Raw genomic sequence first — 72,089 nt, 5'->3', positions numbered from 1 at the left:
ATTTTATTTCGCATTTGCTCAAATCAGGATTTCAAAATGAGTTGTCTTTCATGGAAAAGGGCTTCAAAAGAGTGAATTAATCATAATCATTTATCATTGAATCTAGCAACATCTATTTTGCTGATTTCAGTTCAATTTGTGATAAACATCCTTATTTCCTCAATTGAACAGTGATAGAGGAAAAACTTGAGCAAAAACATACATGATTGTTATCCTAAGGAATGCAAGGGTCTCACTGCTTAAACACCATCCCCCAGTTTTTGAGACACAGCGGGCCCCAAACAGATCCCAGCAGTCATAAATAACTCCAAAACGCAAATGGCCAATGTTCAAATCGCTCTTGAGAACAATGGGGCACAATTTCAACGCTGATAATTTTACAAATTCACTGTAGTTCGGCTTATGTCTATTCATTTGTCCGCTGTCTTTATTTATTTGCTCACTCAGTCTAATTAATTATTTAATTCAGTTTTTTTGTTTCAAGTAGACGGCATTCGTCAAAAAGCTATGGAAGAAAGAAACAGTGTTATGACAGGACGTCGAGCGCAGGTGAAAGTCTCCTCGCTGCATGGTTGCATAGGTCATGGATGAGACAGGATAGCAGACTCCATGGCACCTGGTCGAGTTCTCTTGTAATGGTAAGGCAGCCTCGCTTCTGTGGAGAAGAGAGGCCTCGCGGCAGATTCAAATTCGGCAGGAAGAATGTCTTTTATACACAACATGTTTGTGAATGTTAACGCAGCCCTTTATTAATTTTATTTTCGTTTATTAACTTATTCGTGAATGAATTTCTCCACTGTGAGACTAATAAAGGCATATCCAATCCAATCCAATTTGCCGATCTCAGAATGTGGCTGTGAATTCACCCCCTTCCCCTCTCTTACAGGCAGAGAAAGAAGGATGGGGGGGGGGTCTGTCCGCAATCTTTGCTGGTAGACCACCCATCCCCCTCCTACGGGCAGAGAAAGAAGGATGGGGGGGCTGTCTGCATTCTTTGCTGGCGAACCACCCATTCCCACTTTTTTTTTCTCAGTGAAGTTTACACAACGCGCGTACATACACAACAATACATAAAAACACACAATGCATGCACAAAAAGATGAAAGACAAAACACGAAAAGGGAAGACAACAACACACACAAAGACTGCTCCCCCAAACGGCCCCCTCCTTCAGCCGACCACCCTCTGCCCCTTGGACAATGAAACTCCCTGGGAAACCCCGTAGCAACGGCTAGCATTGTTGACCACGTGCTAGTGTTGGTGAATGAATTGAAATTACGGTAATCCACAATATTGTCAGTCAACAAGCAGGCCTCGCCGAGGGAACGACCCCTCGTCTCCTGTGGGTACACGCAGAAGCGCACCAAAAGCTAGGAGCTTTTGTCTCTTGTCGACGACCATTCTCGCTGCAGCTATTTAAAACAAAAAACCTCCGGAGTGAAATTAAAAAAAAATCTCTCAATTTCCCAATTTCATTTCCGGCCCTCGCGCACAGTGAATTCCAAAAATCCACCCCTTGTGAATATTATGATTAGAATTATTTTGGTGTTACAGTACGATAGCCAGGGCGCGGTCAACCAGACATGTCTCGATAAATATTACGGTCGATCAGTCGCGTGTCTTTGTAATACAACCGGGCCCAGGATTGGAGACCCGCTTGGTCGAACCACCCGATCTAAAACCAGAATCAAGCTGGAATCAGAACCAGGTGATATCCAGATCCCGCGTCACAAGCCCTTCACAATGCGTGGATTACGCGCATAGAAATCCTTCTGGCCACAAAGGATTCCACATTCATTCACCCAACATAGCAGCATGTTAGCGGCACTCACCCGTGAATCATTCCTGAGAGACGCACACCAGAAGGGAGAGGCTGCCCGCTCGAACACTCTCGAAGGACAAAGACACACACAGGGCCCACATCCCCTCTCCTCCAGCAGCCATCAGCTAGGAGCCAGGCATTTCGGCGCCAACATGTTGGATTATTTTTATCGTTCGCCCTTGGTTCATTGCTTCGACGGGTGTTGATGGAAATCGATGGTTAAATCATCAGGGAGCCAGGTCTTGAACAGAAAGTGTATTTAATTTGGGAGAGTGCAGGGCATCGCGGTGTCGGCCGCGCGGAGGGAGCATGGAGAGAGAGAGAGAGACGAACGGGCTGCAGGAGTATTTATGCGGCGCATAGTAATGACACGACAGGATGTGACGTAATGAAAATGCGACATCATGTAAAGGAAGGCAGGATATGACGTATGAGGAAGTTCAAAATGTAAACAAAGACTACGGAGCGATTTTTAGAGATGTTTGTATGGCGAATTACCCCAACAGTATAGAACTAAGAGTAGGAACTTTGAATGTAGGAACAACGACAGGTAAAGGTCGAGAGCTGGTTGAAATGATGCAGAGAGAGGTAGACATTCTGTGTGTCCAGGAGACCAGGTGGAAATTGAGCGAGGCTAGAAGCTTAGGGTCGGGGTTTAAGTTGTTCTATCATGGTGAAGACAGAAAGAGAAATGGAGTTGGGGTCATCTTAAAAGAGGAGTTTGTTAAGAATGTCTTAGAAGTAAAAAGAGTATCAGATAGAATGATGAGTTTCAAGCTAGAAATTGAAGGTGTTATGTTCAATGTTGTTTGTGGGTTTGCCCCACAAGTAGGATGTGAGCTGGCGGAGAAGGAGAAGTTTTGGTTGGACTTTGATGAAGTCACACAGAACATCCCGAGAAATGAGAGGGTTGTAATTGGTGGAGACTTCAATAGACATGTTGGCGCAGGAGACAAAGATGATGAGGAGGTGATGGGCAGGTTTGGACTCCAGATAAGGAACGCTGAAGGACAGATGGTGGTTGACTTTGCTAAGTGAATGGAAATGGCTATTGTGAATACTTTCTTTCAGAAGAGACAGGAACATATGGTGACCTATAAGAGTAGAGGCAGAAGTACACAGGTAGACTACATTTTGTGTCAACGGCGCCATCTAAAGGAAATCAGTGACTGCAAAATAGTGGTTGGTGAGAGTGTAGCCAGAAAGCATAGGTTGGTGGGGTGTAGGATGACGCTGGCAGTGAGGAAGATGAAGAAACCAAAGGCTGAAGTGAGGACAAAATGGTGGAAGTTGAAAAAGGAAGAGTGTTGCATGACATCTAGGAAGGAGGTAAGACAAGCACTGGATGGGCAAGAGGTCCTTCCAGATGACTGGCAACCTACAGCGAACATAATCAGAGACACAGGGCGGAAAGTACTTGGTGTATCGAGTGGAAGAAAGGTAGATAAGGAGACTTACTGGTGGAATGGGGAGGTGCAGCAGTGTATACAGAGAAGGAGGTTAGCAAAGAAGAAGTGGGACACTGAGAGGACGGACGACAGTAGACAGCAGTACAAGGAGATACAGTGCACGGTTAAAGTAAATGTGGCAAAGGCCAAACAAGAGGCCTATGATGACTTGTATGCTCGGCTGGACAGCAAGGAAGGTGAGACTGATCTTTACAGGCTGGCGAGACAGAGAGACAAAAATGGTAAGGACCTGCAGCAGGTTCGGGTGATTAAGGATAGAGATGGCAATGTATTAACAGGTGCCAGTAGTATGATGGCAAGATGGAAAGAGTACTTTGAAGAATTGATGAATGAGGAAAATGAGAAGGAACAAAGAGTAGAAGACGTGACTTTTGTGGACCAAGACGTAGCAAGCATTAGCAAGGATGAAGTGAGGGGACTGAAGAGGATGAATGGGGAAAGGCACTCGGGCCTGATGATTTACCATGGATGTGTATGGTATGGAAGTGTCTTGGAGAGATGGCAGTGGTGTTACTGACTGAGTTATTCAACAAGATCTTAGATGGTGAACAGATGCCTGAAGAATGGAGACGAAGTGTACTTGTGCCCATGTTTAAGAACAAATGAGTTGTGCAGAGTTGTACTAACTTCAGAGGAATAAAGTTGATGAGCCATACAATGAAACTCTGGGAAATAGTAGTTGAAGCTTGACTAAGAGCAGAAGTGAACATTTGTGAGCAGCAGTATGCTTCATGCCAAAAAAGAGTACGACAGATGCAGTGTTTGCTTTAAGAATGCTGATAGAGAAGTCCAGAGAAGGTCAGAAGGAATTGTGTCTTTGTAGATCTGGAGAAATCGTATGACAGGGTGCCCAGAGAAGAGCTGTGGCATTGCATGACGAAGTCTGGAGTGACTGAAAAGTATGTCAGAGCGGTGCACGACATGTATCATGACTGTAAGACAGTTGTGAGGTGTGCTGTCGGTGTGACTGAGGAATTCAAGGTGGAGGTGAGACTCCACCAGGGGTCAGCTCTGAGCCCCTGATTATTTGCTATGGTGATGGACAGGCTGACAGACGATGTTAGACAAGAATCTCCATGGACCATGATGTTTGCAGATGACATTGTGATCTGTAGCAAGAACAGGTAACAGGTGGCGGAGAAACTAAAGATGTGGAGATATGCCCTGGAAAGGAGAGAAATGAAGATCAGTCGCAGCAAGACAGAATATATGTGTGTGAATGAGAGGGATCCAAGTGCAAGAGTTATGCTACAGGGAGAAGAGATAAAGAAGGTGGAGGGGTCAACTGTCCAGAGCGATAGAGAGTGTGGAAAGGAGGTGAAGAAGCGTGTCCAGGCAGGCTGGAGCGGCTGGAGAAAAATGTCAGGTGTGATGTGTGATAGAAGGTTTTCAGCTAGGATGAAAGGAAAAGTGTATAAAACAGTGGTGAGACCAGCCACAATGTTTGGACTGGAGACAGTGCCACTGAAGAAAAGACAGGAAGCTGAGCTGGTGGTAGCAGAGCTGAATGTGTTGAGGTTTTCTTTGGGAGTGACCATGTTGGATTGGATTGGATTAGATTGGATTGGATTGGATTGTGTCACGGTTTGCAAGGTGGTGATGGCGGGTTCGGATCACAAAAAGCAGGCAGAAGGGGGCAGGAGGTTGTTTGACAAATTGTATTAAAATAAAGGTCAGCAGTAACAAAATGTAAAACATCAAAATGATCTAAATGGAAAAAATACAAAGTAGCAAAAGAAAACCAAGTGTAAAAGCCCGCCAAGGTTAAACAAACACGTACACGATGCATGCAGCAACCAAGCAGCAAACAAACAATGAATCGGCACCGGATGATCGTGCCAGGTGTCCTTTTAAGTGTCATTGATTTTAACGACCAGCACCTGCGAGGCTGCCGGCAGGGCTGACGTCGCTACCCGCTGGTCGCCAATCTGATCGGGACGACCAGCACCTGTGCAGGTGCAGGCGTGGCCGACAGCGCCCCCCGTTGGTCGCCAACCAGATCATGACAGATTGGATTGGATATGCCTTTATTAGTCTCACAGTGGAGAAATTCTATTCTATCTCGCTAGCTCCCTAGCTGGCTATCTATTTGCTACCTATTAGCTATCTGGCTGGCTCGCTGGATATCTATTAGTTGCACGGCTACCTAGCTCGCTGTCTATCTATTAGCTATCTATTAGATAGGTAGCTTTCTATCTATTTGAGTTACTTCTGAGTTGAGTGAACACTGGCACGTGTGGCTGCTGCTGCTCACCCACAGGAAAACTTATCCTATGACTGTAAAATGACCTTGAGTGTTTTGAAAGGCGCCTAGAAAAGAAATGTATTATTATTATTATTATTATTATTATTATTATTATTATTATTATTATTATTATTATTATTATTATTATACTAATAATAATAATAATAATAATAATAATAATAATTATAATAATAATAATTATTATTATTATTATTATTATTATTATTATTATTATTATTATTGGAAGTTCAAAGTGAGCATTTCTCTTCTGCTTTTTGAATGATGTCAAGGAGCCTTCCCGATGTCGTCAAGTTTGATCCCGACGGCACGACGAAAGACCCGCCCGGCCGCGGCTGGCGAATTTGGCTGACAGGTGGCAAACAATCAGACGCGGCCAACAGGAGACGGCACGTGTGTGTATGTGTGTGTGGGTGGGTGTGAAAGGCTTTAAAAATGATCCTCTCGGCTATTGAAGCTCATTTGGGGCTGCCACGTTTCGTTAGCCCCATGAAGGCTCAGGCGGACGCTTCTGTTTAATCTGTCATCAACACCCTGGAGACCCTCCCTGCCAACTTTATAACCACCCCAAGGACCCCAAACCTATTCATCAAGCTCACCTCAGAGGCCGCACATGCATGACAAGCCCTGCATTGTTGCTCCCACATCAGGAAGAAATATGAATTGGTTGGGGGGTTACATGGGACAATAAAAAAAATCTGAATGAGTTCAACAGTTGCCTGTTGCTTCAGCACGGATCATCAAGAATTATTTAGAGGACTAATTTTGTTGAACTACACGATGACTTGAGAAGCCGCTGTGAGACTTTAAAATAAAAAGTAAATCTTGCATCGCTGAGTTGTTGTTGTCAACATGTAACCATAAAGCAGGTGTATATGGCTCTTTTGATGATTGCATCTGGCTCACCGATTAAATTAAATACTGTACATATTCTCGCTTTTTCGCTGTTCATTTTCTTTTTGGCGAGCAGTTGGCGGAATGCGCAATTGTGATTGGATGATACTGACCTATGGTCGTTGATGTCGAAAAAGGTGAACGCCCTCTTTCAAATGGGCTTGAGGAGTTTAAAAAAATGACTTTTAATGGACGGAAGGATTCACCTTTGTGTCGAGAAAAAGTTCTGCCGCAATTCTAATTTGCAATGAAACAATACAATGAATGAAACAGTTGAATATCAGTGGCACTTTGACAAGCCCCATGCTAACGTCAGCATCAATATATTTATGTGAGAGACAGCAGAAAGCAAGCGTGCAAGCTAATGAGCAGTGTGCAGGCTAGCTAGCAGTAGCTTCGCCTATGGACCCGGCAAGTTGACTATTTCTGATCGTTTGGCTGGATTTCTGTTACCAATCATGAGAACGCAAAACTATTCATATTAATATTCAGATTAATTGTTGGATTCTAATTCTTGTTTCTCATCTGGTTCGGTGTTCAACGAAGTTCTGTGATGAGATATCAGTGAGGACGATAGATGGTGAACAAAAAGCTACTTTATTCTAGTGAAACAAAAGGAGCACATCTCTCGTCGGAGCGACGAGCCAAGAGCACACACGAAGAGCAAGCAGAACAAAAAACACAAAGCCCGCCCGCTCAGACTAGTTTTAAAAGTACACAACAGCGGTCTGTCATCAAATCAGCCAGAGCCAAGTATTGGAAGTCACACAGCAGCGATCTGTTGTCCAATCAGCTACGGACAAGTATGTTGGGAGAGCATTTAAACTGAAAATTGATACTTGTTACATTCTGCTTTCACAACTATTCAACTAATAAGCTTCATAAATCCATGTAGACTAAACTAAACATGCAATAACATAATATGTACTAAGCTAAACATGGATTAACATAATATGTTTACTAATCTAAGCATGAAATAACATACCGTTTTTTCACAACTATAAGGCGCATATAATCGTCTCGGATTTTTTTCAAAATGTGCGGTGCGCCCTGTAGTGCGGACGTATTAGAGACCACCATAAGGAGGACGTGTCGAGAACATGAGGGGATGTGTGGGCGTGGTTTGTGTATAAACGAACCGGTATGTGCTTTATGCAAAACATTGCTGTTTTAACAACTCTGAAAATGGCAAAGAGACATGGTTATGAAGCTCAGTTTAAACTGAAGGCTTTCAGCTACGCCGAGGAACAGGGGAATCGAGCCGCCGTGACATAATACGCGGACATAAGGCAAGGTGGCCGGAGTTGGAGGAAAGATTCGAGTAATGGATCGGCGAGCTAAGAGCGAGCGGAAGGAGCATTTTGACTGTCACCATACCACTCAGAGCAGTAACGCTAGCGGAGGAAATGAAAATTGAACATTTCCAAGGAGGTCCGTCTTGGTGCTGCCGTTTTATGAAACTGTGCCATTTTCCCATACGGACCAGGACTACGGCAGTGCAGCAATGGACGGCGAATTATTCTGGAAAGCTGGCGAAAAGGCTTCGTTTCCTATTTTGCTTGGCTGCCATGCTAACGGAGAGAAACTTCCGCCGATTGTGATTTTTTAAAAGAAAGACTTTGCCTATAAAAGACATTTCCAGCAGGCGTCATTATTAACAAAAAGGGCTGGATGTTATGCCACAGTTTGCCAATGGATAGTGGTTGCTTGGGCTAACGTGTCTGCTGACACGGTGGTTCGAGCTTTCGGAAAAGTCGGTACCGGTAATGTGCTCTTTTTTTACCATGCCCCTATTGAGTGATGATTACAAAATGTTATTACTTTGTAATTAATTAATAAAGCCCTACCAAACTCAGTTTTGCTCCCAATCTGTTTTTTTAAATACGCACACTTGTATGCCTGTGTGTTGTTGTGAGGCGGACGTACGTATATAAAACTTGCGCCCTATCAGCCGGTGCGCTCAATGTGGATGTTAAATACAGAAATGGCAGACATAAATGAGACTGCGCCTTTTCACACTGTGCGCCTTTTGGTCGTGAAAATACGGTAATATGTTTACTAATGTGCATAAGCACTCTATCATTCTCTCCTGTTGCACATTTAAACATCAGTACATACATTTCCAAAACGGTTTTCATGCATGCACGTCATACTAAATGGGAGCCAGGGGACCAATTTTTTTAAACTTTACTTTATACCATGGAGAAGGCGAAAAACCTCTGTCATAACTTTACTGCTATGATTTGCAACCTCTCCATTTACGAGAGTTTTGAAGGTAAATTCAATTCAATCAAAAATATTGACGAGGAAAATTCCTTCTCGGCTCTCCGTTTCTTTTTTGGTTGGAGCAACCACAGTCTGGCCATGGTGTACAATTCCAAGCTACAACACAGGGTCCCCTTCACGCATTTGTTGATACAAAACCTTTGCGTAGTTCACCTGAGAATTACTTATCATATTCATTAGTTTTGCTCTTAAGCATGGAATAATACAACCAATGACTAAGAAAATTAGTATTAAGTATAAAATAAGTATTTATATCCCTATCACGATCGCGATAGGGATAAACAGTCTGAGCAAAGTCGTATACCAAGGGCCCCCAAAGAGCACGTCAAAACTCCACGGGTGATCAAGACGTCGATCTTTGGCCATAGCATCTCTGAGATCCCTGATAACGGACAAAGCATCAGTCATGTTTATGGAATTCGCTTCTTCGGGTATGTACGTACAAGTGTCACAGACACAGTGTCATAGCACAGACGCCCCCTTGTGGGGCTGTCAAAAGGTCCAAAACCATTCTATTTTGCAGCACCATTTGTCTAATTGCTGCAATTTCGGTGTTTTGCATTTCATCCACTTTCAAGCTGGCATTTACAAACACTTGAAATCTGTAATCAATTGTTTCAATTCATAGAATGTTTTTAGCCACTCCAATTTGTGGAAAAAGAGCTAACATTACCTTATTACCCGTGCTATGGTGTTTGAATTGTTCTGGAACATCAGTTCCCCGGATCGAATCATGGGGCTTAAACGACACTCTTCTTTTCACATGATGGTGCGCTGGACGACTGGTAACGATGAAAGTATTGTCAGTTACAGTAACAGGTGTGCACATAGCGTAGGCTCTTGGAGGAATAAAATAATATATTTCCAACCGCATAACCACCAAAGATGTGAAGATACGGGTAAAACGGTGACATTAGTGTTTAACGGTAGCACATATAAACATCTATCCTCATATATAAAACCTATGTTTTGACCCGTACCGTACATTGCAACGCATACAGGTAATCGCAACCCGCTCTCGGTCATAACCTGATTTTCAGTTTCCAAAATGGTATTTAAACTTGGAACAATCTCTCCTCTCGAAGCATTGCGAAGAACCGGAAAATGTTGATCAGGTTTACGCGAACATATACACAGCTCGAGCCATCTTATATCCAAATACCTTTGAATGCACGCATTGTTGTGTCACTCAATGAGGCATATAAGAGCATACAAAAAAAATACTTTTCCTATTTTGTTTTGCTATTAGTGTAGCATAACGATACCACGTGTTTGATAACAACGGATTCCAGTCATGCTTTTCTCCTGCAAATGGTTGATATAATGCGTCCATGACACCTGAATTTTGGGCCTTTTTGCCAGGTGTTTCCATCCAGGTTGTCAGTTTGATATGTGGTTTATGCTGGAAAAGCGATGTTGCGACGGGTGATGTCACAGATGACAATATGCATATAGTTACGGGAAAACCAGTGTGATGTTCACGAAAATCAAGACAGAGTCTCAAGTCCATGCACCCTGCAACATCATGAGTTATGATAGCAAGTTGGATATCTGTCATTGTGCCAGTTCCAGTTCCAGTTCCTAACCAGTTCCCTCGAGCTATCTTGACGACAATTCGTTTTTCTTCTTGGGCACAGCTATTTTGAACCCATTCTGTGTTGGGCTTGGAATGGACCACAACGGAATCCCAACTAGTGGTCCAAGCCTTCCCTAACTTGATACGAGCATACCAAGACTCTTGAGGATAATTGCTTCCATGTTGTCGTGCTTCGTTCACGAGGATGCTAAGAGGAAATGACACTATTCCTGCAGCTTCTAGTGGAAAGCAGGCTACAGGATGTGCCATGTTTGGACACTTTTCTGCCGTCGTTGGATGTAATAGTGGAATTTCGCAGGCTGATGGAATGGGAGGCTCTACGTGTGTCATCTGGATTGCCCCCACGAACCCGTACAGCAAGACCAAACCCATAGCTATTGAGTAGTTTGGCTCCGTCTCTCTTCCACCTGCTCAGGATTTGGTCTGTGAACGATCTTGCAATGGCTTTGATGCACCCAGGTGGCTCTTTCGGCGATCTTTATGGCAGTTGGCGTTGTAATCAGCACGGTGAATGGCCCCTCCCACTTTGGTGCAGACCAGGAGTTTCTCTTGATTGCCTTGATCAGCACCTCATCTCCGGGGCGCAGCAGCCTCTGTTCCTATGGAGGGAACAAAGAGGACTGCGGCAGTACCCATGGTGACTGGACCTCTCTTGTTGTAAACATTTCACACAACCATTTTACCAACAAAGCGCCTGGATCTGATTCATTCTCTTGCCAGCGCACACCTTCCCATAATGGGAGGATGAAAGGTCTGCCATGAAAGATCTCGAAAGGCGTTATTAAGCCATTATTAGTTAGCGTTATTCTCATATATAATTTAACCAAAAACAGACATTCAGGCCATGGTTTGACTGTTGTCTCCATCGTTTTTCTGAGTCGATTTTTTATCGTGCCATTTGTTCTTTCAACTAATCCTGCACTCTGTGGATGATGTGCCCAGTGGTTCTTTAATGTAACACCTAAATGTTCGGAAATTTTGGTTATTACATAATTACCAAAATGTGGCCCATTATCACTCCAAATTATTATTGGTATGCCATGTTCTGGAAAAATATGTTTGCATAATGCTTTAGCAACGGATATTGCGTTGGATTTCTTTGAAGGCACAATTTTCACCCATTTGGTGAATGAATCAATTAGCACCAAACAGTATTTGTAAGAACTATGTGTGCTTATCCATGTGGACCACTTCAAAGGGGTGTGACCCCTGTGGAAATTGTCCTCTTTTTGGTCACATACTACCTTGTGGATTATGCTTACAGCATATCAAACAACTCAGACATTTTTTTTTTTGCATATGCGTTGAAACATCTGCTAAATGGAATACCTTTCCTGGTTTCCCTCCTGTTGATACATGTGACCTACCATGGCTCAATCGAGCCACCATAGGAAACATGTTTCTCGGTAAACACGGTTTATTGTCTATTTTATATAGTCCATCAACTGCTTAGCACCATCGGCCAGCCACAGATCTTTTTTCGGATTTTGTGGTTAACGCTTGCATATCCTTCAAAACTTGTGTGGGCATTAATTCACGTGTCTCTTGATTTATTAAATTGAAAGCAGTCTGAGCAGCCCTTTTGGCGGCTGCATCTGCTCCTGCACTACCCAAGCTTATCCTGTCTTCAGCCCTTGTGTGTACTTAACATTTGCATACAGCCACACTTTTTGGAAGGAGGATAGCTTTCAATAAGCCTCACAATAAATTTGCATGTTCAACATCTTTTTTAGATGTAGTCATTCCTCTGCGGTTCCACTGGGCTGCAAAGCAGTGAAGTGTGAAAAACGCATATTGGCTGTCTGTAAAAATAGTCACTGTTTTTCCTTCTGCCCATTTACACGCTTCAGTCAATGCAACCATTTCTGCTACGTGCTGTAATGTCATGAGAGGCTAGCTCTCAGTGGGACAGGACGAGGAGCGCAATGGGCGACAGGTTTAAATACAAACAAAGGTTTTAATAAAGGGTTTCAGGTGGAATTCACAAGTAACAAAGGCAAGAATAGTGTCTCTTCCAATATTTAAATCATAATAAAGTCTCTTCTGAGGTGAAACTGAAGACGGAGTTCTTTTACATGAGTTTCTAGGCCTCGCCCCTCTTGATGTCCTCCTCATGTAGCCTAGCCACCTTTAGCAAGTTCCGAATCCAGTGTCCTGTCGTATGGTCCCACCTGGCAATGAGTTCCACGCATCAATCAGTTTCTCCTAAGAGCACAGCAACAGAGCTTGTCTCCCCCCGGGCCCATTCAGAGGCTCTCCACCTTAAAAGCCTTGCCTGCCAATCAAGCCGTGATCAGCCACAGGTGTGGTGTTTGAATTGCTGCCTTCCACCAGATGGGGCCAAAACTCTCTCTGGGTGAAGCCATCTTAGGGGGATGTATTTGCCCTCCAGAACCCAGCCTCTCGTGACATCACACATCCCCCCTCTTGAGACTGACGTCCTCGACGGGGTGAAGGATGCGAAACAGGCAAGGAAGGCCTCTCTTCGGGAGAGGGCATCCGCATTGCCTTGGCGCTTGCCAGCCCTGTGGACCACAGAAAAGTTAAAGGCCTGCAGGCTCACAAACCACCTGGTTATTCTGCTGTTGGTCTCCCTGTTTCTGGCCATCCATTGTAGAGGAGCATGATCAGAGACCACCGTGAAACGTCTACCCAAGAGATAGAAGCGTAATGACTCCAGCGCCCATGTAATGGCAAGACACTCCTTCTCCACTGTGGAATTGTTCTTTTCCCTGGGCAACAGCTTTCTGCTAAGGTAAAGGATGGGATGTTCCTCTCCTCCATGTACTTGCGAGAGTACGGCCCCCAGACCAACTTCTGATGCATCAGCTTGAACAATGAAGTCCTTGCTGAAGTCTGGTGCCACCAGGATCGAACTGGAGCACAGCGCCTGTTTTAGATTGACGAAGGCCATTTCGGCCTCTGGGCTCCATTTCACCAACCGGGACTGTTATTTGGTCGTCAATTCTGTCATGTTTTGTCATGTTTGCTGTGAGACCTGCTTTTCTGAGGGAGTCAATCACAGCTTGCACTCGGGGTAAGTGACTCTCCCAGTCGGGACTCTGAATGACAACATCATCCAAGTATGCTGCTGCGTACCTCTTGTGGGGGTTAGAATCCGATACATTAGGTGCTGAAACGTGGCCGGTGCTCCATGAAGACCAAACGGGAGCCTGGTGTACTGGTATAGTCCCTCAGGTGTGGCGAAGGCTGTCTTCTCCTGCCGGGGTCAGGGGCACCTGCCAATAACCCTTTGTGAGGTCGAGAGTGTTGATGAAGCGTGCCTGTCCCAGGGAGTCAATAAGATCAACACGAGGCATCGGATACGCATCAAATTCAGACACCTCATTCAACTTCCGATAGTCATTGCAGAATCGTATTGACCCGTCTGGCTTGGGAACCAACACGATCGGACTTGCCCAGGCACTTTGGGACTCCTCAATTACTCCAAGTCCCAGCATCTTCCTTATCTCCTCCTGAATAGCGACCTTACGGGCCTCCGGCAGACGGTATGGACGCTGGTGTACTGTTTTTCCAGGTATGGTGCGTATCTCATGTTGCACCACCTCTGTGTGCCCAGGTATGGAGGAGAAGACGTCTTGGTTACGCTCCACCAATTCGAGCGTCAGCTGGCATTGGTGTGGGGACAAACTGGGACCCATTTGAACTTCTTCTTTTGCCGGTTCCTTAGCTTCGCTGGGGGGGAGACAACTGAACAGCGCCTCTCTGGCATGCCATTTCTTTACGAGGTTAACGTGGTAAATCTGCTCAGGTTTCCTCTTAACAGGTTGCCTCACCTTGTAGTTTACCTCTCCCATGCGTTTGATGACCTCAAAGGGCCCCTGCCAGGATGCCAGGAATTTCCACTCCACCGTTGGCACCAAGACAAGCACTCTGTCCCCTGGCTTGAACTCTCGAGGCTGGGCAGGTCTATCGTAGGAGGCTTGCTGCTGTCGTTGGGTCGAGCGGATTTCTGTATGTGGGCTTTGGCGTCACCTGTTGGCACTCGGGGCTGAAGAACCGTTGCAAGATTCTCTCTTTTGTCTTTTGTACCCCTAGGTGTCCCCCTAGCAGGTGTGTGTGTGTGCCAAGTCCAGGACTGTAGCTCGGTGTGGCTGTGGCACGAGAAGTTGTTCACTTCACCATTTTGCTTCGTTACCTGGTATATTAACCCCCGGTCAACAGCAAAATGGGGGTATGTGGGACTTGTCCTTTCCCCCAGTACTGTAAAACCTGAACATTTTTCATGGCATTGGCAAGGGTAGGATCCTGTAACTGGGCTGTACCATACCGGCCTGTTAGAGGAGGCAGCTTCTGGGTCCCTGGGTTTTCAACACCACTGGAAGCCGGGCAGATTTTCTGGGGCTGGAGTCTCCTCGGCTGTCTCTGGGCCAGACTCTGTCTCCGGTGGTGCATTTGCTGTCCCTAGAAGAGCACAGGCTGGGGAGAGCGAATTAGGGGGGTAGACTTGAGTATTCACCGCACGCGTCTTACCTCTCCCCTTCCGAGGGAGTCGGGCCAGTCTTTCCTGTGTTTCTCTCCACAGTGGGTGAAAGGCCTGGCAGTCACGTCCAATCAGGAGGGGGACAGGGAGAGAGTCAATCACGCCAGCTACCATGCGGATGATTCCCTTGGTTGTGGTCATGGTGAGTTCGGTGGTGTGGTACTCTCTGGTGTCTCCGTAGTCACAGGAGACTTGGAGGGTTTGCGTTGGAGACAACCTGGTTGGATCCACCAGCGTTTGTCGCACCAAGGTGACCAGGCTTCGTCCAGCAGGGCTTCAACATCCTGTTGATTCACTGTCACTGGACAGGTGGTTCTTGTTAGTGGACTGTCACTCCCCCCAGTAGGGAGGCATAATGAGCAGGGTGGGCAATGGAAGAGTCAGCTATCTGCATGGGCTATTCCGTTGGCTTTCCACACTGCCATGAGATGTGTCCCGCCTCTCCGCATCTGTAGCATCATCTAGGCTCAGTTCCCCTGTGTATCTGCCACTGCCTGGGTGGGCTTCTGATGCCGCCTGGAGCCATCTTGGCTGTGTTGGGAAGCTTGGGCACCTTTGTGTGGCCTGGTACTGCTCCACTGCTGCCACTGTTTGACAGGCAGTAGTCAGCGACTGCTGACTGATGATCTTTTTTGCCTCATATGGCAGGGCCCATAAGTAGCGATCCATGACAATGGCCTCGACCACCTCAGTTGCCGTGCTCCTTTCCGGTTCCAGCCACTACCGGGCGATGCGAGCCAATTCGTGCATCTGTGCCCGTGGAGGCTGGTCTGGCTGGAACGTCTAGGTATGGAAGCGGTTTTCCATCCCGAACTTGGTGAGCCCATGTCTGCTGAGAATTTCAGCTTTTAGATAATCGTAGTCTTCTGCTCTGTCTGCGGCCAAGTCCAGGACAGCATTCAGTGAGTCCCCTGTCAGGAAGGTTGCTAGAAATCCCACCCATTGCTGCTTGGGGCACCTTTCTCTAGTGGCTGTTGCTTCAAATGTATGCAGGCCCGCCGAAGATGATGTTGTATCCACGGGACCTCCACCTCCCCCTCCTGTGTGGGAAAGAGCAGCGGCTGGTAGAAATAGGTTGACATGAACGGTGACCGACCTGTGGCTGAGGAGACCAGGGTGTTGTGGGCATATTCCACCCACGGGAGATGGATGGACCAGGCCGAAGGACGATGGAGGCACACGCAGCTCAGGGCCGCCTCCAGGTCCTGGTTCTTCCTCTCGGTCTGGCAGTTGGACTGTGGGTGGTAACCAGAAGACAGGCTGGCCGACGCCGCCATGGACCTGCAGAAACGCTTCCAGACCCGGGACACGAACTGGGGCCCTTGGTCCGACACGATATCCGTAGGGATCCGGTAGAGACGGACGACGTGGTTGACCAAAAGCGTCCCCGTCTCGATAGCGGACGGCAACTTGGTCAACGGCACGAAGTGGGCCGACTTGGAAAACCGGTCCACTATCGTGAGGATGACCGTCTTACCACGGGATGGGGGGAGGCCGGTGACGAAGTCCATCGATATGTTTGACACAGGGCACGGTGGAACCAGTAGGGGGCGGAGCAGCTGCCGGGGGCTGATGGGAAGCCTTGCCACAGGCGCACGACGGGCAGGCCTTAACGAAGTCCGCTACGCAGTCGCGGAGCCGCGGCCACCAGACTCGTTGGGAGACGAGGTGCTTGGTGCGGCTCACCCCTTGGTGACAAGCCACCTTGGAGGCATGCCCCCACTGCAGCACCTACGAGCGCAGCGACTGGGGAACGAACAGTTTGCCTGTGGGACAGTTATCGGGAGCCGGGGTACCTTTTGATGCCTCCAGGACCCTCCGTTGTACCTCCCATTGGAGCGCCCCCAACATCTGGTGGCCGGGCACGATGGGTTCCATGACGTCTTCCTGGCCTGCTGGCTCGTGGATCCGTGAGAGGGCGTCAGGCTTTGTGTTTTTGGTCCCTGGAGAGTATATATAAGTGAGGGTGAAGGAGAAGCGGGTTAAGAAGAACGCCCACCGTGGCTGGCGTGCATTCAGCCTCTTGGCGGCCCGGATGACAAGTTTTTGTGGTGGGTGAACACGGTGAACGGCTCTTTCGCCCCTTCGAGCCAGTGCCTCCTTTCCTGAAGAGCCAACACGACAACGAGCAGTTCCCGGTTGCCCACATCGTAGTTGGCTTTTGCGGGGCTGAGGCGGCGGGAGAAGAAGGCGCAGGGGTGGAGCACCTGGTCGACTGAGGAGCGCTGGGAGAGTACCGCCCCAACTCCCGAATCCGAGGCGTCTACCTCCATAATGAATGCGACGTTGGGATCGGGGTGACGGAGAAATGAAGTGAACGCACGTTTAAGCAGGCGGAACGCAGCGTCCGCCTCTTCCGTCCACCTAAACGGGGTCTTAGTGGAGGTGAGTTGGGTGAGAGGGAGGGCCTTCTGGCTGTAGTCACGGATGAAGCGGCGAAGCCCAGGAAACGCTGTAGCTGTTTGCGAGAGGTGGCCGTGGGCCATCTACCACCGCTTCGGTCTTGGCGGGGTCAGCCCGGATCTGCCCCCGCTCCACGATGAAGCCTAGGAAGGATAAGGAGGGAGTGTGGAATTCGCATTTCTCGGCCTTGATGTATAGTCGGTTCTGCAGCAACCGCTGCAGAACCAGCCGGACGTGCTGGCAATGTGCCTCGAGGGATTCTGAAAAAAATAAAATGTCATCCAGATATACAAAACAGAAAATATTTTAAAAAATCCCTCAAGACGTCATTAATAAGATTCTGGAACAATGCGGGTGCATTGGTTCGGCCAAATGGCATCACCAAGTACTCGAAGTGTCCCAGTGGCGTCTTAAATGCGGTCTTCGACTCGTCCCCCTCTTTTACCCGAAAGAGATGGTACGCGCTCTGGAGGAACAGTCTCGTGAATACAGTCGCGGCCTGGAGGGACGCGGAGGCGGAATCAATCAATGGGAGCGGGTATTTGTTCTTGATTGTTATTTCGTTGAGACCACGATAGTCCAAGCACGGACGCAGCGATTTGTCCTTTTTGGCGATAAAAAAGAACCCCACTCCCAAGGGTGACCGCGATGGCTGAATGAGCCCGGCCGCGAGTGAGGAGTCAATGTAGTCCCTCAGAGCCTGTTGTTCGGGTTGGGAGACCTGGTAAAGTCGAGAACTGGGGAACGGAGCGTTGGGCTGGAGGTCAATGGCACAATCGTAGGGACGGTGCGGTGTCAAGGATAGGGCGCTGTCCTTGCTGAACACCTGTCGTAGGTCGTGGTAACAGGGCGGGACCCCCTCTAAACTAATGACCTCGGGGGGTGGCTGCGAGGTGATGACAACCCGCCCACGGCCGACCTGAGGCAGTATGCGTAGCAGAGGGGGCTCCACCCCTGAACGGTAGGTCCGTCCTATGAGATGGGCGGATTGTGGGTCCCAAGCCAAGGTAAACCGAGCACGATGGGAACCGAGAGGGAAGGCATCACGAAAAACTGTCGGTATTCTACGCGGTTGCCCGAGAGTGCGAGTCAAAGCGACGCTGTTTCCTGCTTAATCTCGGCGAGTAATCGACCATCGAGATCGAGTGCGCTCCGATTCGCCCCTAGCTCAACAACCCGACAACCCAACGGCGAAACGACGTGCGGATATATGAAACAGCCATCGGCCCCCGAATCCACGAGGGCCCGAACGGGCATGGTCCTGGTGGGGCCGTGGATTACGGCGTCCAGCTCAAGTCTTCGCGACGTGAACCCATCCGTGGACCTTAATGGGACCCGTAATTTGGGAAGACGGGGCGACGTAGAGTCACTAGAGGGCTTTCCAGGAAGTCCTCAGCTATGACAGTCCAGGGCCCGGTGTCCCGACTTTCCACAGAGCTTGCAGGCCGGGCCGGTGTTGCGTTGCTCCGGCTGCCGGGGAGCGGCCCTTTCGCCACCCATCTCCACAGGCTCCGCAGCCACGTGCCCCCCGCACAGAGAGGTCCAGGCACCACCCCCTCGGGTCCCCGCCGGCTGGGGGTTGGCCTGGGCGGCACGCTCCAGGGTCCTCTCTCGCATCCGATTGTCCAGCTGCAGCGTGAGGGAGATCAGCTCACGAAGGCTGGAGCACTCGTCACGGGTGGCAAGTTCGTCCTTCAGCGCCGCATTCAGCCCGTGCCGAAACATCCCCGTAGGCCGCGGTCATTGTACCCGCTGGCGGCGGCCAGGACGCGGAAGGCGACGCAATATTCCGCCGCCGATCGGGTGCCCTGGTGGCAGATCCACAGCTGGCCCTCTGTTTCCTGCCTAGTCACCCGGTGATGGAACACTTGCCGCAGGTCGGCGCCGAAGTCCGGGAAGGAGGCTCGGAGCTCCAGCCGAGATTCACAGACGGCCAACACCCAAGCGGCTGCTGGGCCGGCAAGCAGGCTGGTAACATACGACACTTTTGCCGCGTCAGTGGTGAATACGGAGGGTTGTTGGTCGAAAACTATGGAGCACTACAGCAGGAATTGTGCACAGCATCCGGGCTCCCCTCCGTAACGGGCGGGGTGTGGGATGTTGGGCTAGCGGCTCATAGTTTGGCAAGGGACGGCCACCGAGGCAGAGGCGCCACTGGTCTCAAGTCTCTCTACCTTTTGGGCCAATCGGGTGATGTCGCGGCAAACCTCCGCGAGGGCCGGCACCAATTGACCGTGCTGCTCTGCCTGCTGAGCGAGGACGGAGAAGATACGGTTACTGTCTGCGGGATCCATGGTGGTCGGAAGATTCTGTCACGTTCCGCCGGCGACAGTGACAGCTGACGAATTGGAACACAGTAATTGGGGGTGGATCGCTGTGCAGGTGACAGTGGCTTTGGTGCTGGCAGATGATTTATTAACAAAAAAACGCGGGTCCGATACAACGGGGACCCGGAAAAAAAACTTGTTGAAAAAAAAAAAATGACAAACAGCAAAGCTAGTGGGTGAGCGAGTGCAATCCGCCCAACCTACCGAGCGAGACTAAAAATAAAAAGGCACAGGAGGTTGCCAAACAGCATACGATACAGGGCGTACAAACCGACACGATCGTAGCTAATAAATTCCTCGGGCGAAGCAACTCATGTGCTGAAAACATGTTCAAGGTACAGGCAAGAGGCGAGCCGTTGTATCTTCCGACACTGGGTAAATGGTGGTAAATGTCCAACAGTCAGTGATGAGGGAATTCACAGCAGCTGGCGGGCGTCGGGAGCGGAGGCCCCGCCCAGCTGTCAACTCGCTCATGACAATCTCCTTCTTCTGCTCGACCGTGATTTTCTTTTGTGTCCTCTAAAGCTTAACACTCACCTGTGGTTGGGTCTTTTTTGGTTCCATAATAGCCAAACGTCCGTGTAAGATCTCAGTCGTACAGGAGTGGTCCATCGATGAAAATGGATGACGGCTGAAGAAACCTTTTCATTCATAATAGCCAAAGTACTCCACTCGATAACAAACCACGGGGTGACGAAAACTAGTCCGCCATCCACCGTGATCTCCTTCTGCTCGATCGTAATTTTCTTAAATGTCTTCTTAGGCTTAACACTAGCCTGTAGTGGGGTCTTTTTGATCTCATGATAGCAAAAGTACTCCACTCGATAACAAACCATGTCTGCACTCAGAGAAAAGTGGTGACAACAACCAGTCTGCCAGCCACCGTGGCGTTGTGTGGATTGGTTCGTCTGCCGAAAACTAGGTTGTATGCCAAGATTATATTCTCGTGAATTTAATGTTCGTAAGGTGAAGAGTTCGTAAGCTAAAGTGTTCGTAAGATGAGGTATCACTGTATCTCAAAAAATGCTTTTTGCAAGAAAAAGCCAAACTCCAATTCAAAGTTGGTGACTTAATTCACAAGTCTGCGCATATGGAATATGAGCGTCAACAAAATTTCAGCCTGTTTCCAAAGACGTACATTCCGTTCGCTGCTTGGGACTGTGGAGGTGTACATTTTGGCGCCATCAAGCAGGGAATACTTTTGAAAAAGCACCACAATTAAGCGTCCGTGAGGCTTGCGCATCAGGAAAATCGGGAGCTTTCAAGCGACATTAGTCCAGGGAGGCCGCAAAATGGTGCACGCAGACAGTAAGATCGTGAGAGCGATGTTGCATGATGAGAAAAACTGCTTTTCATTGCCCATTAGTGAGTGATGGCTGTGCGACAACGGCGGAGGGGCCATCGATTGAGACGGATTATGCCGTGGTTCAAAAGGAACTCTGAGAGTCCGAAGCGTCTTTGGTGTGGCTTTCGCACATGACCGCGTGATATACGGCTTTCATTTTAAAGGCCTCACGATTAAAAACCCGAGGCGGTATCCTCCAACGTGTCGCGATAATTGAACACTTCATTACCTGCGCCGCTCACTCTCTTTCTCTCTCTCGTTCTCTCAAAGCGCCTTTGTTTTCTCATTTGCAGTCGGCGATGACGGAGCCGCCAAATCAAGCCAAGGATTAATGGCGGCGGGATATCACGCTTGCAGGAAGGAAGCCATCCACTTTGGGATTCGTCTTCACGCCCAACAACGACTTGCGAGAATCCGTGTGCTGTCCAACTGCTCCGATTCACGACAAAGCTGTAAACCACCATTGTTTCCTCCCTAAAAACAAAACTAGTTAGCGAAGCTGTGATTTTACAGCTAAGAAGTGTTTTTACAAATTATGGAGACAACTTCTCAGAGGTGTCGGTTGTCCTTTAATGGAGGATTGACTGACACCAAATACCATCCTTAGAACATTTTGTGGACTGTCTAAGTGCCTCTCTTGGTGCTGCTGTTTTTGCTAGCAATAAATAAAAAAAAAACGGTTATAATGTGGTTTGGATGGAGGTGCTGAAGTAGTCTTACCGAGACCCTTTGGGGCGATACCGCTGCTGTCTGCAGGTTTGACGGCCCAATAGTAAGTAGTACTTTAGCGTGTGCATGAGCTGTAGCACCGTGCCCCCCTGCTGGATGGCGCTGTTGATGGCCGCTGTGCTGATGAATTCCGACGACAGGAACGTGTACAGGGACAGCTGGATCTGCGGCGGACACATGCGATATTGCTATTGCTACTCGGAAAATTGGCTGATTTCTAAATCCAGAGCTACAAATAAGTGGGGCTTTCAAGTACATGCTACAAAAAAGTAAACTTCCAAAAGTTTGATTCCTGTAATGTTTCTTCCCGTGACAATCCCCAAAACCTTTATTGGCTTTGTGTTGCTCAACGCAACACAGGGGACGCCGAGGGACGGCGCCGACGGCGCTCAAGAGGTCTCTAACCCACTTCATTATCTCAATGTTTTTCTCATTTTTCTCCCTCTCACTTGCTCTCCTTCTGAGGAAAGCAGTGGACCACCCCCGCGGACAATTTTGCATTTATTCACCCCGGCATATTTATTCAAGGCTAATTGTGACGGTGGCAGCTGGTTTCCGCCGAAAAGCGTGTTTCCAACCCTGCTCGTGCACTAAATCCTTTTTGACCAACATGAGTTGTCCCCCCCAACCCAGGGCTCACCTTGGCGGGGGTGTGGATCCAGATGGCGGCGTTGAACAGGACGTGATCGCAGAGGTGCTTCAGTAGCGCGGCGCCGTACAGCAAGCTGTCTTGATACTTGCCAATGGAGAGGAACTGCTCCAGCACCGACCCGTCGATGTGCGTGCGGGACGTCTGGGGAGGGGGGGGGGAGGTTAATGATGGAGTCAACACAATGGACATAAAAAGATAATTGCACGCGGCAGGAAAGTGGGACACGACTCCCTCCATGGGTTGGCATTTTTCATTTGACAATCACAATGATGATGGTGCCCCATTGCTTTCATCAAAAACTCTGATACTTCATCAACAGATGTCCATCAATGCCTTTTCTTGCCCAACACAAAAAGTAAGAAATAGGTAAGTCTGTGTAAGCTCTCAGTCGTACAGGGGTGGTCCATTGATGAAAAGGTTTCTTCAGCCATCATCTGTACTTCTTTGAAGGTGTCGGACGTTTCGCTTCTTATCGAAGATGCTTCCTCAGCAAACTAAAGTCTTACTGGTAGTTACGGCCCTATATATATCCCTACTGTCCAGACGTGGCGGACTCTGCTATGATTGGTCCCTGCTCTCAGGTTGGGGGAGCAGAGGACTACTCCGTGCAGCTCCACTGATTACTTCTATTGTCCTGCCTGAGTATGAGGTCAACGACTGGCCTAATTGCCCCATTTGCTCTGGTATCACCTCATCAGCATAACTAAGCCTATGTTGCTTAATCAGTCTGTTGTACGAACGATCCAAATTGAACCTCACCCCACCATGGCGGTTTAGGGGAGGATTTTGATGTTTAATGAAAATAGCTTCTTTTACTCCCCTCTCAAACCATCTATTTTCTTTCGCTAAAATTTCAACCTCATTGTCATCAAATGAGTGGCTGCTAGCTTTTAGGGGCATATGTACTGCCGATTGAGGCCCACTACTATTATCCCTGCGATGTTGATAAAGTCTTTTATTTTTAGAATTTAGGCAGCCTCTCTTTTGGATGCACTAATTTTTGCCTTGAAGTGTTTATCGGGTTGAAATAAGTAGGAATTTTGTGTTGCCAAACGACTGTAGTTTTTCAGAAACTCCTGCAATGTAAGATACTGCTACTCCTCTCCTTTTTGTATCTGCAGAATTGTTGGTTTCATTCCCTATTCTTACCTTTTAACATTTGTTAAAAGACCACTGAGGGTAACCACGTTAGTGAGTGCTCTCCTGATATATACCAGTAACACTTTAATTTGCTGACGAAGCATCTTGGATAAAAAGTGAAATGTCCGACACCTTCAAAGAAGTACAGATGACGGCTGAAGAAACCTGTTCATTGATAAGAAATAGGTATATTGCGTTTAATAAATAAACAAACAAATACATGAAGAAGTATATAAATGAACACGATCATAAATAATAAATAAATGTGACTAAAACGAAAAAAAAGAGACAGATAAATAATAAATACCTATATCAATAAATCATCTAGAACTGCTTCATGTCACAAAGAGGGTACTGCAAGTGCTAAAGAATGAATGACTCTCTGTGTCTTTGTGTCGTCATGCTATTTGCTATTTAGTTTTGTTTTTGTTTTTGTTCAAGATTCCGCGAGAGTGGCTGCCTTTCCGGCTGCACCTGTATTTTATTTTGTACTCCTTTCTTTCCTTTCCTAACATTGCTGCTGTGAAATGCAAATTTCTCCACTGTGAGACGGATAAAGGTGCATCCAATCCAAATGGATAAGCGGATAAATAAATAAATTAATAAATAAATAAATAAATAAATAAATAAACCATATAAATTAATGGAGGAACAAAAAAAGAAAGACTAAACACATGGATAAATATATAATTGCATAAATAATGTTAGTCAGCGGCTATAAAGTTCAAAAAATATGTATCTGATCTGTTTAATTGATATTGGGATTGGATTGGATTAAACTTTATTCGTCTCGCAGTGGAGAAATTTACATTTCATAGCAGCAAAGTCATGAAAGGGAGAGGAAAGGAAAGAAAGATGTAGAAAAAAAATACAAGAGCTGCTGGAAAGGCAGCCATTCTCGCGGTGCGATCTTGAAGTGAAAAAAACAAAACCAAAAAATGGCGGATCTCCCTCACATTTGACGGGAATTAGAACAAGCAAGATAAAACCCTGATCACAATTCATGTCATGATAAATGTCCAAAATATGGTAACCACAAGAAGAGCTGAAATCAGCCTGGCAGCCAACCACACGATAGCTCTTTGCGAGTGTGCTCATTTTGGATCAATTATTTGTCCTATTCAATACATTTTTGAAAGGCAATCGCTGACGGAGGCTCTCCTTGCCCACCTGAGAGGGCATGAGAGGAGTATTACGTAATCGTTGTGACTTTGCATGGATGGTTCACATGCACTTTGCCCAAAATCTGTTCTCTACCATGCTGGGGATATGTCGAGGAAAATGAGGACATGGTGGCAGCAAAGGGTGGCGGTTTAATCATATTCCGAACAGATGGAGCAATACGCTGGGTGTGTAAACTGGCAGCGGGTCTCCATCGAGAAATGGGTGGGGGGGCACTTCCTTGGTGTTCGCGTGTGACTTCTGACTGACAAAGTGGTGCGATTCATTGGAAAAGCAGTGTTGGGAGAGTCTGTGTCTGAAAAAAAATTGAAGACGTATATTTGCGTTACCTTTTCGAGCTGGTAGCCAATGTGACCAAGAAGCCTTTTCCGCCCAGCATTTGCTCTTCCATGGCTACAGAGCTCTTAAGCAGCTCCACCAGGAAGGACAGGAGGGTTGCACTGCCAATACAAAAACAATTTTGTTTTGATGTTGTAAGAAACGTTCAGCATATTTTAATTTTCTTTTTAGCCGAGAGCAATGTCACAGATGTTTGTGCTATTGTGGAAAATGGCTTTCGTTTTGGGCAAAGTAATTGTCTTCCTTTTGAGAATGTGCAACATTTGTTCTAATGTGCGTGCAGAATGTCACCTTAAGGGCTTCATGTGCAAGTAGAATAGGAGGAGCCGCAAAAGGTTGGATTTCCATTCGTCGCATTTCCATTATCGCAGCGATGCCTTTGGCTGAGCAACAGCGGTGAGCAAGCGGCACACAGTCATCGGATTTGCTGCGGCGTCCTCCGGTGGCTTCCGCTCAAGGCAACAATAACAACGGACACAATCGCTCCGGCGCAGGCTGGCCCGACGATGCGTTGCGCGCAAACAAAATCGCGGTGCGGGATTGTCGGTTTCATATCAGAGAGCTTGAGCTCTTCAACGAGCTCAGTACCGCTCAGCAGCGAGACAGTGAGTCTCCACAGCAATTTTTATATAGACTGATGGGTTTGAAGCAGAGAATTATGTTTGAGTCCCCACAACCAGGTGCAGATTTTGGTTACGATCAAAAACTTGTCCAAGGTACATTTCTGCACACACTCTATCAAGGGATAAATGAGAAGAATTATCATGTCAGATGTGATCTCAAACCATTTCTTACCGATTTACAGGTTCGTGATGATGTCCTGTTAGAACAACTTACAAAGTCCACAAGTGAAGAGGCTGAGAGGGTGAAACGCCTCGGTACAGTGACTAAAAATCGATCTGTGAATGTCCATGCTGCTCAAACTAATCAACCTGACCAGATTAACCAGACCAAAGTTGACTCTGAATTACAGGCTAACCGTGCTGCCATTCTCGAGCTGACTGCACAAGTGACCGCACTGACCAAACACTTTGTCCAAGTTGTTAAACCTACAGAATCGGCGCTTCAGGTAGATCCATGTCCGTCCCTGACTCGATTCTCGACGCGACCCCAGACACCAACGAATGAGACTAGGGGCAGGTGTCAGGCCTGTGTGCGAAAGAACATTAAGAGCTGCCCTCACTGTTTCATTTGTAGTCAGGAAGGACATAGAGCTGTGGGCTGTCTGCGAAGAAAGGCACCGAGAAACGGGGTAAGGTCACTGGAGTGAGGCTTCCAGTGATCAATGCCAATGACAAGCCTCCAGTACAAATCAACTCGGTAACCAGTAACATCCATAAGTCTGACGACCCAGTGTCAGTCAACATAAAAAAAACGTATAGCACAAGTAATTGGCAAGCGATGTATGGTCTCCTGTGCACTCAATGGGGTCCCACTCCAAATGCTGTTTGACTCAGGGTCCAACGTAACCATTCATCCAATTTCATCCCTATCCCTGACCAACCGTTTGAGGTATCTGCAGCGAATGGCACAGCGGTTCCCTTTGATGGATGGGCTAATGTTGGGTTGCAGATACGGAGTGGAAATCATGGACATGCTGACATACAAGTTCCCATACTAATCAGTACGAGTTGTGTTAACTGTCCTCTTGTAGGAAGCAATGTGATTGCAGAAATGATCAAAGAGAACAATGAACAGGTGGACATTGTAGCCATACTGAAAGAAGCCATGAGTGTCAGCGAACGCACAGTAGAGACCTTGATTTCTGTTCTTCAGAAATTGCGCCCTGATGAGACATTCCTCCAGTACCCTGTGTCTGTTGGGAAGAAGGGACTCATTATTCCTGCGGGCAAGATATGGGAGGTGAAGTGCAGAGTCAGAGCATGGCCCAAGGGGGGAACAATGCTATTTGAGCCCAGTATAGAGAACAACTGCCGTGAGGGGCTAGAGCAGTTCTCTTCGTTAGTACATGTACCCAGTGGGCCGACAAAAATTTTAAAAATTCCCATTCAGAATGTTAGTAAACATGACATTTATCTTTCACAGAGAACTATTCTGGGCTCGATTGAGGAAGTTACTGGGGTCATGCCCTTTAAGGAGTGCTCCGACAATCCAAAGCCGCTAAACAGTCCCACCGTTCAAATCTGCTCGGCTCTGACCACAGACAAGTAGCATCCTCCGGTTGACTTGTCACATCTCAAAGAGGAAGAACAGGGGATTGCCAGAGACATGTTGTATGAAGAGTCAGATGTCTTTGCAAGAGGTGATGCTGATATAGGTTGCATTCCAAACCTGCAACTCAAGATCGAACTCACTGACAACACGCCAAAGGCGTTACAATGCCATTCCAAAACCCCTTTACCAAGAGGTTAAAGACTATGTGCAAAACCTACTTCACCATGGTTGGATAAGAAAATCCACTTCAGCATACTCATCTCCTGTCGTCTGTGTTAGAAAAAAAGATAAAAGCTTGCGCCTGTGCGTTGAGGGAGCTAAATCGCAAAACTGTCCCTGATCGTCACACACTCCCACGCATTGAAGATCTGCTAGATAACCTGGGGGGCTACTCTTGGTTCTCAATACTCGACCAAGGCAGCGCTTACCACCAGGGCTTTGTTGATGACAGTTCCAGGCATCTAACGGCTTTCAGCACCCCTTGGGGGCTGTACGAGTGGCTCCGCCTCCCGTTTGGCCTAACTAATGCACCAGCAGCCTTTCAAAGATGTATGGAGGACGTTCTTGATGGCCTGAGGGACGAATGCTGCTCTCCTTATCTGGATGACGTGCTCTGCTTTTCTAAATCATTTCATAAACACGTGAGGACCTGAGGAAAGTGCTTCACCGCCTGCAGGAGCATGGCATAAAGCTACGTCCGAATAAATGTGAACTGTTCAAACGACAAGTGAGGTACTTGGGTCGTCTCGTGATGGTGTCTGCATAGACCCTGAAGACCTGGAAGCCGTTTTGCAGTTAAAAGAGAGAGAACCACGCAATGTGGGGGAAGTCAGAGCTCTATTGGGTTCTTGGGCTACTATAGATCCTTCATACAGGACTTTGCCAGGATTGCACGGCCGCTGTTTAAACTGGTAGAGGGGGCCACTCAGCCTGACCAGAGGCCAGTTCACAACACCGCTGCACGCCAAAGGAAAGTCACCAAGTTAGGCCAGCTTCCCTCTGGTAACCCTGTCCAGTGGGGCCCCGAACACAGTGCTGTGGTTTCCCGCCTGGTAGATATATTGACCGGTCCACCTATTTTAGCCAACCCAGACTTTAATCTGCCCTTTGTGTTAAATACGAACGCATCCAATGAAGGTCTGGGGGCTGTGCTTTATCAGCAGCAGGGAGATAACCTTCGCGTTGTTGCTTCTGGATCCAGAACACTCTCACCTTCAGAGAAAAATTATCATCTCCATTCTGGAAAGCTTGAGTTTCTGGCTTTGAAGTGGGCAATCTGCGACAAATTTCGAGATTATCTCTACTATGCACCCATATTCACTGTGTACACGGACAATAACCCCCTCGCGAACGTCCTAAGCACGGCCAAACTTAATGCTGCCGGACATCGCTGGGTGGGTGAATTGGCGGATTTCCACTTCACAATAAAGTACAGGCCAGGCCAGGCAAGGCGAATGCTGATGCCGACACACTGTCGCATTATCCAGTTAAGCTGGAGGGACACACAAAGGAGTACACTGAAACTTTGCCCCCAGACGTGTTTTCCACCATGTGGCAGGGGGACAAGGCTGTGGCTGAGGAGGATGTGCCATGGATGGCTGTGTTGCAACTCACCTCTGATGGTGGGGATTTTCTTCCGGTGACAGTCCCCGTTATCACTCCAGATGATATCAGAGCAGCTCAGGAAGAGGATGCATCAATCACTGAGGTAAGGACACTGAAGAGGAGGGGATGGAACCCCAAAGACAAAGATAAAAGACAAATGGGACCAGAGGCAAGGAGACTAGTACACAAATGGAATAGACTGAAACTGGACAAGAGAATTTTATACAGACAGGCGGGGAAGTGGAAACAGCTCGTTCTCCCTAGTAAGCTGAAGTCGACTGTGCTCAAACTCCTGCATGATGACATGGGTCATGTTGGAGCTCACAAGGTGATCAACCTTGAAAGGCAGAGGTTCTATTGGCCATTCATGCAGCACGAAATAGAAAACTACATAATTCGCCAGTGTTCCTGCATTAAACAGAAACGACCCACCATTCTGGAAAAATCACCCATGGGCAAAATCACTACTAGTGCCCCATTTGAGCTCATTTCTATTGATTCGTGCTCCGTGACTTCTATTGAAGTCACAGAGGCTATGACTATATTTTAGTCTTGGTAGACAACTTTACTCGTTTCGCACAAGCCTGTTGTAAGAATAAGTCAGGCAAGGTTGCTGCTGAGAAAATCATTAATGATTTTATTCCACGGTTCTCTTATCCAGAGAGAATACATCATGATCAAGGTCGGGAGTTTGAAAACAGTCTATTCCAGCGGCTTCAACAATTGTCTGGCATTGCGCATTCCCGAAACACCCCATACCATCAGCAACCCTGTAGAACGTCTAAATAACACACTGTTACAGATGCTATGCACTCTCCAAGAAAAAAGGAAAGCTGAGTGGAAAGACTTATGCCTTATGTAGTTCATGCGTACAACTGTACAAGACATGAGTCCACTGGCTATTCAACGTTCTTCCTCCTCTATGGAAGGTCTCCCGGGTTGCCCATCGACTTACTTTTTGGTCTGACAGCTGACGAAGAAGTAAAAAGCCGACAGGAATATGCACGTAAGTGGGCCTGTCGAATGCAAGATCCTTACAGAATTGCCTTAGAGAACAGTCAAAAGAGCTCTGAAAAAGGGAAGAAATACTATGACCGTGGTGTTAAAGGCATTGCACTCCAGCCAGGGCATTGTGTGCTTGTCAGGAACCTATCTGAGAGAGGTGAACCTGGTAAGCTCCGGGCTTCCTGGGAGGAAAAAGTCCACAGGGTCACTGAAAGAGTGGGCAGAAAACGGAGACAAAACTACCCGTGTGTTGCACCGTAATCTCCTACTGCCTGTCAATAATTTGCCAGTTGAACAGCCCCATAGGGTGAAAAATAAACTTTAAAAACAGCTAGACAGACAGGCTTATCGCAGGGAAGCAGTTGGGCAGGAGTCTGGATATTCAGATGAAGAGGAGGGATGTTCATACAATCTCCGACGGTTACCTGTGTATACAAGGAAGACAGTCAGTCATCAGGTGTCTCAACCTGAACCGCACAATTTTGAACTGTGGCATCAGAATTCCACCCCCAGCCACAAACTACGCAACCAGAGGATGGGCAGCAGCTATAGGAAGCTTTTCCATTGGTCGTACCAGCATCATTACCAAAACCAACACCAGCTGACAGCCTGCCTGCTGAGGGAAGCCCGGAACAACCTGTAATGGATGATAATGATGGTGATGCAGGAGCGCCGGCGGAGTTGGTGGAATCGGACACCGAGTCACAAAGTGGAATCAAATCACTGGCAAGAAGGTCTACTCCTACTCTAAGACCCAGAGAGATATTCACATATGAACACTTGGGTCATCCATCATACCAACCCTGGAGACCTGGGGCAAATGTCTTCTATACTTGCATGCCTTACCACACGACTCATTATCTAGTGCGACCTGAACCCTATTACTACCCTACCCCGACGGTATAGACTTATTAGACAGCAGACTTGCATTTGAATGTGACTGACACCACCCTACGGAGACCAGACAGATGACTGTGCTTCTACTGGTACTTGACTACTTGTTGTTGGTATAGTCAAGATGTCGGGGGACATCTTTTAAAGCAGGGGAGAGTGTAGGGGGTTAGAAACGACCCCCGTTACTGTATGTTATTCGATTAGACTACCAAGTCAGGAGAGGGCGCTACGCGCCTGTGAATGGAACAGAGGAAGACGATGTAGGCTCAGCTCACACATGCGCAGTTAGTCATAAATGCCGCTGTGTGAAGCTGATTAACACGGTTGTCTCGTGTCGTCTTTTCCTCGTCGTTCACAGTGCTACGTGCCTGTGATTCATTTGGACTGACCCAGGTATCCCCTAGGCCTGAGGCCAGTTACAGTTACAAACATGAAGAAAACATTTTGTTCAGAAAATGTGTTTCTCTTGCTCTGAAAAAGCGTTTCAGGCAATAAAAAGTTCAAGTGATCCTCACAGCTAAACAAAAGGCTGAATCTTCATGTTTTCACTCGTAAAAATGTCAGATTAGCACTCTGCAGCCTAAACAGACACTAATTTCATAATAAAATTTTAAACCAAAAAGAAAACATCCCGTTCAGAAAACGTGTTTCTCTTGCTCTGAAAATGTCTTTAAGGCAATCAGAATCAGAATCGGAATCAGAATCAGAATCAGAATCAGAATCATCTTTATTGCCAAGTATCTAGAACACACAAGGAATTTGTTTCCGGTAGTACACGCTGCACTAGTATCGTCGTCAAAAAAACTGCTAAGCGGCACTATACAGTTCCATTTTGGCTACTGTTGAAAGAGTTCAGAGTTCAAAGAGTTAATGGCTTGGGGGAAGAAGCTGTTTAAATGTCTGCTGGATTTGGTGCACATGGATCGGTAGCGCCTGCCTGAGGGGAGTAGCTGGAAAAGGTGGTGGGCAGGGTGCGGAGGGTCCAGTAGGATTTTCCGCGCCCTAGTTTGGATTCTTGCAGTGTGCAAGTCCTCGAGAGTGAGTAGGGCGGTGCCAATGATTTTTTCCGCCATCCTAACTGTCCGTTGAAGTCGGATTTTGTCCATTTTTGTGGCGGCCCCGAACCAAACGGTGATGGAAGAACACAGGATGGAGTCGATGACAGCCGTGTAGAAATGTTGCAGCACCTCCTGTGGCAGGCCATGCTTCTTTAGCAGCCTCAGGAAGTACATTCTCTGTTGGGCCATTTTCAGGATAGAGTTGGTGTTGACCTCCCACTTCATGTCCTGGGAGACTGTGATTCCCAGGAACTTGAAGGTCTCAACGGTTGACACAAGGCAGTTGGATAGTGTGAGGTGTAGCTGTGGTGATGGATGTTTCCTGAAGTCCACGATCATCTCAACTGTCTTGAGCGTGTTCAGCTCCAGGTTGTGACGGCTGCACCAGAGCTCCAGCTGCTCCACTTGTTGTCGGTACGCAGGCTCGTCGCGTCTTTGATGAGACCGATGACCGTGGTGTCGTCTGCGAACTTTATGAATTTGACAGCTGCGTGCGTTGAGGTGCAGTCGTTCATGTAGAGAGAGAAGAACAATGGAGAGAGGATGCATCCCTGCGGGGCTCCAGTGCTCGTGGTTGGTGTTGTGGATGATATGTTTCCCAGTCTGACCTGTTGTGTCCGTCCTGTCAGGAAGCTGAGGGTCCAGTGGCAGATCGTAGGGGACACATAAAGCTGGAGAAGTTTGGGGATGAGGAGTTCTGGGATGATGGTATTGAACGCAGAGCTGTAGTCCACAAACAGGTTCCTGTGTTGACAAGGTGGTCGAGGATGTGGAGCAGTCCGATGTTGACTGCATCCTCCACAGACCTGTTTGTCCGGTAGGCAAACTGAAGAGGATCTAGCAGAGGTCCGGTGATGTTCTTTAGGTGGTTCAGCACAAGGCGTTCAAAGGACTTCATGACCACAGACGTCAGAGCGACAGGTCTATAGTCGTTCAATCCCGAGGGTGCTGGTGTCTTTGGAACTGGGATGATAGTAGACTGTTTGAAGCAGGATGGGACTTCACACTGCTCCAGGGATCTGTTGAAGATTTGTGTGAAGACCGGAGCCAGCTGGTCAGCGCAGACTCTCAGGCAGGAGGGGGACACTCTGTCAGGTCCTGCAGCTTTCTTGAACTTCTGCTGCTTGAAGAGCCGTCTAACGTCCAGTTCGTGGATCTGTAGGGCAGAGGGCGGAGATACGGTGGTTTCTGGTAATGGTGGGCAGACCGGGGAAATGGTGGTGTCCTTTTCAAATCGGCAAAAGTATGTATTTAACTCATCAGCCATACCATTGTTGTACACTGCTTGGGGGGAAGGTGAACGATAATTTGTTATTGCTTTCAGGCCATTCCACACCGATGCAGAGTCGTTAGCGGAGAACTGTTTGTTAAGCCTCTCCGCATAACTTTTCTTTGCGATGTTAATTTCCTTCGTCAGCCTGTTTCGGGCGAGTTTGTAAACTGCTCGATCGCCGCTTTTAAATGCGGATTCTTTCTCTTTCCTAAGCTGCCTGAGTTTGGGAGTGAACCATGGCTTGTTGTTGTTGAATGAGCGGAAGGACTTTGTTGGGAGACACATGTCCTCACAGAAACTGTGTATGATGTTACAGTGTCTGTGTATTCATCCAATGTGCCCGTTGAAGTTTCAAAGACGCTCCAATCAGTGCAGTCTAAGCATTCTTGTAGCGATAACTTTGCTTCATCTGTACATGTTTTAACTGTCTTGACTACCGGTTTTACACATTTGAGTTTCTGTTTGTATGTGGGAATTAAGTGGATTAAATAGTGGTCAGAAAGACCCAATGCTGCATGCGCAACAGACCGGTATGCGCCTTTGAGTGCTGTGTAACAATGATCTAGAATGTTTTCTCCTCTGGTGAAACAGTCAATATGCTGCTTATATTTGGGGAGTTCACGGTTTAAGCGTGTTTGATTAAAATCGCCCAAAATGATCAGGGGTGATTCTGGATATTTTAGCTCGAGATGGTTTACATGGTCTGGTAGCGTTTGTATACACGCGTTAGCATTAGCTTGTGGCGCGATGTACACGGCAACGAGAATAAAGGAAGCGAACTCACGTGGCGAGTAGAATGGCTTGCAGTTGAGAGACAGTGATTCCAAACCAGGGCTGCAGTGTGCGTCGAGCATCGTGACATCGGTGCACCATTCTTCGTTGATGTAGAAGCATAGTCCACCGCCTTTGGATTTCCCCGATTGCTCCGTGTCACGATCGGCCCATGAAGAAAACATTAAAATCAGAAAACGTGTTTCTCTTGCTCTGAAAATGCGTTTAAGGCTATAAAAAGTTCATATGATCCTCAGAGCTAAACAAAAGGCTGAATCTTCATGTTTTCATTGTATAAATGTCAGATTTGCACTGAAGCCTATACACACAATAATTTCATCGTAAAAATTAAAACCATTAAGAAAACATTAACTTCATAAAAAGTGTTTCTCTTGCCCTGAAAATGTGTTTAAGGTAATAAAAAGTTCGTATGATCGTCACAGCTAAACAAAAGGCTTGAATCTTCATGTTTTCACTTGTAAAAGTGTCAGATTAGCACTCTCCAGCCTAAAAAGACACCAATTTCATCCTAAAATTTAAAACCATGAAGAAAACATTAAAATCAGAAAACGTGTTTCTCTTGCTCTGAAAATGTGTTTAAGGCAATAAAAAGTTCATATGATCCTCACAGCGAAACAAAGGCTGAATCTTTATCATTTCACTTGTATAAGTGTCAGATGACCATTCTGCAGCCTATATAGAGACTAATTTCATCACAAAAAAAGTTAAAACAATGAATAAAACATTAAGTTCGGAAAACGTGTTTCTCTTCCTCTGAAAATGCGTTTAAGGCAATAAAAAGTTCATATGATCCTCACAGCTAAACAAAAGGCTGAATCTTCATGTTTTCACTTGTATAAGTGTAAGATTACCACTGAAGCCTATACACACAATAATTTCATCGGAAAAATTAAAACCATTAGGAAAACATTGACTTCATAAAAAGCTTTTCTCTTGCCCTGAAAATGCGTTTAAGGCAATAAAAAGTTCATATCATCATCACAGCTAAACAAAAGGCTGAATCTTCATGTTTCACTTGTATAGGTGTCAGATTAGCACTCTGCATCATAAATAGACACTAATTTAATCATAAAACTTAAAACCATGAAGAAAACATTAAATTCAGAAAACGTGTTTCTCTTGCTCTGAAAATGCGTTTAAGGCAATAAAAAGTTCATATGATTCTCACAGCTAAACAAAAGGCTGAATCTTCATGTTTTCAATTGTATAAATGTCAGATTAGAACCCTTCAGCGAAAATAGAGACTCATTGCATCATAAAATTTAAAACCATGAAGAAAACATTTTAAGTTCCGAAAACGTGTTTCTGAAAATGCGTTTAAGGCTATAAAAAGTTCATATGATCCTCACAGCTAAACAAAAGGCTGACTCTTCATGTTTACACTTGTACAAGTGTCAGATTACCACTGTCCAGCCTAAAAAGACACCGATTTCATCCTAAAATTTAAAACCATGAAGAAAACATTAAAATCAGAAAACGTGTTTCTCTTGCCCTGAAAATGTGTTTAAGGTAATAAAAATTTCGTATGATCGTCACAGCTAAACAAAAGGCTTGAATCTTCATGTTTTCACTTGTATAAGTGTCAGATGAGCATTCTGCAGCCTGTATAGACACTAATTTCATCATAAAACTTAAAACCATGAAGAAAACATTAAAATCAGAAAACGTGTTTCTTTTGCTCTGAAAATGCGTTTAAGGCTATAAAAAGTTCATATGATCCTCACAGCTAAGCAAAAGGCTGAATCTTCATGTTTTCACTTGTCAGATGAATACCCTGCACCCTATATAGACACTAATTTACTCCAAAAAATTAAAACCACTAAAAAAACATTAAGTTCATAAAACGTGTTTCTCTTCCTCTGAAAATGCGTTTAAGGCAATAAAAAGTTCATATGATCCTCACAGCTAGACAAAAGGCTGAATTTTCATGTTTCACTTGTATAGGTGTCAGATGAGCACTCTGCATCATAAATAGACACTAATTTAATCATAAAATTTAAAACCATGAAGAAAACATTAAATTCAGAAAACGTGTTTCTCTTCCTCTGAAAATGCGTTTAAGGCAATAAAACGTTCATAGATCTTGTGACGATCGCTCGAGTGCTAGGAGGCAGACCTCGAGCGACGGACTCTTGGTGTTCGGGAAGGACCCGAAATACACGGCGTGACAGGCTTGGATGGATAAAGAGTCTTTACTGGACAAAGCATCAAATAATAACAAACAGGGATGAGTTAAGGAAGATAACTGAATGATAGCAGACCTGGCAACACGGAAGTGGAAACGGCAATGACCAAAAATACTCCGACGGAGACGGTAGTGAGCGCGAGACAGATATAGTCAGAAGGCACCATCAGTGAAATGACAATCAGCTGTGGGAACCCAGGTGTACGATGATTGGAGGGGCCGTCTCCCAGGATTGGCGGAGGAGGTGACAGGAGGGGCAGGGCGCGCCCCGGATGGCAACGAGATGTGACAGTGCCCCCCCCCTCAAGGGACGCCTCTCGGCGGCCCCCCAGACTTGGATGGGTGAGCCGCATGGAACGCCCGGGTGAGGGATGGGTCGAGGATCCAGGCACGTGGGACCCATTGACGTTCCTCAGGTCCATAGCCCTCCCAGTCGACCAGGTACTGCACTCCTCTGCCCCTGCGCCTGGAGTCCAGTATCTCCCGCACGGTGTAGACTGGTCCGTCGTCCAATATCCGGGGGGGAGGTGGGGGGGCGGGCGTGGGGGCTAAGGGGCTGGTCTCCACTGGCTTGAGGAGGGAAACATGAAACACGGGGTGGATCCGCATGGTGGGTGGTAGCCGGAGCCTCACCGAGACCGGGCTGAGGATGGCCTCGATGGGGAAGGGACCCGTGAAGCGTGGGCCCAGCTTGGCCGAGGACCCTGCCAGCCGAAGGTCCTTCGTGGATAGCCAGACCTCCTGCCCGACCTGGTAGCTGGGTGCTTGCCGTCGATGGCGGTCTGCCACCCGCCGGTTCCGGGATGCGGTGCGTGACAGGGCGTCCCTGGTCTCCTTCCAGACTCTGTGGGCCCGTCTGAGGTGATGATCGATAGACGGGACCTCCACCTGGCCTTCCTGTGTGGGAAATAAGGGCGGCTGATAGCCACAGGCGGACATGAATGGGGACCGACCTGTGGCTGCGGAGACCAGGGAGTTGTGGGCGTACTCCACCCAGGGTAGGTGCAGGGCCCACGACGCCGGGTTGTGGAGGCACACGCACCGGAGGGCCGCCTCCAGGTCCTGGTTCTTCCTCTCCGTCTGTCCGTTGGTCTGGGGGTGGTACCCAGACGACAGGCTCGCCGATGCCCCTAGGGACCGACAGAAACGCTTCCATACCTTGGACACGAACTGCGGTCCCCGATCCGACACGATGTTCGTCGGAATCCCGTGGAGACGGACGACATGGTTAACCAGGAGTTGAGCCGTCTCGGTGGCGGACGGCAACCTGGTTAACGGGACGAAGTGGGCCGACTTGGAGAATCGGTCCACTACGGTGAGGACGACCGTCTTGCCACGGGAGGGGGGAAGGCCTGTCACGAAGTCGACGGAGATGTGGGACCAGGGTCTGGACGGAACCGGTAGGGGCTGGAGGAGTCCGGCCGGGGGCTGGTGGGAGGCCTTTCCACGGGCGCAGGTCGGGCAGGCCTTCACGAAGAGGGTGATGTCCCTCCTAAACCCCGGCCACCAGAACCGTTGGGCGATGAGTTGGATCGTCCTGTTGACCCCCGGGTGGCAAGCTATCTTAGATGTGTGCCCCCAGATGAGCACCTCGGTGCGTAGAGGGGGGGGACGAACAGGCGATCCTTGGGATAGCCCCTGGGGATGGTGGTGGTTCCCTGGACTTGTTGGACTTTTCTCTCAACCTCCCACCTCAGGGCGCCCAGGATGCGCTGGGCCGGCAGGATGTTGGCGGTGGTCTCCTCCCTTTCTGCCGGCTCATGGATACGGGATAGGGCGTCGGGCTTGGTGTTCTGTGACCCTGGGCAGTAGGTGAGAGAAAAGTCAAAACGGGTGAGGAAGAGTGACCATCGGGCCTGCCGTGAGTTAAGTCTCTTGGCCGACCGGATGGCCGCCAGGTTCTTGTGATCCGTGTAGACGGTGAAGGGGTGTTTAGCTCCCTCAAGCCAGTGTCTCCATTCCTGCAGGGCCAGGACGACCGCCAGCAGTTCCCGATTGCCGACGTCGTAATTGGCTTCGGCGGGGCTGAGCCGGCGGGAGAAGAAGGCGCATGGGCGTAGCTTCTGGTCGGTGGGAGAGCGCTGGGAAAGGACGGCCCCTACTCCGGACTCGGATGCGTCAACCTCGACCGTGAACGGAAGATCCGGGTCGGGATGACGCAGAACGGGGGGGTTGGTGAAGGCACGACGGAGGCGGTTGAAAGCCCCCTCAGCATCGGGAGTCCACCTGAAAGGGAGCTTGGTGGACGTGAGGTTAGTGAGGGGGAGTGCCTTCTGACTATACCCGCGAATGAAGCGGCGGTAGAAGTTGGCAAACCCCAAAAACCGCTGAAGCTGCTTGCGTGTCTTTGGGATCGGCCATTCCACCACCGCCTTGGTTTTGGCGGGGTCGGCCCTGAGCTGCCCCTGCTCCACCACAAACCCCAGGAACGACAGAGAGCGGACATGGAAGTCACACTTCTCTGCCTTCACATAGAGCCGGTTTTGCAGGAGCCGCGCCAGGACCCGTCGGACGTGTTGCCGGTGTTCTGCAGAGCGAGAAAAAATAAGAATGTCATCGAGGTACACAAAAACAAAAACATTGAGGAAGTCCCTGAGCACATCATTAATTAAATTCTGGAATACGGCAGGCGCGTTCGTGAGCCCGAACGGCATCACCAGGTATTCAAAGTGCCCTAAAGGCGTCTTGAAGGCTGTTTTCCATTCATCCCCCTCACGGATTCGGACCAAATGGTAGGCGCTGCGAAGATCTAATTTAGAAAAAATGGTGGCGGACTGAAGGGGCGCAAAGGCCGAATCCATGAGGGGGAGAGGGTATTTGTTGCGGATGGTGATGTCGTTCAGGCCCCGGTAGTCAACGCATGGGCGCAGGGATCCGTCCTTCTTGTCGATAAAGAAAAACCCTGCGCCCAGCGGGGAACGCGACGGCCGAATGAGTCGTGCCGCTAGAGAGGAGTCTATGTAAGTGCTCAGGGCTTCCCGTTCCGGTTGAGAAATATGGTAAAGTCTGGAGTCCGGTAATGGAGCCCCTGGCTGCAAGTTTATAGCACAGTCATACGGTCGGTGGGGCGGCAGGGATTGGGCGTTGTCTTTGCTGAACACCTCCCGCAGGTCGTGGTAGCAATGTGGCACGCCTTTGAGGCAGATGGCCTCGGGCGGGCCACCGCGGGAGGGGTTACGCCCTGCCGTAGCCGACCGCAGGCAGTTAGCGTAGCAGTAGGGGCTCCAGCCCTGAATGGTGGGGCCCTCCCAAGAAATGGATGGGTCATGGGCCTTGAGCCAGGGGAGACCCAAGACCAATGGCGCGTTCCGGGAGGGCATAACAAGAAATTGGCGGTGCTCCACATGGTTGCCTGCCACTCGGAGCTTAAGTGGGGCCGTGAGGTGGGTGACCCGGGCTAATAATCGGCCATCCAGGTCGACGATCTCCTTAGGGGGAAGGAGATCTAAAAGTCGGCAGCCCAGCAGGTCGGCCAGGTGGGGGTCGATAATGCACCCGTCGGCCCCCGAGTCCACTAGTGCCCGCACTCTTTGGGAGCTGGAGGGGCCAAATAGTTCACGCTCCAGCTCCAACCGTGTGACTCGTGTAGTGGACTTAGCCCCCAACGGATTCCGTTTCGGCGGGGACTTACATTGGCCGTGGGTCCTAGGCTGGGGGCCTCGGGTGCGACGAGCCCTCGGGTTGGCGCGGTCGTCTCCCCCCCCTATCACCATCGGTTCAAAGAGTCCCTCCTGGGGCTGCGCGCGGTCGCTGCCGGGTGTGGTCGACTGGGGTCGGCTTCGGGGTACCTCGGGCCGTCGGTCGCTCAGCTCCTTTCGCCGCTCTCGAAGACGCTGATCCAAGCCGATGACAATCCCGACGAGGTCGTCGAAGGTGGTGCCGGCGTCGCGGGTAGCCAACTCATCCTTTAGGTCGGAATTCAAGCCGCGACGAAACACCCCCCTCAACGCTCGGTCGCCGTAGCCGCTGCCAGCGGCCTGGATCCGGAAAGCGACGGAGTATTCTGCGGCCGAACGGGCCCCTTGGACGCAGTCGAGGATTCTCCCTTCCGCCTCGACCTCCGTCACTGGATGGTGAAACACCCGGCGAATCTCGGCTAAGAAGTCCGGATACGAGGCGCACAGCTCCGGTCGGGACTCTCGTACCGCCAGCACCCATGATTCGGCTTCACCCGCGAGCAGGCTGGTGATGAAGGCTACCTTAGCCTCATCGCTAACGTAGGCGTCAGGATGTTGTTCAAACACGAGCGCACACTGCATTAGGAATTGAGCGCAGCGCTCGGTTTCGCCTGCGTAGCGTGAGGGTTGGGGTAGCGGGGGCGTGCGCCTGCCCACGGGCGGGGGGGAAGGAACAGAGAGGGTGGCGATGCACTTTTCCATCTCCTTGAGGCGTTGAGCCAGCGAGGTAGTGGCGTGGCGCATTTCCTCAATCGCCTGGGCCAGCTGGCTCGAACGCTCCGCCTCTTGAACAAGGGCGGTAAAATACCTGTCAACGCCGGCGGGGTCCATGGGTGGTCGGAGTATTGTGTGACGATCGCTCGAGTGCTAGGAGGCAGACCTCGAGCGACGGACTCTTGGTGTTAGGGAAGGACCCGAAATACACGGCGTGACAGGCTTGGATGGATAAAGAGTCTTTACTGGACAAAGCATCAAATAATAACAAACAGGGATGAGTGAAGGAAGATAACTGAATGATAGCAGACCTGGCAACACGGAAGTGGAAACGGCAATGACCAAAAATACTCCGACGGAGACGGTAGTGAGCGCGAGACAGATATAGTCAGAAGGCACCATCAGTGAAATGACAATCAGCTGTGGGAACCCAGGTGTACGATGATTGGAGGGGCCGTCTCCCAGGATTGGCGGAGGAGGTGACAGGAGGGGCGGGGCGCGCCCCGGATGGCAACGAGATGTGACAGATCTAAAGAGTTTGATGGTTCTCTTTATTTGTAAGTAGGTTCGTTGTCAGATCTCCCAGGCAGGTGACACGCAGAGCTTGATCGTGGCGTGGAGTCGAGCAAGTCGTGCCGTGATGTCCGTCCGCGAGCCGGGCGCCTGAGCGGGTCTGTGAGTCCGAGATGATTCTGCCCCGTGGTTCGCCCAATCTCTCTGTCATAAAACTTGAAACCATTAAGAAAACATTTAGTTCAGAAAATGTGTTTCTCTTGCTCTGAAAATGCGTTTAAGGCAATAAAAAGTTCATATGATCCTCACAGCTAAACAAAAGGCTGAATCTTCATGTTTTCACTTGCATAAGTGTCAGATGAGCACTCTGCAGCCTATATAGACACTAATTTCATCATAAAAATTAAAACCGTTAAGAAAACATTAAGTTCATAAACCGTGTTTCTCTTGCTCTGAAAATGCGTTTGGCAATAAAAATTTCATATGATCCTCACGTATAAACAAAAGTCTGAATCTTCGTCATTTCACTTGTATCAGAGTCAGATTAGTACTCTGCAGCCTAAACAGACACCAATTTCATCCTAAAATTTAAAACCATGAAGAAAACATTAAATTCAGTAAACGTGTTTCTCTTGCTCTGAAAATGTGTTTAAGGCAATAAAAACTTCATATGATCCTCACAGCTAAACAAAATGCGTAATCTTCATGTTTTCACTTGTATAAGTGTCAGATTAGCACACTGCAGCCTATATAGACACTAATTTCATCCTAAAAATTAAAACCATTAAGAAAACATTAAGTTCATAAAACGTGTTTCTCTTTCTCTGAAAATGCGTTTAAGGCAATAAAAAGTTCATGATCCTCACAGCTAAACAAAAGGCTGAATGTTTTTATTTGTATAAGTGTCAGATGAGCACTCTGCAGCCGATATACACACTAATTTCATCATAAAAATTAAAACCATTAAGAAAACATTAAGTTCATAAAACGTGTTTCTTTTGCTCTGAAAATGCGTTTAAGGCAATAAAAAGTTCATATGATCCTCACAGCTAAACAAAAGGCTGAATCTTTATGTTGTCACTTGTATAAGTGTCAGATGAGCACTCTGCAGCCTATATAGACACTCGTTTCATCAAAAAACTTAAAACCATTAAGAAAAAGTTAAGTTCAGAAAACGTGTTTCTGTTGCTCTGAAAATGCGTTGAAGGCAATAAAAATTTCATATGATCATCACAGCTAAATAAAAGGCTGAATCTTCATGTTTTCACTTGTATCAGTCAGATTAGCACCCTGCAGCAAAAATAGTGACTAATTTCATCATAAAAATTAAAACCATTAAGAAAACATTAAGTTCAGAAAACGTGTTTCTTTTGCTCTGAAAATGCGTTTAAGGCAATAAAAAGTTCATATGATCCTCACAGCTAAACAAAAGGCTCAATCTTTATGTTGTCACTTGTATAAGTTTCAGACCAGTAACTTGCTTTTCTCTGCGCTTATTTGCATACCGTAACCCCTCGCTACCTTTTCCATTCTGGTGGTAAGCTCCTGGAGTTCGGCTTCGCTTTTTCCCATTAGATCTATGTCATCAGCGAACCGGAGGTTACAGATGGGTCTTCCTCCGATGGATATGGAGGTGTGAAACTCTTCCAGGGCCTCATCCATGATGTTTTCCAGAAAGATGTTGAATAGGACGGGGGACAGAAGACAGCCTTGTCGGACACCGATAGATGTTTTGAAAAGTTCCCCCATGGTGTTGTTCGTGAGAACTGCACTGCTTGAGTTGATGTAGAGTTACTGAATGACCAGGATGAAATTCTTGTAGTTTCGGAGCACCTGCAACATCACCTCATGGCACACACTGTCAAAGGGTTTTTTAAAGTCGAATAAGTTGTGGAACAGGTCATGTTGATGCTGGAGATGTTTCTCGATAAGTAATCTGATGTTAAAAATACGCTCCGTGGTACTCCTTTTTGGTCGGAATCCTGCTTGCTCATCTGCGATAATTTTCTCTGCCCTACTCTTTAGTCTGTTCAGGATGATCCTTAGCAACACTTTGCTTGTGTGGCAGATCAGGCTGATTGTCCTGTAGTTCTAACACTGCCTTTAGTTCCCCTTCTTAGGGATAGGGATAACCAGAGATTGTGTCCATTTTTGGGGCCATTGCTTGGTTCTCCAAAAATTTTGACAAATGTGTGCGAGTGCTTTAATTGTCTCGTGTCCTCCGTGTTTCCAAAATTCAGCCGGGATGTTGATGATTCCAGGTGACTTGCCGATCTTCAGGTTCCTTACTGCCTCCTCCACTTCTGCCTGGAGTATCGGCACGTTGTCATTTTTTGCTGGTGACCTTTGCGGCGTCAGTGATTACGTTCCGGTTGGGTTTTATTTTGAGGTTGTAGAGTTCCTGGCAGTACTCTGTCTGAAAAGTTCACCCATGGTGTTGTTCGTGAGAACTGCAATGCTTGAGTTGATGTAGAGTGACTGAATGACCTGGATGAGATTATTGTAGTTTCGGAGCACCTGCCACATCCCCTCATGGCACACCCTGCGAAAGGCTTTTTTAAAGTCGAATAAGTTGTGGAACAGGTCATGTTGATGCTGGAGATGTTTCTCGATAAGTAATCTGATGTTAAAAATCTGCTCTGTGGTACTCCTTTTTGGTTGGAATCCTGCTTGCTCATCTGCGATAATTTTCTCTGCCCTACTCTTTAGTCTGTTCAGGATGATCCTTAGCAACACTTTGCTTGTGTGGCAGATCAGGCTGATTGTCCTGTAGTTCTGACACTGCCTTGAGTTCCCCTTCTTAGGGATAGGGATAACCAGAGGTTGTTGATGCTGGAACTTTTCTGATTACTGCTGTCTTTTCGGTTAGCAGAGCACCGTCCCCATCTTCTATTATTGTTGCAGTGTGTTGCTGCGTCTTTGTCGAAGCCTTCAATGAGACGTATGCTGCTTTGCACATCGTATATCTGTGTCTATTTTTTTCACACTGCTCTGTGATCCACTTCTCCTTTGTTTCCCTCATCCTCTTCCTAATATATTTGTTCACCATAGCTACGCGCCTGTGAATGGAACAGAGGAAGACAATGTAGGCTGAGCTCACGCATGTACGAATGTGGAGGATATATACAATGTATAGATGTTGGACGTATAGATCTACACATGAATGTATTCTGATATTGAAATTGCCGAATTGATGTTTTGATGAGTAAATGAGTTAGTCATAAATGCCGCTGTGTGAAGCTGATTCACACGGTTGTCTCGTGTCGTCTTATCCTCGTCGTTCACTTGCCTGTGATGCCTTTGGACCGACCCAGGTATCCCCAAGGCCTGAGGCCGGTTACAATTGGGCGTCACAGGCAGGTAGCACTGTGAACGACGAGGAAAAGACGACACGAGACAACCGTGTTAGAGGTATCTGCAGCAAATGGCACAGCGGTTCCCTTTGGTGGATTAATGTTGGGTTACAGATACAGAGTGGAAACCATGGACATGATGACATACAAGTTCCCATACTAATCAGTATGAGTTGTGTTAACTGTCCTCTCGTAGGAAGCAATGTGATTTCAGAATGATCAAACAGAACAATGAACGGGTGGACATTGTAGCCATACTGAAAGAAGCCATGGGTGTCAGCGAACGCACAGTAGAGACCTTGATTTCTGTTCTTCAGAAATTGGGCCCTGATGAGACATTCTTCCAGTACCCTGTGTGTGTTGGGAAGAAGGGACTCATTATTCCAGCGGGCAAGATATGGGAGGTGAAGTGCAGAGTCAGAGTATGGCCCAAGGGGGGAACAATGCTATTTGAGCCCAGTATAGGGAACAACTGCCCTGAGGGGCTAGAGCCGTTCTCTTCTTTAGTACATGTACCCAGTGGGCAGACAAAAATTGTAAAAATTCCCATTCAGAATGTGAGTAAACATGACATTCATCTTTCACAGAGAACTATTTTGGGCTCAATTGAGGAAGTTACTGGGGTTATGCCCAATGTATGTGAATGTTGCCACCAGGGGGCACAAGCCAGTGTCTTGTTGTGCCGGTCCCAAGCCCGGATAAATACAGAGGGTTGTGTCAGGAAGGGCATCCGACGTAAAAAAAAATTGCCAAAACAAATATGTGAATCAAACCTATAAATCCCATACCGGATCGGTCGAGGCCCGGGTTAACAATGGCCGCCATTGGTACTGTTGACCTTCAGGGTGCCAGTGGAAAATGGACTACTGTTGGTCGAAGAAGGAGAGGAGGGAGGTGTGCCCGGAGGAAAAGAGAGAGATGGAACGCCAAGAGTATAGAACTAAGAGTAGGAACATTGAATGTAAGAACAATGACAGGTAAAGGTAGAGAGCTGGTTGACATGATGCAGAGAAGGAAGGTAGACACACTGCGTGTCCAGGAGACCAAGTGGAAAGGGAGCAAGGCTCGAAGCTTAGAGTCAGGGTTTAAGTTGTTCTATCATGGTGAAGACAGAAAGAGAAATTGAGTTAGGGTTATCTTAAAAGAGGAGTTTGTTAGGAATGTCTTAGAAGTAAAAAGAGTATCAGATAGAATGGTGAGTCTGAAGCTTGAAATTGAAGGTGTGATGTTTAATGTATTTTGTGGGTATGCCCCACAAGTCGGATGTGAGCTGGCGGAGAAGGAGGAATTTTGGTTGGACTTTGATGAAGTCATACAGAACATCCCGAGAAGTGAGAGGGTTGTAATTGGTGGAGACTTCAATGGACATGTTGGCGCAGGAAACAAAGATGAGGAGGAGGTGATGGGTAGGTTTGGACTCCAGATGAGGAACGCTGAAGGACAGATGGTGGTTGACTTTGCTAAGAGAATGCAAATGGCTATTGTGAATACTTTCTTTCAGAAGAGACTGGATAGGGTGACCTATAAGAGTGGAGGCAGAAGTACACAGGTCGACTACATTTTGTGTCAACGGCGCCATCTAAAGGAAATCAGTGACTAAGTAGTGGTTGGTGATAGTGTAGCCAGACAGCATCGGTTGGTGGTGTGTAGGATGACGCTGGCAGTGAGGAAGATGAAGAAACCAAAGGCTGAAGTGAGGACAAAATGGTGGAAGTTGAAAAAGGAAGAGTGTTGCATGACATTTAGGAAGGAGGTAAGACAAGCAGTGGGTGGGAAAGAGGTCCTTCCAGATGACTGGCAAACTACAGCGAACATAATCAGAGACACAGGTCGGAAAGTACTTGGTGTATCGAGTGGAAGAAAGGTAGATAAGGAGACTTGGTGGTGGAATGGGGAGGTGCAGGAGTGTATACAGAGAAAGATGTTAGCAAAGAAGAAGTGGGACACTGAGAGCACGGACGAGAGTATACAGCAGTACAAGGAGATGCAGCGCACGGTTAAAGTAAAGGACCTGCAGCAGGTTCGGGTGATTAAGGTTAGAGATGGCAATGTAGGAAAATGAGAAGGAACAAAGAGTAGAAGACGTGAATGTTGTGGACCAAGACGTAGCAAGCATTAGCAAGGATGAAGTGAGGAGGGCGCTGAAGAGGATGAAGGGGGGAAAGGCACTCGGGCCTGATGATTTACCAATCGAGGTATGGAAGTGTCTTGGAGAGGTGGCGGTGGTGTTCCTGACTGTGTTATTCAACAAGATCTTAGATGGTGAACAGATGCCTGAAGAATGGAGACGAAGTGTACTTGTGCCCATTCTTAAGAACAAATGAGATGTGCAGAGGTGTACTAATTACAGAGGAATAAAGTTGATGAGCCATACAATGAAACTCTAGGAAAGAGTAGTTGAAGCTAGACTAGCAGAAGTGAACATTTGTGAGCAGCAGTATGGCTTCATGCCAAAAAAGAGTACGACAGATGCAATGTTTGCTTTAAGAATGCTGATAGAGAAGTACAGAAAGGTCAGAAGGAATTGCATTGTGTCTTTGTAGATCTGGATAAAGCGTATGACAGGGTGCCCAGAGACGAGCTGTGGTATTGCATGAGGAAGTCTGGAGTGGCGGAAAAGTATGTCAGAGCGGTGCAAGACATGTATCATGACTGTAAGACAGTCGTGAGGTGTGCTGTCGGTATGACTGAGGAATTCAAGGTGGAGGTGCGACTCCACCAGGGGTCAGCTCTGAGCCCCTTCTTGTTTGCCATGGTGATTGACAGGCTGAGACGATATTAGACAAGAATCTCCTTGGACCATGATGTTTGCAGATGACATTGTGATTTGTAGCGAGAACAGGGAACAGGTGGCGGAGAAACTAGAGCTGTGGCGATATGCCCTGGAAAGGAGAGGAATGAAGATCAGTCGCAGCAATACGGAATATATATATGTGTGAATGAGAGGGATCCAAGTGCAAGAGTGATGCTACAGGGAGAAGAGATAAAGAAGGTGGAGGATTTTAAGTACTTGGGGTCAACTGTCCAGAGGACTGGAGAGTGTGGAAAAGAGGTGAAGAAGCGTGTCCAGGCAGGCTGGAGCGGCTGGAGAAAAATGTCAGGTGTGATGTGTGATAGAAGGGTTTCAGCTAGGATTAAAGGAAAAGTGTATAAAACCGTGGTGAGACCAGCCATGATGTTTGGACTGGAGACAGTGCCACTGAAGAAAAGACAGGAAGCAGAGCTGGAGGTAGCAGAGCTGAAGATGTTGAGGTTTTCTTTGGGAGTGACCAGGTTGGATAGGATCAGGAATGAGTACATTCGAGGGACAACTCATATTAGAGGCGTTGGAGAGAAAGTCAGAGAGGCCAGACTGAGATGGTTTGGACATGTTCAGAGGAGAGAGACTGACTATATCGGGAGAAGGATGCTGAGTCTTGAACTGCCAGGCAGGAGACCGAGAGGAAGACCGAAGAGGAGGTTTATGGATGTGGTCAAAGAGGACATGAAGGTAGCTGGTGTGAGAGAAGAGGATGCACAGAACCGGGATGGATGGAGGACATTGATTCACTGTGGCGACCCCTGAGGGGAAAAGCCGAAAGGAAAACCAGACTGGGGTCATGCCCTTTAAGGAGTGCTCCAACAGTCCAAAGCCGCTAAACAGTCCCATCATTCAAATCTGCTCGGCTCTGACCACAGACAAGTGGCATCCTCCGGTTAGCTTGTCACATCTCAAAGAGGAGGAACAGGGGATTGCCAGAGACATGCATGTATGAAGAGTCAGATGTCTTTGCAAGAGGTGATGCTGATATAGGTTGCATTCCAAACTTGCAACTTAAGGTCCAACTCACTGACAACACGCCGGTGCAAAAGCGTTACAATGCCATTCCAAAACCCCTTTACCGAGAGGTCAAAGACTATGTGCAAAACCTACTTCACCATGATTGGATAAGAAAATCCACTTCAGAATACTCATCTCCTGTCTGTGTTAGAAACAAAGATAAAAGCTTGCGCCTGTGCGTTGACTTTAGGGAGCTAAATCGCAAAACTGTCCCCGATCGTCACCCACTCCCACGCATTCAAGATCTGCTATATCCAGTCCAAGATGGCGCCCGAGTAGGCAGCCTCAGCAAGTGCTCTCATGAGCCATGTTTTTTTGGTTGTTTTTGTCTTGTTTTGTGTTTTCTTTTGTCACTTTGTGTTGTTGTGCGTCGTGTGGAACGGATACGGATTGTTTTTCTGCATTTTTGACCACGACATTCATCAAGGAGGAGACTGTGCTGAGCGCTTGCCCCTTTTCGACAGCATGAATATGCCAGTACTGTTTTTGAATTGGTGGAATGTCGGAGCCCCTGTAATATGCAGCGTCTTCACAGCCCCGCTTTGTTCAGTGGACAGTCTGCGGCTGGATGGGTGCATGGCTTGGGGAACCCGCGATAAGAAGAAAGGAGCGTCAGCGCAGAGCGCCAATGCGTATGTGGAACTGTTGCGGCTTGGAACTGAAGCAGATTTATGTGGAACAGGAGATGTGAGACAATCTCTTTTCGTGGAGAAGATGGAGCGAACCATCACTAGATATGTGAAACGCTGGCTTGGTGTTCCACGCTGTCTGTCTAACATCGGCCTTTATGGCAAAGGGGTACTTGAGCTTCCAATCACAAGCCTCACCGAAGAGTACAAGTGTGCTAAAGTGAGACTTCAGATGACCCTCACAGACTCCAGAGACCGGAAGATCAGTCAAGCTGCACCCCCCCTATCAATGGGACGGAAATGGATGCCATCCATTGCAGTGCAGCAGGCCACAGCAGCCCTAAGGCACAGCGACATTGTGGGACACGTTCAGCTCGGAAGAGGGGGGTTTGGCCTTACAAACAAAACTTCTTGGCATAAGGCTTCAACATCGGAAAGAAGGAAAATGGTGATAGCAGTGGTGCGCCGCCAAGAGGAAGCTGAAAGAACTGCACGGGCTGTCTCTCTTGCCAAGCAGGGACAATGGATGAGGTGGGAAGGCCTAGAGAAGAGAAGGCTCAGCTGGAAGGATCTCTGGGAAATGGAGGCAAGCAACATCAGCTTCATCATCAGAGCTATCAATGACGTGCTCCCATCTCCAAAAAACCTCCACCAATGTTATGGCGAAGTTCCAACCTGTGACCTCTGTCGAACGCCAGGAGCTCTCAAACACATCCTGACCGGTTGTAAGACCAGCCTCACACAAGGCCGCTACACCTGGAGGCACAACCAGGTCCTAAAGAGTTTGGCAGTTGTCCTTGAGAGCAAGAGGAATACCATCAACTCCTTGCCAATGCGAGCCACCACGTCCAGCACAGCACCATTGACCTTCATCCGAGAGGGACAGGAAAAGCCCAACCATCCTACTGCCAAACCAGAAGTTGGACAGCTATCCGGGGCCCGCGATTGGGAGATGCGGGTTGACATTGGCCAGCAATTGGTTTTCCCAGCAGAGATTGCAGCCACCACCCTCAGACCAGACTTGGTGCTCTGGTCCTCGTCACTCAAGGCTGTCTACATCGCAGAACTCACAGTCTCGTGGGAAAACTCTGTTGAAGAGGCGCAAGAAGCTGCGCTACACAGAACTCGTAGTGGATGCGCAACAATGGGGATGGAAAACCAAGGTATATCCAATTGAAGTTGGATGCAGAGGGTTTGTGGCGTCCTCCACCATTAGGCTGCTAAAAGACCTGGGTATCCATGGACAGGCTCTGCGGCACACAGTTAGGTCACTCTCTGAAGCGGCAGAAAGAAGCAGCCACTGGCTCTGGATGAAGAGGAATGAGCCTTGTTAGGCTCATAGGTCAGCAACCTAAGACCCCCCGCCCCCCTACCAGCTTCTGAACATCTGATTGGGCATGGGACACAAGCACAGGCGTGATCAACCTGTCGCTGGCCACCATCGATGAGGGTGTCTAGTGATTAAAAGGCCCAAACACCCAATGATTCTTTTGCACACTACTGATGATGTGTCCCAAATTCAAAACCTCCCATCCCTGAGGCACAGCTCCAACATCACGTCCAGTGGTTCATGATTCTCTTCTCTTCTCTCTCTGATTCTCTCTCTCTCTCTCTCTCTCTCTCTCTCTCTCTCTCTCTCTCTCTCTCTCTCTCTCTCTCTCTCTCTCTCTCTCTCTCTCTCTCTCTCTCTATCTCTCTCTATCTCTCTATCTCTATCTCTCTATATCTCTATCTCTCTCTATATATCTCTATCTCTCTAGCTCTCTCTCTTTCTCTCTCTCTCTCTCTCTCTGTATCCCTCTCTCTCTATCGCTATCTCTCTCTATCTATCTATCTCTATACATCTCTCTATATATCTCTCTCTTTTTCTCTCTTTCTCTCTCTCTCTATTTCTTTATCTCTTTGTTTCTCTATCTCTCTATCTCTCTCCCTCTCTCTCGCTATCTATCTATCTATCTATCTATCTATCTATCTATCTATCTATCTATCTATCTATCTATCTATCTATCTATCTATCTATCTATCTATCTATCTATCTATCTATCTATCTATCTTTCTCTCTCTCTTTTTTTCTCTCTTTCTCTCTCTCTTTTCTCTTTCTCTCTCTCTCTTTCTCTCTCTCTTTCTCTCTCTTTCTCTCTCTTTCTAACTATCTCTCGATCTCTCTCTATCTATCAATCTATCTATCTATCTATCTATCTATCTATCTATCTATCTATCTATCTATCTATCTATCTATCTATCTATCTATCTATCTATCTATCTATCTATCTATCTATCTATCTATCTCTCTCTCTCTCTCTTTCTCTCTCTCTCTTTCTCTCTTTCTCTCTTTCTCTATCTATCTATCTATCTATCTATCTATCTATCTATCTATCTATCTCTATCTATGTCTATCTGTCTATCTATGTCTATCTGTCTATCTGTCTATCTAGTTTAACTGTCTATCTGTCTATCCAGTCTATCTGTCTGTCTATCTTGTCTATCTAGTCTATCTGTCTATCTGTCTATCTGTCTATCTAGTCTATCTATCTAGTCTATCTAGTCTATCTGTCTATCTGTCTATCTCTCTCTCTCTCTCTCTCTCTCTCTCTCTCTCTCTCACTCTCTCCCTCTCTCTCTCTCTCTCTGTCTATCTCTCTGTCTATCTCTCTATCTCTATATCTCTATCTCTCTATCTCTCTCTTTCTCTATCTCTAAATCTATCTCTCCCTTTACCTATACCCTCTCTATCTCTCTACCTCTCTCTATCTCTACCTCTACCTCTAAATCTCTATCTCTATCTCTCTCTCTATCTCTATTTATCTCTATCTCTATTTCTATCTCTCTATCTCTACTTCTCTCTCTTTATCTCTCTCTCTATCTCTCTTTCTCTATCTCTAAATCTATCTCCCTATCTCTCTCTATCTATATCTCTACCTCTACCCTCTCTATCTCTCTACCTCTCTCTATCTCTACCTCTACCTCTAAATCTCTCTCTCTCTCTCTCTATCTTTAAACATCATTCATTCATTCATTTCATTTAAACAGCTTCTTCCCCAAGCCATTAACTCTTTGAACTCTTTCAAATGTAGCCAAAATGGAACTGTATAGTGCCACTTAGCAGTTTTTTTGACGACGATACTAGTGCAGCGTGTTCTACCGGAAACAAATTCCTTGTGTGTTGTACATACTTGGCAATAAAGATAATTCTGATTCTGATTCTGATCTCTTTCTCTCTGTCTCTATTTATCTCTATCTCTATTTCTCTCTTTCTCTCTCTATCTCTATCTCTCTCTATCTCTACCTACCTCTCTACCTATCTCTCGATTTCTCTTTCTCTCTACCTCTATCTCTACCTCTACCCTCTCTATCTCTATCTCTAGATCTCTATCTCTAGATCTCTCTCTCTCTATCTCTCTGTATCTCTCTCTCTATGTCTCTCTCTATCTGTCTTTCTCTCTCTATCTATCTTTACATCTCTCTCTATATCTCTCTCACTACTGACGATGGCACACGACAGACGATGTGTGTCGTCTATGATGTCCCAAAGACACAACCTCCCATCCCTGAGGCACAGCTACCACACCACTCTTAACATCAAGGCCAATCTCATGTGAGGACCATCCATTGGCACAAATGGACAGAATAACATCACGTCCAGTGTTTCATGATTCTCGTCAATGGATGCTACAGCTGCGTGTTTGCTTTCAACATTTAGCTTGTAGTCGACGTGCACATTCCACTATGATGACCCTGATCCACTGGTGGAAAGACGCTTTGATCCTCTCCTCTTTCATCCAGAACTTCTTCATGTCATCACAAAGAGGGTACAGCAAGTCCTGAAGAATGAATGTCTCTCTGTGTCTTTGTTTTGTCATATTGTCTCTATGTAACGGAGTTGTGCACTTAGATTATTAAATTATGAAGGAAGTGACGCAACGGCGCACAGTGTGGCACTATGTCCCGCCCATAGTTTCCAGAACAATCTCGAGGAGATTCAGGGTGAGTCGCAATTTTCTGTTGGTCTTGATTAATGCGCATTTTCACGACAATATCTTATTTTGTTTCCCCTTTTGTACTGTCTAGTGTTATCTAATTAGTTCCCTTATTCATTTCGAGTCCAGATTACTTTTTGTGTCATTATTTACTTCACGTTTTGTCGAGTGGAACTTTGGAGCACATGTGCTTTTCTATCGCAGTTAATCACAAGACGAAACCCATGCGACTTCACCCATCCCTTCTGCCATACTGTGTTGCAGGTAATAATTGTTTCATTTCGTTTTTATTGAACAATATTTAGTTTCTTGTGTCGAGTTTCATTTGCCCGTGAGTGTCCGTGGCGGGTTGAACTGCGCGCCAGCCATTACAAGCGCACCGCGTGTTCTGCCGAGTCTCCGCCCATGATGCGTTCAGGGACATCTTGTAAATAACAGTGAACTTGTGTTGTATTCTCTTTTTCTGTAAATAACCACTATACGATCACACGTTGTTAATTCTGTTTTGTTATCTACAATGTTTTGCATTTGAAAACAATCTCGAGGAGATTCAGGTTAATCACAAGACGAAACCCATGCGACTTCACCCATCCCTTCTGCCATACTGTTTTGCAGAAATAAAAGAAATAAAAAGACACTTCCACGCGTCTCGTCTTCATTAATATGGCAGCATCGTGGAGATGAAGAGAGTCACTGTTGTGACACCCGTCACATTGGTGCCGTGACCCGGATCACAAATGACTCTCCACTACGGACCGGAACCGCGATGCTGCACAATGAGGACGCTGTGCAGTCCCATCACTCGGTGGTCGGTGTGTCGACCCCCGTTTTGAAAATACATGTAGTGTGTTAATTGTCTACCTGCTGTTTTGCAATTAGTGTGTTTTTTTTCATGTACGTGTTTTTGTGTGTTAAGTCTAAGAATGAGCTCCTTACAAGTAACAAGTAGCACACCTTTGAATGAGTGTGTTGGTAGAGGTAGAGGCTTCCCAACCGTGTAACAGTTGTGTAGTGCAATCCAGAGTGGTGTAGGTTGTACAGAGGGGAATGGGCAGGTTCAAGCTGAGGGCACTTATGTTAGTGGGGACAGAGTTCCTTCCCAGACCCAGTGCAGTGCATCTACGACGAGCGCACAGACAACTGATATACCGGCAACAGAACCCTTTCTCCAGTCTGTCACAGTTATGTAGTGCTATGCAGAGGGATGTAGTTTGCACAGAGGGGAATGGGCAGGTGCGAGCTGAGGCCACTTATGTTAGTGGGGACAGAGTTCCTTCCCAGACCCGGTGCAGTGCATCTCCGACGAGCGCACAGACCCTGACACACCGGCGACAGATCCCTTACTCAAGTCACCTGACGTAGTTGGTCAGATGAGTGACATAATTAGACAGCATTCTTGTACATCCTTGCCCGATAACCTTGTCTATTGTGCCATTTGGTCTTTCTGTTGTCTTCCGTGTGTATGTTGCCTCACTTCTGCATAATTTAAGGGGGGTGTATGTAACGGAGTTGTGCACTTAGATTATTAAATTATGAAGGAAGTGACGCAACGGCGCACAGTGTGGCACTATGTCCCGCCCATAGTTTCCAGAACAATCTCGAGGAGATTCAGGGTGAGTCGCAATTTTCTATTGGTCTTGATTAACGCGCATTTTCATGACAATATCTTATTTTGTTTTGCCATTTTGTACTGTCTAGTGTTATCTAATTAGTTCCCTTATTCATTTCGAGTCCAGATTACTTTTTATGTCATTATTTACTTCACGTTTTGTCGAGTGGAACTTTGGAGCACATGTGCTTTTCTATCGCAGTTAATCACAAGACGAAACCCATGCGACTTCACCCATCCCTTCTGCCATACTGTGTTGCAGGTAAGAATTGTTTCATTTCGTTTTTATTGAACAATATTTAGTTTCTTGTGTCGTGTTTCATTTGCCCGTGAGTGTCCGTGGCGGGTTGAACTGCGCGCCAGCCATTACAAGCGCACCGTGTGTTCTGCCGAGTCTCCGCCCATGATGCGTTCAGGGACATCTTGTAAATAACAGTGAACTTGTGTTGTATTCTCTTTTTCTGTAAATAACCACTATACGATCACACGTTGTTAATTCTGTTTTGTTATCTACAATGTTTTGCATTTGAAAACAATCTCGAGGAGATTCAGGCTAATCACAAGACGAAACCCATGCGACTTCACCCTTCCCTTCTGCCATACTGTGTTGCAGAAATAAAAGAAATAAAAAGATACATCCATGCGTCTCGTCTTCATTAATACGGCAGCATCGTGGAGATGAAGACAGTCACTGTTGTGACACCCGTCACATCTATACTGTCATATTATTTGTTATTTAGTTTTTTTTTGTTCTTTTGACTTCAAGACGGCGCCGCGAGAGTGGCTGTCTTTCCAGCAGCTCATGTATTTTGTTTTTCTACTTTCATTCCTGTCATCACTTTGCTGCTGTGAAATGTAAATTTATCCACTGTGAGACGAATAAAGGCATATCCAATCCAATAACCTGGGGGGCTACTCTTGGTTCTCAATACTCGACCAAGGCAGCGCTTACCACCAGGGCTTTGTTGATGACACTTCCAGGCATCTAACGGCTTTCAGCACCCCTTGGGGGCTGTACGAGTGGCTCCGGCTCCCATTTGGCCTAACTAATGCGCCAGCAGCCTTTCAAAGATGTATGGAGGACGTTCTTGATGGCCTGAGGGACGAATGCTGCTCTCCTACGTCCAAATAAATGTGAACTGTTCAAACGACAAGTGAGGTAATTGGGTCGTCTCGTGTCAAGTGATGGTGACCCACATTCACTGTGTACACGGAAAATAACCCCCTCGCGTACGTCTTCAGCAGGGCCAAACTCAATGCTGCCGGACATCGCTGGGTGGGTGAATTGGCGGATTTCCACTTCACAATAAAGTCCAGGCCAGGCAAGGCGAATGCTGATGCAGACACACTGTCGCGTTATCCATTTACATTGGAGGAGTACATTGAAACTTTGCCCCCAGACGTGGTTTACACCATATGGCAGGGGGACAAGGCTGTGGCTGAGGAGGATGTGCCATAGATGGCTGTGTTGCAACTCACCTCTGATGGTGAGGATTTTCTTCCGGTGACAGTCCCCGTTATCACTCCAGATGATATCAGAGCTGCTCAGGGAGAGGATGCATCAATCTCTGAGTTAATGACACTGAAGAGGAGGGGATGAAACCCCAATGACAAAGATAAAAGACAAATGGGACCAGAGGCAAGGAGACTAGTACACGAATGGAATACACTGGACAAGGGAATTTTATACAGACAGGTGGGGAAATGCAAAAAGCTCGTTCTCCCTATTAAGCTGAAGTCGACTGTGCTCAAACTCCTGCATGATGACATGGGTCATGTTGGAGCTGACAAGGTGATCAACCTTGCAAGACAGAGTTTCTATTGGCCATTCATGCAGCATGAAAAAGAAAACTACGTAATTCGCCAGTGTTCCTGCATTTAACAGAAACGACCCACCCTTTCCAGAAAAAGCACCCATGGGCAACATCACTACTAGTGCCCCATTTGAGCTCATGCTATTGATTATCTCCATCTTGAGCCAAGTAAAGGAGGCTATGAGTATATTCTAGTCCTGGTAGACCACTTTACTCGTTTCTCACAAGCCTACCCGACTAAGAATAGGTCAGGCAAGGTTGCTGCTGAGAAAATCTTTAGTGATTTTATTCCACGGTTCTCTCATCCAGAGAGTACATCATGATCAAGGTCGGGAGTTTGAAAACAGTCTATTCCAGCAGCTTCAACAGTTGGCTGGCATTGCGCATTCCCGAACCACCCCATACCATCCGCAGAGCAACCCTGTGGAACGTCTGAATAGAAAACTGTTACAGATGCTACGCACTCTCCAAGAATAAAGGAAAGCTGAGTGGAAAGACTATTTGCCTCATGTAGTTCATGCATACAACTGTCCAAGACATGAGTCCACTGGCTATTCACCGTTCTTCCTCCTCTATGGAAGGTGTCCCCGGTTGCCCATCGACTTAAATCTTTTAAAGCAGGGGAGAGTGTAGGTGGTTAGAAACGACCTCCACCTCCGTTACTGTATGTTATTCGATTAGACTACCAAATCAGGAGAGGGCGCTACGCGCCTGTGAATTGAACAGAGGAAGACGATGTAGGCTCAGCTCACGCGTGCACAGTTAGTCATAAATGCCGCTGTGTGAAGCTGATTAACACGGTTGTCTCGTGTCGTCTTTTCCTCCTCGTTCACAGGTATTCAAAATAATAAGTGTTAGACATCCTTAAGATGTTACAGTAATCAGAATCAGAATCAGAATCATCTTTATTGCCAAGTATGTAGAACACACAAGGAATTTGTTTCCGGTAGAAAACGCTGCACTAGTATCGTTGTCAAAAAAACTGCTAAGTGGCACTTTTCAGTTCCATTTTGGCTACTGTTGAAAGAGTTCAAAGAGTTAATGGCTTGGGGGAAGAAGCTGTTTAAATGTCTGCTGGATTTGGTGCGCATGGATCGGTAGCGCCTGCCTGAGGGGAGTAGCTGGAAAAGGTGGTGGGCAGGGTGCGGAGGGTCCAGTAGGATTTTCCGCGCCCTAGTTTGGATTCTTGCAGTGTGCAAGTCCTCGAGAGTGGGTAGGGCGGTGCCAATGATTTTTTCCGCCGTCCTAACTGTCCGTTGAAGTCGGATTTTGTCCATTTTTGTGGCGGCCCCGAACCAAACGGTGATGGAAGAACACAGGATGGATTCGATGACAGCCGTGTAGAAATGTTGCAGCACCTCATGTGGCAGGCCATGCTTCTTTAGCAGCCTCAGGAAGTACATTCTCTGTTGGGCCTTTTTCAGGATAGAGTTGGTGTTGACCTCCCACTTCATGTCCTGGGAGACTGTGATTTCCAGGAACTTGAAGGTCTCAACGGTTGACACCAGGCAGTTGGATAGTGTGAGGGGTAGCTGTGGTGATGGATGTTTCCTGAAGTCCACCATCATCTCAACTGTCTTGAGCGTGTTCAGCTCCAGGTTGTGACGGCTGCACCAGAGCTCCAGCTGCTCCACTTGTTGTCGGTACGCAGACTCGTCGCCGTCTTTGATGAGACCGATGACCGTGGTGTCGTCTGCGAACTTTATGAATTTGACAGCTGGGTGCGTTGAGGTGCAGTCGTTCGTGTAGAGAGAGAAGAGCAATGGAGAGAGGACGCATCCCTGCGGGGCTCCAGTGCTCGTGGTTCGTGTTGTGGATGATATATTTCCCAGTCTGACCTGTTGTGTCCGTCCTGTCAGGAAGCTGAGGGTCCACTGGCAGATCGTGGGGGACACACCAAGCTGGAGAAGTTTGGGGATGAGGAGTTCTGGGATGATGGTATTGACCGCAGAGCTGTAGTCCACAAACAGGATCCTTGCGTAGGTTCCTGTGTTGTCAAGGTGGTCGAGGATGTGATGCAGTCCAATGTTGACTGCATCCTCCACAGACCTGTTTGCCCGGTAGGCAAACTGAAGAGGATCTAGCAGAGGTCCGGTGATGTTCTTTAGGTGGTTCAGCACGAGGCGTTACCATTGTTGTACACTGCTTGGGGGGAAGGTAAACGATAATTTGTTATTGCTTTCAGGCCATTCCACACCGATGCAGAGTCGTTAGCGGAGAAATGTTTGTTAAGCCTCTCCGCATAACTTTTCTTTGCGATGTTAATTTCCTTCGTCAGCCTGTTTCGAGCGAGTTTGTAAACTGCTCGATCGCCGCTTTTAAATGCGGATTCTTTCTCTTTCCTAAGCTGCCTGAGTTTGGGAGTGAACCATGGCTTGTTGTTGTTGAATGAGCGGAAGGACTTTGTTGGTACACACATGTCCTCACAGAAACTGATGTATGATGTTACAGTGTCTGTGTATTCATCCAATGTGCCCGTTGAAGTTTCAAAGACGCTCCAATCAGTGCAGTCTAAGCATTCTTGTAGCGATAACTTTGCTTCATCTGTCCATGTTTTAACTGTCTTGACTACCGGTTTTACACATTTGAGTTTCTGTTTGTATGTGGGAATTAAGTGGATTAAATAGTGGTCAGAAAGACCCAATGCTGCATGCGCAACAGACCGGTATGCGCCTTTGAGTGCTGTGTAACAATGATCTAGAATGTTTTCTCCTCTGGTGAAACAGTCAATAGGCTGCTTATATTTGGGAAGTTCACGGTTTAAACGTGTTTGATTAAAATCGCCCAAAATGATCAGGGGTGATTCTGGATATTTTGTTTCGAGATGGTTTACATGGTCCGCTAGCGTTTGTATACACGCGTTAGCATTAGCTTGTGGCGCGATGTACACGGCAACGAATATAAAGGAAGCGAACTCACGTGGCGAGTAGAATGGCTTGCAGTTGAGAGACAGCGATTCCAAACCAGGGCTGCAGTGTGCGTCGAGCATCATGACATCGGTGCACCATTCTTCGTTGATGTAGAAGCATAGTCCACTGCCTTTGGATTTCCCCGATTGCTCCGTATCACGGTCGGCCCGAAGGAGACGGAATCCGGGTAGGTGTAGTGCGGAATCCGGGTGGCGGTCACTGAACCAAGTCTCAGTGAAGCACAGCGCAGCAGAGCGGGCGAACGTTTTATTGGTCTTTGTGAGAAGCAGAAGTTCGTCCATCTTGTTTGGTAGTGAGCGTAGATTAGCGAGGTGGATCGATGGGAGCGGCGTTCGAAATCCCCGCTGCCGAAGCTTGACGAGAACGCCGGCTCGCTTCCCCCTCCTACGGCGGCGTCTCAAAGCTCCGTACAGAGCTGCTACGCCGCTCGCGAGCAGCCCCGAAAAACCTTGTAGATTTTGGTGTGTCGGTGAAAATAGTCCAAGAGTGTATTCCCCAATGCTCAGTAACTCTTCCCTCGTGTAACTGAGTCGCGTAGGATCGCAAAAAACAAATGAAAATGACAAAACCAGGAACAATACTAGGGAGCGTGTCACCGAGGCTGCCATCCGCGGCGCCATCTTGTTGGGCGATGCTATATAAGAAACCTTGTGTTGTGGCTTTGATGAATGAAATTGCTGAATTGATGTTTTGATGAGGCGGCCCGGTAGTCGAGTGGTTAGCACAACGGCTTCACAGTGCAGAGGTCGCCGGTTCGCGTCCCGGGCCGGCCTCCCTGTGTGGAGTTTGCATGTTCTCCCCGGACCCGCATGGTTTTTCTCCGGGTCCTCCGTTTCCTCCCACACCCCAAAAACATGCATGGCAGGCAGATTGACCACTCCAAATTGTCCCTAGGTGTGAGTGTGAGAGTGACTGTTGTATGTCTTTGTGTGCCCTGCGATTGGCTGGCAACCAATTCAGGGTGTCCCCCGCCTCGTGCCCGAAGACAGCTGAGATAGGCTCCAGCAACCCCCGCGACCCTAATGAGGAATAAGCGGTACGGAAAATGAGATGAGATGAGATGAGATGAGATGTTTTGATGAGTAAATGAGTTAGTCATAAATGCCGCTGTGTGAAGCCGATTAACACGGTTGTCTCATGTCGTCTTTTCCTTGTCGTTCACAGTGCTACCTGCCTGTGACGCCTTTGGACCGACCCAGGTATCACCAGGCCTGAGGCCGGTTACAATTGGGCGTCACAGGCAGGTAGCACCGTGAACGACGAGGAAAAGACGACACGAGACAACCGTGTTAGAGGTATCTGCAGCGAATGGCACAGCGGTTCCCTTTCATGGATGGGCTAATGTTGGGCTGCAGATACGGAGTGGAAACCATGGACATGCTGACATACAAGTTCCCATACTATCAGGACGAGTTGTGTTAACTGTCCTCTCGTAGGAAGCAATGTGATTGCAGAAATGATCAAAGAGAACAATGAACAGGTGGACATTGTAGCCATACTGAAAGAAGCCATGAGTGTCAGCGAACGCACAGTAGAGACCTTGATTTCTGTTCTTCAGAAATTGGGCCCTGATGAGACAATCCTCCAGTACCCTGTGTGTGTTGGGAAGAAGGGGCTCATTATTCCTGCGGGCAAGATATGGGAGGTGAAGTGCAGAGTCAGAGCATGGCCCAAGGAGGGAACAATGCTATTTGAGCCCAGTATAGGGAACAACTGCCCTGAGGGCCTAGAGCCATTCTCTTCGTTAGTACATGTACCCAGTGGGCCGACAAAAATTGTAAAAATTCCCATTCAGAATGTTAGTAAACATGACATTCATCTTTCACAGAGAACTATTCTGGACTCAATTGAGGAAGTTACTGGGGTCATGCCCAATGCATGTGAATGTAGCCACAAGGGGGCACAAGCCAGTGTCTTATTGTGCCGGTCCCAAGCCCGGATAAATACAGAGACTGTGTCGGAAGGGCATCCGACGTAAAAAAAAAATAAAAATCACAAAACAAATTGCGAATCAAACCTATGAATCCCATACCGGATCGGTGGTGGAATGGGGAGGTGCAATACAGTGAAAGAGGTTAGCAAAGAAGAAGTGGGACACTGAGAGGACGGACGATAGTAGACAGCAGTACAAGGAGATGCAGCGCACGTTTAAAGTAAAGGTGGCAAAGGCCAAACAAGAGGCCTCTGATGACTTATATGCTCGACTGGACAGCAAGGACGGTGAGACTGATCTTTACAGGCTGGCGAGACAGAGAGACAAAGATGGTAAGGACCTGCAGCTGGTTCGGGTGATTAAGGTAAGAGATGGCATTAACAGGTGCCAGTGGTGTGATGGCAAGATTGAAAGAGTACTTTGAAGAATTGATGAATGAGGAAAATGAGAAGGAACAAAGAGTAGAAGACTTGAATGTTGTGGACCAAGACGTAGCAAGCATTAGCAAGGATGAAGTGAGGAGGGCGCTGAAGAGGATGAAGGGGGGAAAGGCACTCGGGCCTGATGATTTACCAATCGAGGTATGGAAGTGTCTTGGAGAGGTGGCGGTGGTGTTCCTGACTGGGTTTTTCAACGATCTTAGATTGAACAGATGCCTGAAGAATGGAGACGAAGTGGACTTGTGCCCATTTTTAAGAACAAAGGAGATGTGGAAGATTCAGCCTTTTGTTTAGCTGTGAGGATCATATGAACTTTTTATTGCCTTAAACGCATTTTCAGAGCAAGAGAAACATGTTTTCTGAACTTAATGTTTTATTCATTGTTTTAACTTTTTTTGCGTTTAAGGCAATAAAAAGTTCATATGATCCTCACAGCTAAACAAAAGGCTGAATCTTCATGTTTTCACTTGTATAAGTGTCAGATGAGCACTCTGCAGCCTAATTTCATCAAAAAAGTTAAAACAATGAATAAAACAAGTTCAGAAAACGTGTTTCTCTTCCTCTGAAAATGCGTTTAAGGCAATAAAAATTTCTTATGATCCTCACAGCTAAACAAAAGGCTGAATCTTCATGTTTTCACTTGTATAAGTGTCAGATGAGCACTCTGCAGCCTATATGGACACTAATTTCATCATAAAACTTGAAACCATTAAGAAAACATTAGTTCAGAAAATGTGTTTCTCTTGCTCTGAAAATGCGTTTAAGGCAATAAAAATTTCATATGATCATCACAGCTAAACAAAAGGCTGAACTTCATGTTTTCACTTGTATAAGTGTCAGATGAGCACTCTGCAGCCAAATTTCACAAAAAAAGTTAAAACAATGAATAAAACATTAAGTTCAGAAAACGTGTTTCTCTTCCTCTGAAAATGCGTTTAAGGCAATAAAAAGTTCTTATGATCCTCACAGCTAAACAAAAGGCTGAATCTTCATGTTTTCACTTGTATAAGTGTCAGATGAGCACTCTGCAGCCTATATGGACACTAATTTCATCATAAAACTTGAAACCATTAAGAAAACATTAGTTCAGAAAATGTGTTTCTCTTGCTCTGAAAATGCGTTTAAGGCAATAAAACGTTCTAATGATCATCACAGTTAAACAAAAGGCTGAATCTTCATGTTGTCACTTGTATACGTGTCAGATTAGCACTCTCCAGCCTATATAGACACTAATTTCATCATAAAACTTGAAACTATTAAGAAAACACTAAGTTCAGAAAATGTGTTTCTCTTGCTCTAAAAATGCGTTTAAGGCAATAAAAAGTTCTAATGATCATCACAGCTAAACAAAAGGCTGAATCTTCATGTTTTCACTTGTATACGTGTCAGATTAGCACTCTCCAGCCTATATAGACACTAATTTCATCATAAAAATTGAAACCATTAAGAAAACATTAAGTTAAGAAAATGTGTTTCTCTTGCTCTGAAAATGCGTTTAAGGCAATAAAAATTTCATATGATCCTCACAGCTAAACAAAAGGCTGAATCTTCATGTTTTCACTTGTATAAGTGTCAGATGAGCACTCTGTAGCCTATATACACACTAATTTCATTAAAAAAAGTGAAAACAATGAATAAAACATTACGTTCAGAAAACGTGTTTCTCTTCCTCTGAAAATGCGTTTAAGGCAATAAAAAGTTCTTATGGTCCTCACAGCTAAACAAAAGGCTGAATCTTCATGTTTTCACTTGTATAAGGGTCAGATGAGCACTCTGCAGCCTATATAGACACTAATTTCATCATAAAACTTGAAACCATTAAGAAAACATTAAGTTCAGAAATTGTGTTTCTCTTGCTCTGAAAATGCGTTTAAGGCAATAGAAAGTTCATATGATCCTCACAGCTAAACAAAAGGCTGAATCTTCATGTTTTCACTTGTATAAGTGTCAGATCAGCACACTGAAGAGGAGGGGATGAAACCCCAATGACAAAGATAAAAGACAAATGGGACCAGAGGCAAGGAGACTAGTACACGAATGGAATACACTGAAACTGGACAAGGGAATTTTATACAGACAGGTGGGGAAATGCAAAAAGCTCGTTCTCCCTATTAAGCTGAAGTCGACTGTGCTCAAACTTCTGCATGATGACATGGGTCATGTTGGAGCTGACAAGGTGATCAACCTTGCAAGACAGAGTTTCTATTGGCCATTCATGCAGCACGAAAAAGAAAACTACGTAATTCGCCAGTGTTCCTGCATTTAACAGAAACGACCCACCCTTTCCAGAAAAAGCACCCATGGGCAACATCTTGCTCTGAAAATGCGTTGAAGGCAATAAAAAGTTCATATGATCCTGACAGCTAAACAAAAGGCTGAATCTTCATGTTTTCACTTGTATAAGTATCAGATGAGCACTCTGCAGCCTATATGGACACTAATTTCATCATAAAACTTGAAACCATTAACAAAACATTAAGTTCAGCAAATGTGTTTCTCTTGCTCTGAAAATGCGTTTAAGGCAATAAAAATTTCATATGATCATCACAGCTAAACAAAAGGCTGAATCTTCATGTTTTTACTTGTATAAGTGTCAGATGAGCACTCTGCAGCCTATATAGACACTAATTTCATCATAAAACTTGAAACCATTAAGAAAACATTAAGTTCAGAAAATGTGTTTCTCTTGCTCTGAAAATGCGTTTAAGGCAATAAAAAGTTCATATGATCCTGACACCTAAACAAAAGGCTGAATCTTCATGTTTTCACTTGTATAAGTGTCAGATGAGCACTCTGCAGCCTATATAGACACTAATTTCATCATAAAACTTGAAACCATTAAGAAAACATTAAGTTCAGAAAATGTGTTTCTCTTGCTCTGAAAATGCGTTTAAGGCAATAAAAAGTTCATATGATCCTGACAGCTAAACAAAAGGCTGAATCTTCATGTTTTCACTTGTATAAGTATCAGATGAGCACTCTGCGACCTATATAGACTCTGATGTCTTTAAAAAAGTTAAAACAATGAATAATACATTAAGTTCAGAAAACGTGTTTCTCTTGCTCTGAAAATGCGTTTAAGGCAATAAAAAGTTCATATGATCCTCACAGCTGAACAAAAGGCTGAATCTTCATGTTTTTACTTGTATACGTGTCAGATTAGCACTCTCCAGCCTATATAGACACTAATTTCATCATAAAATTTGAAACCATTAAGAAAACATTAGGTTCAGAAAATGTGTTTCTCTTGCTCTGAAAATACGTTTAAGGCAATAAAAATTTCATATGATCATCACAGCTAAACAAAAGGCTGTATCTTCATGTTTTTAATTGTATAAGTGTCAGATCAGCACTCTGCAGCCTATATAGACACTAATTTCACCTTAAAACTTGAAACCATTAAGAAAACATTAATTTCAGAAAATGTGTTTCTCTTGCTCTGAAAATGCCAGGCTGGCGAGACAGAGAGACAAAGATGGTAAGGACCTGCAGCTGGTTCGGGTGATTAAGGTAAGAGATGGCATTAACAGTTGCCAGTGGTGTGATGGCAAGATTGAAAGTTTACTCTGAAGAATTGCTGAATGAGGAAAATGAGAATGAACAAAGAGTAGAAGACTTGAATGTTGTGGACCAATACGAAGCAAGCATTAGCAAGGATGAAGTGAGGAGGGCGCTGAAGAGGATGAAGGGGGGAAAGGCACTCGGGCCTGATGATTTACCAATCGAGGTATGGAAGTGTCTTGGAGAGGTGGCGGTGGTGTTCCTGACTGGGTTTTTCAACGATCTTAGATTGAACAGATGTCTGAAGAATGGAGACGAAGTGGGACTTGTGCCCATTTTTAAGAACAAAGGAGATGTGGAAGATTCAGCCTTTTGTTTAGCTGTGAGGATCATATGAACTTTTTATTGCCTTAAACGCATTTTCAGAGCAAGAGAAACATGTTTTCTGAAATTAATGTTTTATTCATTGTTCAGAAAACTTTTTTTTCCTCTGAAAATGCGTTTAAGGCAATAAAAAGTTCATATGATCCTCACAGCTAAACAAAAGGCTGAATCTTCATGTTTTCACTTGTATAAGTGTCAGATGAGCACTCTGCAGCCTAATTAATTTCATCAAAAAAAGTTAAAACAATGAATAAAACATTAAGTTCAGAAAACGTGTTTCTCTTCCTCTGAAAATGCGTTTAAGGCAATAAAAAGTTCTTATGATCCTCACAGCTAAACAAAAGGCTGAATCTTCATGTTTTCACTTGTATAAGTGTCAGATGAGCACTCTGCAGCCTATATGGACACTAATTTCATCATAAAACTTGAAACCATTAAGAAAACATTAAGTTCAGAAAATGTGTTTCTCTTGCTCTGAAAATGCGTTTAAGGCAATAAAAATTTCATATGATCATCACAGCTAAACAAAAGGCTGAATCTTCATGTTTTCACTTGTATAAGTGTCAGATGAGCACTCTGCAGCCTAATTTCACAAAAAAAGTTAAAACAATGAATAAAACATTAAGTTCAGAAAACGTGTTTCTCTTCCTCTGAAAATGCGTTTAAGGCAATAAAAAGTTCTTATGATCCTCACAGCTAAACAAAAGGCTGAATCTTCATGTTTTCACTTGTATAAGTGTCAGATGAGCACTCTGCAGCCTATATGGACACTAATTTCATCATAAAACTTGAAACCATTAAGAAAACATTAAGTTCAGAAAATGTTTCTCTTGCTCTGAAAATGCGTTTAAGGCAATATGTTTTCACTTGTATACGTGTCAAAAGTTCATATAAAAACTTAAAACTATTAAGAAAACACTAAGTTCAGAAAATGTGTTTCTCTTGCTCTGAAAATGCGTTTAAGGCAATAAAAAGTTCTAATGATCATCACAGCTAAACAAAAGGCTAAATCTTCATGTTTTCACTTGTATACGTGTCAGATTAGCACTCTCCAGCCTATATAGACACTACTTTCATCATAAAACTTGAAACCATTAAGAAAACATTAAGTTAAGAAAATGTGTTTCTCTTGCTCTGAAAATGCGTTTAAGGCAATAAAAATTTCATATGATCATCACAGCTAAACAAAAGGCTGAATCTTCATGTTTTTAATTGTATAAGTGTCAGATCAGCACTCTGCAGCCTATATAGACACTAATTTCACCATAAAACTTGAAACCATTAAGAAAACATTAAGTTCAGAAAATGTGTTTCTCTTGCTCTGAAAATGCGTTTAAGGCAATAAAAAGTTCATATGATCCTCACAGCTAAACAAAAGGCTGAATCTTCATGTTTTCACTTGTATAAGTGTCAGATCAGCACACTGCAGCCTATATACACACTAATTTAATTTAAAAAAGTGAAAACAATGAATAAAACATTAAGTTCAGAAAACGTGTTTCTCTTCCTCTGAAAATGCGTTTAAGGCAATAAAAAGTTCTTATGATCCTCACAGCTAAACAAAAGGCTGAATCTTCATGTTTTCACTTGTATAAGTGTCATATGAGCACTCTGCAGCCTATATGGACACTAATTTCATCATAAAACTTGAAACCATTAAGTTCAGAAAATGTGTTTCTCTTGCTCTGAAAATGCGTTTAAAGCAATAAAAGTTCATATGATCCTCACAGCTAAACAAAAGGCTGAATCTTCATGTTTTCACTTGTATAAGTGTCAGATCAGCACACTGCAGCCTATATACACACTAATTTCATTAAAAAAGTGAAAACAATGAATAAAACATTAAGTTCAGAAAACGTGTTTCTCTTCCTCTGAAAATGCGTTTAAGGCAATAAAAAGTTCTTATGATCCTCACAGCTAAACAAAAGGCTGAATCTTCATGTTTTCAATTGTATAAGTGTCAGATGAGCACTCTGCAGCCTATATAGACACTAATTTCACCATAAAACTTGAAACCATTAAGAAAACATTAAGTTCAGAAAATGTGTTTCTCTTGCTCTGAAAATGCGTTTAAGGCAATAAAAAGTTCATATGATCCTGACAGCTAAACAAAAGGCTGAATCTTCATGTTTTCACTTGTATAAGTGTCAGATGAGCACTCTGCAGCCTATATAGACACTAATTTCATCATAACACTTGAAACCATTAAGAAAACATTAAGTTCAGAAAATGTGTTTCTCTTGCTCTGAAAATGCGTTTAAGGCAATAAAAATTTCATATGATCATCACAGCTAAACAAAAGGCTGAATCTTCATGTTTGTAATTGTATAAGTGTCAGATCAGCACTCTGCAGCCTATATAGACACTAATTTCACCATAAAACTTGAAACCATTAAGAAAACATTAAGTTCAGAAAATGTGTTTCTCTTGCTCTGAAAATGCGTTTAAGGCAATAAAAAGTTCATATGATCCTCACAGCTAAACAAAAGGCTGAATCTTCATGTTTTCCTTGTATAAGTGTCAGACGAGCACTCTGCAGCCTATATGGACACTAATTTCATCATAAAACTTGAAACCATTAAGAAAACATTAAGTTAAGAAAATGTGTTTCTCTTGCTCTGAAAATGCGTTTAAGGCAATAAAAATTTCATATGATCATCACAGCTAAACAAAAGGCTGATCCTTCGTGTTTTTAATTGTATAAGTGTCAGATAAGCACTCTGCAGCCTATATAGACACTACTTTCACCATAAAACTTGAAACCATTAAGAAAACATTAAGTTCAGAAAATGTGTTTCTCTTGCTCTGAAAATGCGTTTAAGGCAATAAAAAGTTCATATGATCCTCACAGCTAAACAAAAGGCTGAATCTTCATGTTTTCACTTGTATAAGTGTCAGATCAGCACACTGCAGCCTAAAATGCGTTTAAGGCAATAAAAAGTTCATATGATCCTCACAGCTAAACAAAAAGGCTGAATCTTCATGTTTTCACTTGTATAAGTGTCAGATCAGCACACTGAAACACTAATTTCATTAAAAAAAGTGAAAACAATGAATAAAATATTAAGTTCAGAAAACGTGTTTCTCTTCCTCTGAAAATGCGTTTAAGGCAATAAAAAGTTCTTATGGTCCTCACAGCTAAACAAAAGGCTGAATCTTCATGTTTTCACTTGTATAAGTGTCATATGAGCACTCTGCAGCCTATATGGACACTAATTTCATCATAAAACTTGAAACCATTAAGAAAACATTAAGTTCAGAAAATGTTTCTCTTGCTCTGAAAATGCGTTTAAGGCAATAAAAAGTTCATATTATCCTCACAGCTAAACAAAAGGCTAAATCTTCATGTTTTCACTTGTATACGTGTCAGATTAGCACTCTCCAGCCTATATAGACACTACTTTCATCATAAAACTTGAAACCATTAAGAAAACATTAAGTTAAGAAAATGTGTTTCTCTTGCTCTGAAAATGCGTTTAAGGCAATAAAAATTTCATATGATCATCACAGCTAAACAAAAGGCTGAATCTTCATGTTTTTAATTGTATAAGTGTCAGATCAGCACTCTGCAGCCTATATAGACACTAATTTCACCATAAAACTTGAAACCATTAAGAAAACATTAAGTTCAGAAAATGTGTTTCTCTTGCTCTGAAAATGCGTTTAAGGCAATAAAAAGTTCATATGATCCTCACAGCTAAACAAAAGGCTGAATCTTCATGTTTTCACTTGTATAAGTGTCAGATCAGCACACTGCAGCCTATATACACACTAATTTAATTTTAAAAAGTGAAAACAATGAATAAAACATTAAGTTCAGAAAACGTTGTTCTCTTCCTCTGAAAATGCGTTTAAGGCAATAAAAAGTTCTTATGATCCTCACAGCTAAACAAAAGGCTGAATCTTCATGTTTTCACTTGTATAAGTGTCATATGAGCACTCTGCAGCCTATATGGACACTAATTTCATCATAAAACTTGAAACCATTAAGTTCAGAAAATGTGTTTCTCTTGCTCTGAAAATGCGTTTAAAGCAATAAAAGTTCATATGATCCTCACAGCTAAACAAAAGGCTGAATCTTCATGTTTTCACTTGTATAAGTGTCAGATCAGCACACTGCAGCCTATATACACACTAATTTCATTAAAAAAGTGAAAACAATGAATAAAACATTAAGTTCAGAAAACGTGTTTCTCTTCCTCTGAAAATGCGTTTAAGGCAATAAAAAGTTCTTATGATCCTCACAGCTAAACAAAAGGCTGAATCTTCATGTTTTCAATTGTATAAGTGTCAGATGAGCACTCTGCAGCCTATATAGACACTAATTTCACCATAAAACTTGAAACCATTAAGAAAACATTAAGTTCAGAAAATGTGTTTCTCTTGCTCTGAAAATGCGTTTAAGGCAATAAAAAGTTCATATGATCCTGACAGCTAAACAAAAGGCTGAATCTTCATGTTTTCACTTGTATAAGTGTCAGATGAGCACTCTGCAGCCTATATAGACACTAATTTCATCATAAAACTTGAAACCATTAAGAAAACATTAAGTTCAGAAAATGTGTTTCTCTTGCTCTGAAAATGCGTTTAAGGCAATAAAAAGTTCATATGATCATCACAGCTAAACAAAAGGCTGAATCTTCATGTTTTTAATTGTATAAGTGTCAGATCAGCACTCTGCAGCCTATATAGACACTAATTTCACCATAAAACTTGAAACCATTAAGAAAACATTAAGTTCAGAAAATGTGTTTCTCTTGCTCTGAAAATGCGTTTAAGGCAATAAAAAGTTCATATGATCCTCACAGCTAAACAAAAGGCTGAATCTTCATGTTTTCACTTGTATAAGTGTCAGATAAGCACTCTACGGCCTATATAGACACTAATTTAATTTAAAAAGTGAAAACAATGAATAAAACATTAAGTTCAGAAAACGTGTTTCTCTTCGTCTGAAAATGCGTTTAAGGCAATAAAAAGTTCTTATGATCCTCACAGCTAAACAAAAGGCTGAATCTTCATGTTTTCACTTGTATAAGTGTCATATGAGCACTCTGCAGCCTATATAGACACTAATTTCATCATAAAACTTGAAACCATTAAAGTTCAGAAAATGTGTTTCTCTTGCTCTGAAAATGCGTTTAAAGCAATAAAAAGTTCATATGATCCTCACAGCTAAACAAAAGGCTGAATCGTCATGTTTTCACTTGTATAAGTGTCAGATCAGCACACTGCAGCCTATATACACACTAATTTCATTAAAAAAGTGTGAAAACAATGAATAAAACATTAAGTTCAGAAAACGTGTTTCTCTTCCTCTGAAAATGCGTTTAAGGCAATAAAAAGTTCTTATGATCCTCACAGCTAAACAAAAGGCTGAATCTTCATGTTTTCACATTGTATAAGTGTCAGATGAGCACTCTGCAGCCTATATAGACACTAATTTCACCATAAAACTTGAAACCATTAAGAAAACATTAAGTTCAGAAAATGTGTTTCTCTTGCTCTGAAAATGCGTTTAAGGCAATAAAAAGTTCATATGATCCTCACAGCTAAACAAAAGGCTGAATCTTCATGTTTTCACTTGTATAAGTGTCAGATGAGCACTCTGCAGCCTATATAGACACTAATTTCATCATAACACTTGAAACCATTAAGAAAACATTAAGTTCAGAAAATGTGTTTCTCTTGCTCTGAAAATGCGTTTAAGGCAATAAAAAGTTCATATGATCCTCACAGCTAAACAAAAGGCTGAATCGTCATGTTTTCACTTGTATAAGTGTCAGATCAGCACACTGCAGCCTAATTTCATCAAAAAAGTTAAAACAATGAATAAAACATTAAGTTCAGAAAACGTGTATCTCTTCCTCTGAAAATGCGTTTAAGGCATAAAAAGTTCATATGATCCTCACAGCTAAACAAAAGGCTGAATCTTCATGTTTTCACTTGTATAAGTGTCAGATGAGCACTCTGCAGCCTATATAGACACTATCATCATAAAACTTGAAACCATTAAGAAAACATTAAGTTCAGAAAATGTGTTTCTCTTGCTCTGAAAATGCGTTGAAGGCAATAAAAAGTTCATATGATCCTCACAGCTAAACAAAAGGCTGAATCTTCATGTTTTCACTTGTATAAGTGTCAGATCAGCACACTGCAGCCTATATACACACTAATTTCACCACAAAACTTGAAACCATTAAGAAAACTTAAGTTCAGAAAATGTGTTTCTCTTGCTCTGAAAATGCGTTGAAGGCAATAAAAAGTTCATATGATCCTCACAGCTAAACAAAAGGCTGAATCTTCATGTTTTCACTTGTATAAGTATCAGCTGAGCACTCTGCGACCTATATAGACTCTGATGTCTTTAAAAAAGTTAAAACAATGAATAATACATTAAGTTCAGAAAACGTGTTTCTCTTGCTCTGAAAATGCGTTTAAGGCAATAAAAAGTTCATATGATCCTCACAGCTGAACAAAAGGCTGAATCTTCATGTTTTTACTTGTATACGTGTCAGATTAGCACTGTCCAGCCTATATAGACACTAATTTCATCATAAAATTTGAAACCATTAAGAAAACATTAGGTTCAGAAAATGTGTTTCTCTTGCTCTGAAAATGCGTTTAAGGCAATAAAAATTTCATATGATCATCACAGCTAAACAAAAGGCTGTATCTTCATGTTTTTAATTGTATAAGTGTCAGATCAGCACTCTGCAGCCTATATAGACACTAATTTCACCTTAAAACTTGAAACCATTAAGAAAACATTAATTTCAGAAAACGTGTTTCTCTTCCTCTGAAAATGCGTTTAAGGCAATAAAAAGTCCTTATGATCCTCACAGCTAAACAAAAGGCT

The 72,089-nt window shown here is 45.5% G+C and overlaps 1 long non-coding RNA gene across 1 annotated transcript; it reads right to left on the bottom strand.

Annotated features, from left to right (window-relative positions):
- Positions 1-21,676: 21,676 nt before the first annotated feature.
- On the bottom strand, positions 21,677-25,454 carry LOC148888038 (uncharacterized). The gene is made up of 4 exons (XR_016117208.1): positions 25,244-25,454; positions 24,943-25,053; positions 22,280-22,432; positions 21,677-21,803 (listed from the first exon to the last, which is right to left on the bottom strand). It is a non-coding gene; the product is annotated as an uncharacterized LOC148888038 (long non-coding RNA).
- Positions 25,455-72,089: the final 46,635 nt, after the last annotated feature.

Source organism: Hippocampus bargibanti, linkage group LG14 (assembly GCF_051943395.1).
Source record: "Hippocampus bargibanti isolate YZ-2025 linkage group LG14, ASM5194339v1, whole genome shotgun sequence".
NCBI lineage: Eukaryota > Metazoa > Chordata > Actinopteri > Syngnathiformes > Syngnathidae > Hippocampus > Hippocampus bargibanti.
Note: the sequence above shows the minus strand (reverse complement) of the source record. Positions and strands in the feature narration are given on the sequence as shown.